This window comes from Eleutherodactylus coqui, chromosome 2 (assembly GCF_035609145.1).
Source record: "Eleutherodactylus coqui strain aEleCoq1 chromosome 2, aEleCoq1.hap1, whole genome shotgun sequence".
NCBI lineage: Eukaryota > Metazoa > Chordata > Amphibia > Anura > Eleutherodactylidae > Eleutherodactylus > Eleutherodactylus coqui.
Window position 1 is genome coordinate 289,381,511 of NC_089838.1, and position 60,508 is coordinate 289,442,018.

The following is a 60,508-nucleotide window of genomic DNA, read 5'->3' on the forward strand; positions in this document are numbered from 1 at the left end:
CAACGAACTAATAGATGGGTGTCTAATAATGCGGCCAGTGTACTTTGGTGCAACACACTCCAATCAGGGCTCCCCCTTGTGGTCCAAGCATGAAATGCAATGTTGCTGTGAAACGTGATTTTCCTTTGACCTGCACCACCGTATGTGTGCAAGAGAATTTCAGGACCGAAGACCTGTAACCATTTTCTTCTACTGCACTCACCCAATAACTTTATGCATTCCTCAATATTTCTTGTGTAAAGACAACTTTCTATCCCTGGATAAAATACAGAAAAATAAGATAATATTTCATTAGTTTAAATAGAAGGAAAAACAACCGTGGGACTTTTGAAATCCCTATCATCTACAATAAAAATAAAAAAAAGTCTTTTTTTTTTAAACAAAACTTTATTGGTAATTTTGTCTCAAATGTTTACAGTATAACACATGTAAGAAGTGAATGTGTGTGTATATATATATATATATTTATATATATATAGAATTTATTTAAGTGAAAACGCAATAGAAATTCACAGATCTGCCCCCAAATTATCCCACTTCCCTCACCATCAATATCAACGTCTGCTCAAAAGCCAAACCCCCATTCATGTGCCATAATGTAACAGGTTGAAAAAGGAGCGGCCTATCATTCAGGTCTCAACCACCTTCATGCTGGATAATAAAAAGAAACTGAAAAAAAAGTTGTACCTCCAACTTGGGTGCCAACTAACCATGTACGGCCCCAGAACCCTAGTCTACTGGCCACGTGGAAAGCCAGAGGCGATTCGTGGAACTCGTCGAGATTTGGCATTCACCATGGAATACTCAAAAGTAGACACAAGAGTCTTTAAGTTTTCAACCAAGTAGGTTTCTAGTTCGAGGGTCCCCGAATCCAAATCTGAACCCTTTCTTAAGTCTCTTAGCCTATTTAAAGGGAACCTGTAAGCACCTCTGATGTTAAATCAACTGCATCAGATTACTGGGGTAGAGCTGGCTCCCAATCTCGTCCGGTTAGTTCGTATGGACATCAGAACACGAGAAATGGTCTTTTAAGAGAGATTCTGAGCCCTATAAGCTTAGCTTATAGGGCTCAAAGCAGTTGACAAATTCCCTTTAAAATTTCCAGCGCTCATGCAAATCTTGGCCGACTGGCCCAGTAGGCAGGCTGGACCGTCCCTGCTGCCTGGAGTTCCTTCCATAACCCCTTCTTTCACTAACTGTTTGATGTAGATGAAGACTCCAACATCATCCACAGGGTGATCAAAATCTCACGCAGGCGCCAGACCATCACGAACTGCACATGTGCAGATCAGTATTCCCTTTGGGTGGCAGATTCAACTCTTCATCTGCACCAGCAAAGACCCCATTTCCGGGAAGATGCATCTCCAATCAGCTGCGCCGGTGACATAGGAGAGGTCATGCACGTTGAACACTCAGGGAGAGAAGGGGTTAGGGTAGGATCTTCAGGCAGCACAGATGGTCCAGGCCGCCAAAATTTGCATGCGGTGTAGGGAATTTTAAAAGGCAATGCCTTAAGGCATGATGCCCATAAGAACTGTAACCGAATGAGATCTGGAACCAGATCTACCTCCGTAATCTGTAGGCTGCTCGACATGCTCGGACATTCTGGCAGGTTCCCTTTAAGTGGGTTGTATGGGAATAGAAAGACGTGGCTGGTTTCTTCCAGAAACAGCTCCACTCTTGCCTATACTGTGCCCGATACTGCAGGTCTGTTTCAGACAAGTGATTGCAATAGCAAATCAACCCTTGGACAAGGACGATGCCGTTTTTTGAAGAAAGCAACCATGACTTTTTTTTTTTTTTTTTTAAACTTCATGCAACCCCTCCCAAAATCTATTTGGAAGAAGAGGGCTGAGGAACGATCCTTCATTTCCATGATTTATATAGCGTCCTGGACAAACTCTCCATGCCAAAAAGTCCAGAGACAGACAAGATATAAAATAAATACATATACTGTGATCTTCTCACTAAAAGGTGACCTACACATGGCAAACATGTAACTACGTCCACTACGTTATTGTGGAGAACATCTAAGACTGTACCGCTACTGTGTGATTGGCTGAAGGGACCTTCACCAAGGTGACTCCTTAATCACAAATGCAAGAGCCTATGTAAGGTACGGGACAGGACGGAGGCCACTCAGACACAGTCCACCTAGTCCTTGGCCTAACACTCCTAGCAAAGAGTAACTGGCAATCATGCTTAGACCTGGAGTACATTTGAAGATTCCCTCGTATCTTTGTCTTAACTTAATTCACCAAGTCCATGGACTAAACGAGCCGGACGAAAGCCGATGGCAGGTGAAATTCAATGAGTAATAACCTGAAATCTCTCAACGCCTGCGTAAAGTAAGTCACCAAGACAGATGACCACCAGGCGGCTCATTCCAACAAAACCAATAGTGCCCTATTGTTTTCAGTCCAGTGCCATGGCAAGTAGGAAGCAAGTTCTCCCCTCCAATGCAGATTGCTCAAGACATCGGCAGTATTACTGACTCCAAGGCCTTCTTGTCAACCGAAGCCCCAAAAACACACTAACGACCAGCTTCATTAAAAAAAAAAAAATTATATATTAATAAATAAATTCATTCTGACCAGCGAAGCACATAAGTTCCTCTCCAATAACCACCTCCTTGCGCACCAGGTAAGAGTAGTCAGTAGGCAGCCAATAAAGATATGATTGGACCTACCACAAAGAAGGTTATGGCTTCAATGATGGGAGAAGGGGGTTAACCCAGAGGCAAAAACGTGGGTACGTGAACTAAACAGTAGTGTGAGGTGGGAGGGATTGGGGTGTTGGGGGGGAAGGGGGTAAAAACTGGCACTTCAGTTTAAAAGTCATTCTAGGACAAGGAAAGCTGGGCAACAGGACAGTGATTGGCAGGGAAGAGAATTCAGATTAAAACAGTTCAATATTTATAAACTATGTAAACTAAAGGATTAAAAACCAGTAGCCAAGCTCTTCGGATGAAAATTGTTAAAAAAAGAAAAAAAACAAAAACAAAAACAAAAAATTAAACATAGGCCACATCCTGAAGGATACAGGCCCTGCCCCTAAGGTTCTGACTCCACCCTAGAGAAACCAGTCACATTTAAATAACTTTCTTGGCCCCTCTGATCTGTCAAGGAGAGAAGCAAAAAGTGTGAGGGAAGTGGGAGGATGACAGAGACTGGGGAAATCTCCAGGACCAATCGAAACCAGCACCACCAGATCCAGGATAAAATAAGATGGCCGCCAAGTCGATTCTGCACCACTAATAAAAGCTAGAGAGGTGGGAAGTGTGAAAGGGAAGGAGAAGTTTGTGTGCCGGTCAGCGGCGTTCTCTCCATCGGTCTCGCTTGATCTCAGGAGGTCTTGGGTAATTGTTCCTCCTCTCAACGCGCTCTTCAGAACTCGGAGAATTCTTTGGCGCACTTATCTGTAATGGAGACTCTGATTTCTTCTTCTTCGTAATCATCAAAATTACTGGTGTCACCCGGGCCCTTGCACTTCGGTATGAAGGGAGCCTCCACCTGAGACACACAGAAGAGTCAGATGGGTGAAAACTTAGAATTGGTATAGAATTATTCAGGCCATTAAAAAGGAGTTGTCCAGGAGTTTTGCCATTGATGATCTATCCCCAGTATTGGTCACCAATAGTTGATCGGCAGAGGTCCGCTGCTTAGGATCCCCGCTGATAAGTTGCCAGGGCAGACAGCACTGTCAACTTTGCAGTGGCCTGGATTGGTACTGCAGGCACAGCTCCCAATTAATTCAATGGGAGCTGTGTCTGCAGTCCCATTCTGGGCTGCTGCAATACAGACAGCACGCTGTCTACACTGACAGCGGACCCAATGAACAGCATATCGCTGCCAATCAACTATTGATTACCTATCCTGAGAATAGGTCATTAATAGAGATGAGCGAACGTACTCGGATAAGCACTACTCGTCCGAGTAATGTGCTTTATCCGAGTATCGCTGTACTCGTCTTGAAAGATTCGGGGAGTGCCGCTGCTGACAGGTGAGTTGCGGCGGGGAGCAGGGGAGAGCGGGCGGGAGAGAAGGAGAGAAAGATCTCCCCTCCGTTCCTCCCGGCTCTCCCCTGCAGCTCCCCGCTCCGCGGCGCTCCCCGAATCTTTCAAGACGAGTACAGCGATACTCGGATAAAGCACATTACTCGGACGAGTAGTGCCTATCCGAGTACGTTCGCTCATCTCTAGTCATTAATAGTAAAAGTCCCAGACAACTCCTTCAAAGGGGAAACCCATTACCTTCTTCCAGCACCAAAAACTAAGTTATGATGCTGTTAGGGCATGGATAGGTGTCCTTGGGATGTGTCCGCTATTGCACTTTAGCCCCATTTACCTAAATGAGATGCAATACCAGACACAGCTTATGGACAGACATGGCACTGTTTTTGGAAAAACAATAGATCCATTTTTCTAGTTTTAGACAAATTCATGTGACATCATCATGGCAGTGTGCAAATAGACATGCAGGAGATGACCAACATGGCGGAGAAAGGAGGATGAGATATCAAGTTTCTTCCTAGTAAAAACTAGCTTGAAGTGTAACTGTACTGTACAAAAAAACCCCCAAAAAAACCCCCAAAAAAACAACTTAACATGTATCCGAAAGTTTAAAGTGTAACTGCAAAAAACTTTTGTCACATCATAGAGACGTCAAAAGTTTTGATCAGAAGGGATCTAGGTGCCATTGCTAGAACAATGCACTCATCTGAGAGTTGTCTTTGCTCATCACCTCAAGGAAAGTCCAAGAGCCCATCTTCAGCTACTGTAGCAAGCAGAAGCAGCACTTGGACAAGCACTTCTGGTGCTTCCTTCTAGTAATTGGCAGGGTCACCAATGAAAACTTTTGACATGTCCCTATGAAGTGACAAAAGTCTTTGGAAAGTGCAGTTACACTTTAACCTTTCGGATACAAGCCTTGTAGTACATCTCCTGAGGGACTGTCTCCATCTTGTCTCTACGTTGTCCTTAACGAGGGGTTGTCTTAGTTAACGCTTATGATGAAACGGCTTGCCTTTGGCAGAAACATAAGAGCGAACAGATATTCACCTCTATCTCTGCTCTCACTTGTTCCCCACCAGCAGTTCCAGGACGACTCGTCACGCACCGATTACAAGCTGCAGTCTGTTGCATCCTGTAAGCCTGCTGCAGCCAATGACAGAGCGCACTGGCTGCAGCAGCCTGCTTACGAGACAGCCAAGACTGACCGCAGCCTGTAAATATTATGTCACCGAGGGAGAGGTATCACCTCTTAGGTCTGTCATGGGGAAAGATTGTTAACTTAGACAACTCCTTTAATTTCTCAGTGTTGAAATGTTTGACGTGATCAGATGCATCAACAGAAACGGCCATGGCGAACATCAGTACCTTCTTCTGATAGACTGCGATCCAATCTGTGGTGCTGAACCATTTATGACCCTTGATGTCTGTCACACCATTCTTTAGGTTCCCAAATCTCTTGGTAAGGTCGACCTGCAAGAGGTTTCTGAGAAGATCCTTCAAATCAGAACTGAAGTGTGAGGGGAAACGGACCTGTAAACGTGAGAATAGTAAATAGTGAAAAAGGTTTCCATAAGCCGCATATCTACAAAATTTGCAAATGGGATTTAAAAAAAAAAAAAAAAAAAAAATGTAGGCTATTTTGTTATCTCATGAATCACCATTTTTGAACCAGGTTTATTGTTCACACGGTGATATTAAGACACAGTCAAATCACATCCAGGACTATTGGCCAATCTATACTCTACCAATAGGGGGCACTTTATCAGAGAGTATTTCTTAGAACTAAGTGTCTAATGATATCTCATCTTAAGTCCTTTTACTCGGAATGACTGCCAGCTAAACGAATGCCTGAGCGGTGACGTCACTGCTAAGTTGTTAGTGCTTGCCTCCAGCAAGGGATTGCTCCGATTGGCTCAGCCAATCAGAGCCAGCGCTCGATGCACCAATCACAGCCCTTCGTTGAAGGGCTGTGATTGGTGCATCGACCACTGGCTTGGATTGGTTCATTGAGTGCTGGCTCAGTCAATCAGAGCAATCTCAAGCTGGAGACAGGGTCTTCAAACCCCATTACTATCAAGAGACGCTCTATCGGCGATGACAATTGCAGGAAAGCCTGCCTGGAGCTCTGGAGAGGAGCAGGAGGGACCCGAACGGCGCCTGCTAGGCGAGTATTGCTTTTTCTTTTTCATGTAGTGTAGCTTTCAGGGTAGGGCTTATATTTCAAGCCCCATCCTCTCACCACCTCCCATTCCCCCCCCCCCAATCCAAAAAAATAAGGGTAGTAACCTGCGTTTAATGCTGCCAAAAACACAGTACGCATTCATTTCTATGGGTGACGCAGGGCTGAAAATGGCCAAAAATATAACATACATCGCTTTCAAAGCGCAGAGTTGAAAACACTGCATTTTAATGCTTGTGTGAGCAGCCCCATTGAAACGTATGGGAGCCTTGTACAGCGGTTAGCGCAGCGCTGAAAACACAGCACTAAAAGCAGTATAAAAACGCCCCTGTGAGGGAGGCCTTAGCTGAGGCACCAATCAGCAGATGCATCATACACGGCCTAGACAAACACTAATCCGGTTCAGTCTAATAGGGAAGCCAAATCGCTGAATTTGGAAGCACTGCTCCTCGACCATCAAAGATAAAGTATGATGGAGGCCCGTGAGTTCGCATATACTAATATAGTAGTTTGCCACTTTACGGGGTACAACTGTGAATGTGACAAGCGGCTATAGAAGTCACAAGAAAACATGAGCTGAAACTGGACACTTACCTTCCCGGATACGATCTTTTCATAGATCTGAATGGGCTGGTCAGCAAAGAAAGGAGGGTAACCTGCAGCCATTTCATAAATCAGGACCCCAAGAGCCCACCAGTCAACGGCTTTATTATACCCCTAAAAACCATAAAAGACAGCAGTTATTGTATGGCAGGCTAGTGTAGTATTCAAATGTATTGGCCAAAGACCCACTGCAATGACCGCTAGAAACTGCACCCCAGGGCTTCTTCACATGACTGTATAGGCACAGCGCCGCGTATTTGTTCATGAAATAGGTAGATTTTCTCGTCTGCGCATATTATTGTATTTTGCGCATGCAGGACACACCCTTTCCATGGGATAAAAAGCTAATTGGCCTAATGAGGTGTTCTTTTCCCTGCATTTTGCTCAGGGTTTCACGCTTTCCCTTGCGTTTTTGCGCACGTCCCAGAGACTTCTATGGGACTTTTGTGGCACATAACGCAGGGAAATAGAGCAGGTCCTACTGTTCTACATGCGCGAAATGTGGCGCAAAACATGTTTATGACAACATACCCACTGAGATCAAAGGGTTCTAGTTTCTGTTTTATCGTGCGCAAACACGGTCATGCGAAGAAGTCCTTACAGGGGTCATCCTAGGATATTAAAGCGACAGTCCAGTTCTGTTTTAGCGCAGGAAGTCTATTGCCTGCAGTTCTTCTCCAAGGTTTGTAGTTGGTCAGGATCGGCCATTATGTGCATGGGGTCCGTCTTTCTATATTTACACTACAAACATGAGTTGTGTAACGGGACTTACTGGCCGAGTTTGTGGTTTCTTTTTTTAGATTTGTATAAAATCACATTACGCAACTTAAGTTACACATTTATCCTGTGAGACAGGTGTACTTTCTCTCATCAGGTGACTGAGGTTACCACCGTGCGCCCACAGTTAAGATGGACACGAGCGAGTCCGGCAGCTTATTTAGCATTCTGCTTTTAACATTTCCACGTGGTTTTAATCACTTTTTCGATTAGTGGTTACAAATGTTTGAGAGGCCGTTTGATGATGGGTACGACTAAGGGCATCATCTGAAACGCATCAGCGGCCATCAAAACGGGAATCATTTTTGCTCTGGCTTTAATAGGTGGAAATAAAAGTATTTAAAATTTCATCTACTGACCTCACTCTGGACACCGGTTATTGTTTATTCTCCTCAGCGGCTCCTCTAATCTGCTAGTTTCAAGCCCAGTTTTGAGCATCCAAGATGGTTGCAGCAATTTTCTAACTAACCGTCGCACACTGCACACTACTCCGATTGGCCAATGCTGATCACGTGAGCGGCTCTGGCCAACAGCGAAAGGTACAGTGCCCTGGTAGTCTGACACTATCAATACACGGAGGGCATTAGATAGTAGGAATATTGAGTTGGCTAAAAATGGGACCTGGAACCGGCGAGACACAAACAGAGCAAAGAAGAAGAACAACTGCAGGTAATCCCCCACATGGCTCCATTTATAGAGAAAGATAAAGCAGACCCCTTTTTATTCCTAGACCTCATATAACTCCTCAAAAGGAAGAAAAAATAAATAACAATAACCCTGATGGGCAAAACTTCAGGATTTAAAAGGACTGTGCCAAGCACTAAAGTTCTCCCCTATCCACAGGAGAGTAGATAACTTTATGATTGGTGGAGGTCTAACCACTGGGACCTCTACTGATCTCGAATGAGGGTCCCTGCATGAATGAAGCAGCGGTCTCACATGTGCGTCGTGGCTCCATTCATTTCAATTACAGTGCCGGAGATTGGCGAGTGCTTGTATTGGGCAATGTTTGGTGCTCCTATTGAAATGAATGGAGCTGCAGCGTAATTGCACGACCTCAGCGCCCAGTGGTTGGACCTCCACCAATCATAAAGCTATACCCTATGCAGAGCGTAGAGGATAACTTTAGAACTTCTATTACCCTCTTTAAAGGGAACTCCTAATGTTCAAAATGCAGTCCAATCTCTGGGTAGCCTTGTATAGAGCAGATTAATATATAGTTTTGTGGGAAAGAGATTCAGTATACGGCTCCTTTAATATGACATTTCTCATCCAGCGCCGATTCCCTCCTAGCTATCCGCCTTCTATACAGAAAACTGCATAGGAACAGAAAGCAGAATGGAACAACGGGGGAAGAATATGTGAGACGAACCCCTCTTTGGTCTCAGCTCACAAAGTTTCTGTCCCTATCAGTCTTAGGCCGCCTGCAGACGAGCAGGTCGGATCCGGCGGAGAGAATTCTCGCCGCGGGACCCGACCCGAGAGCCTGCAGGGACAAGCGCGTACTCACCCGCGCCCGGTGGCCCCGGCTCTTTCATGTGCCGGCTGCCGGCGCATGCGCAGACCGGAGCCGGCGGCCGGGTGACGTTTCTGTGCGAGGCTCTGCGAGCCCCGCACAGAAATAGGACATGCCGCGGTTTGTTTGCCTCGCGAGATTTCGCGCGACCAAACCGCGGCCGTCTGCATAGGAGTGCGTATTGTAATGCACTCCTACGCAGGCTTTTAGTGGCGGAAATCCCGCGGGAAAATACCGCCGCGGGATTTCCGCCCGTGTGCAGGCGGCCTTAGGCAGTCTTCATACATAGAGTGAATGCTGTGTAATTTTACATGGCTGAACTTGCTATGGATATTCTGTTGCATTTACAGGACATATGGAGATTTCTAAAATACCCTTCAGATGGTGCAGAAAACTTCTGCAACGAATCCGCTGCAATTTTTTTTTTTAAAAAACACACTGTGGATTTGATGCGTATGTACTGCAGGAATTCCCCTGCGGAAAGCGTGCAGCGAATTTGTGATGTATAAACTTAATCGCCTGCTCATTCAGAGTTTAGAAGTCCAGTGGGCGGTCCCATCAGTGATTGACAGCCTTCATTGTAGACCGATAGCTGTCAGTGATAAGACTGCCTACAGGACCTCTAAGCTCAGAAGGAGCAGAGATTAAGATCGATAAGTGACCAGTTAGACTGAATCTCCTCTCACAGAGCTGCATATCAATCTGCTCACTTATTTGGCTTGAACATGCCTCCTGTAGACTGGATGGCATATTGAACTTGACAAATGTCATGTTCGCAGCATTACATCATCAAGAGCGCATAGACTCCAGGGCTGCGCATGCAATAAAACGTGTGTCTACTCCTCACCTTGCTAAGGATGATTTCAGGGGCCAGGTACTCTGGGGTCCCACACAGAGTCCAAGTCCTTCCCTTTACTCTCTTGGCAAAGCCAAAATCTGTCACCTGTGTGAAGAGGTCAGAATACAGTTGAAACATAAAATCTTAACTTGTAGTTCCCAACAATGCCTACAGATGGTGCTGTGCATATTTGTATGCTGGTGAGGTACCGTATGTTTCTGGAAATACAGGGTGTTTCAAGCGCAAACCAGTCATTTTGTAGCATTCGTGCTTGGAACAATGAGTGAATACCGACGCCAAGCTTGGTTCTCTTACAGTTCAAAGTCTCTACAAAAAAATGTTGAAATTGGCCACCAGGAACTTCCAAGAACTTCTGAACCTGGAGCTTCAATTTTGTCAAAAGTGCACTGCAGCATGCTGCTAATCATCCAGCTGGATCATGGATTCTGAGAATACCGCCAAGTAATGTCATTGAAGAAGATAGGGTGGATGATGCGGTGGGGCGAAATGTGCACATAAAACTGACTTTTAGGCAACAGTGATTTTAGGTGGATTTCATGCGGTTTAGTTGTGGCCCAAATCAGTGTGTTTTGGCTCCACAGATGGACATCATGTGGATGGAGCATGGTTCCAACAGTTCCTAATATTGGCCTAAACTTCTCCAGAACCGCTCCCCGCACTCCACAAACCATATTAGGCGGTAGTTATTTCAGCTACCATTGCTTAGCTGCTCTCTGACAGGTTGCCAAAGACTTGTGATAAACTACAAAGACTTTTGGAGACAATGAAGCAAACCTTCGCATCCTGGACTTTGGCTGCTGACCTCTTCAGCTGCCCTCCCTGATGTGCAGCCAACAAAAGTTAGGCAGTAAATGAGCCCCACCTTCTCCAGAAATGCAAACCGCATGCCAGGAGGTGCTGCCCATTGATGAACAATACAACCGTGGCGGGCAACCGGATCGGTCTCTTAATACACACTATCCTTACAATACATTTTTTTTTCTTTAAGAGAACTCGCCAAATGTTTGCAGGATGAATGGAGGGAAATACCAGCTGAAGTGTATCAGATATTAGTAGAAAGTATGCCACGGAGAGTATCTGATGTCATTAGGGCCAAAGGAGCCCCACTAAGTATCATATGGAAATAAGTACTTTGAATTTTTGCTCAGGCGTCCAATTACTTTTGGTAGGATAGTGTACACTAGAGTCCCGAAAAGGAGTACAATTCTACCCAAATTATGAGCTGAATAAGGGTTGTGCTTTCAGTGAAACAGGCTGTATAATCAGAGAACAGATATTATAAGGAGAACCGATCTATAGCAAGAGTAACACTAAGACAGAATACAGTCCGAGGCCTCATGTCTACGGGCATAATTGAATTGCGGAATCCACGTGGGTCTCCCGCACAGATGATCCGCACTTCAAAATGCCCGTAGACTATCATTGGGTATCCGCAGGTATTTTTAAAAAAAACACAAAAACACAGCTTGCTCTATTTTTCTGCGGATCCTGTAGGAATGGCTTCCACTGAAGTCAATGGAATCAGTCTGGTCCACGGCACGCCCACAGCTGAGACTGGACATGCCACAGGACAACAGGAGGTTTAACAGAAGAAAAAAGGCATGGCGCATCCGCTGTGCAGGAGAAAACAGATCCTGCTGCAACAGAGGAGCCTCGAGCCGCGCCCGGGCAGTTGAGTAAAATGTATTTTTTGCCTCATGTCTGCAGGCACCCGCTGCGGGATTCAGCACTCCAAATCTATGTGTGCCCGTGGACATGAGGCTTAAGCTGTATTTACATGGCCAAGAAAGTTGTGCCTGAAAAAGAAAAGCGCTCATGTCAATTAACCCATTGAAAACCCCTTATTTTCAATGGGTTCTTTCAAGAAGTGAGTTTGCAATCACACAGGACTCGCACGTTACTTTCGCCTCTGTACATACTGCCTAAGGCTGCCTGTCTACGGCCATTGCGGTATCCTGCAGCGGATCTCTGACGCCTGGGAGAAGGAGCCAACAGACGGATCTCCGCCGATCAGCCTCTATCTGAGAGATAGGCTGACCATGGAGGACCACGGAGAATCGCGGCAAATCGAGGACCAGATTATCGCCACGGGGAACGCAATGCAAATTTGCCCGTGGACAGGCAGCCTAAGAGAGAACTTGGCTATTTTCAGTTGAGGAATTCCAAAAACCATCTTGCCCTGCATGTTACACAAACAGTTTGTCTACTAATACAAGGTATATAAAGCGGAATCGGTACCTGTATGTAACCTTGCTGGTCTATAAGCAGATTCTCTGGTTTCAGGTCTCTGTATATAAGATCCAGGGAGTGCAGGTATTCAAAGGTTAATACAATCTGGGATGCGTAGAAACGGGCGTGAGGTTCACTGTATGAGAAATAAGAGTTACATTCAGTCCTTGGACGCAATCAACAAGTCAAATTCTTACCAGAGGGAAGAAGAAAAAAAAAAAAAAGTCATCAAGCTACTCTCCACCAAAGGTAAGAAAAATAAGTGCCCCCATGCACAGACTGCCCACAGTACCTGAAGCGTCCGATCCTACGCAGGTGAGAGAACATCTCGCCCCCCGCTACATACTCCATCACCATGTACAGATTAGTGTTGTCCTGAGAAGAAAAGAGCAAGATGTTAGAGGGCACCAAACTATACTGCGGTCATAAGATGGCATTAAACAGAAGTAGGGGAGAGCAGGGTAGACAAGGGATGGCAGGGGGGAAACAGCGCAGATGCCGGATGAGGCCGAGGGGGCAGGAAGAGTTGCACAGTAGGGTTGCAGGACAGAGAAATAAAAAGGGGTAAAATTATATGAAAAGGACTACAGAAAAAGGTCCCTACAATCACCTTAAATGAATACTCCAAGCGCACGAGGAAAGGGAAGTTAACAGCCTGCAGGATGCGCTTCTCATTCAGCGTGTGCTCAATCTGCTTCAACTTTACCACCTGGAAGAGAAGAGGCAGAACGTTATCTGTCAGCCGTGGCCAACACAGCTAGAACCCCAGCGTACCACCAACAGGTCTGAAGAGCGCTGTAGCTATAGAGGTCGCAGCGGTCACATTTGCGACCGGGCCCCTAAGCTAGGAAGGCTCCCCTTGCCACAATGTAATATCTGTGGTTGCAGCCCCCCGATGATGCTGGGCTGTCACATCGCCCGGTAGCATCAAAGCCCGACTTTTCCCATTTCTGCAGCGCGCAGAACATGCTGTACGGACGGAGCGCAAGTAGTAGAGGTCCGATGCTGCCAGGTTAGGTTGCTGAGCAGGAAGTTTGCAAAGGCGCTCTATTACTATAAGGGGCCGCATATTGGACTTTAGATATAAAGTCCATGTCGGTCCCAATATCTTACACAGAGCCTTCACAACCCAAACTCTACTCCACAAGGATCTGACAAGACTACAGAAGCCCCCTCGCCTCTGCCGACATGTCCGTTCTAATATATCCACTCCTCGATTGTAACTCCTCTTTTCTTATAGCCTTGCCTCGTGCCGTTCCTCTGTTACTTGTCCCAAAATATATGAACAGGTTGACAACTAGGTGTCACCATTTCTTTTCTCAAAGGAGGCGTGTCCCTACCCAGTCTGATAGCCAATCAGAGTGGATAGTATCCAACAATGTACAGACACGCCCACAACTGGCACCACAACTGGGACCAGACTGTTTTGTACCTAAAAGGACCAGACACTTTAGCAATTTTAGCCATGTGGTGGTTTTACTGCCTTACTTTTTTCCCTCCAGCTATCAAAATTATTTTTGCTTCATTTGTTTTCCCCGTGACATATAGGGCGATTTTTAAAAATTTTTTTTTAAATAATCTTTTTTTTACCACTAACTATTCCCTCCGTATTTTAGTATTATTAGGGGCAAAAAGTAAAAAAAACAAAAAAAAAAAACAAACCCCCCCCCCCCCCCCCTCTTCAAAAAAACATTTATAGTTTAAAAAAAAAAAAAATTGTAAAATCACGCTAAAATAAAGTATGGTAACGGTTCCTCATTTTGTTTTGATATATAATATGTCTAGTTTTGGATTGCAGGCTGCATACAATAATGGTTTGGGTTGGTGTTAGCTTTTGGTCTAATATATATATATATATATATATATATATATATATATATATATATATATATATATATATATATATATATATATATATATATATATATATATATATATATATATATATATATATATATATATATATATATATATATATATATATATATATTAATATTAAAATAAAGATTATAAACATCTATGTCCCCCATGTCACCATATAAGACCTCTGGGGGGTCATTCATATTGAACAAAAACCAAACACACTTTTTCCACTGTAGCTGGGGAATCAATAGAGGTCCCAATTACAGGGGAACACATCCCCCTGTAGTGACAGTAGTCACTGGCCGAGCTGATCAGGGACAGTTAGGACCCTCCAGTTCTGCTGTGACAGAGGCACCAGTGGTCACGTGACCACCGGATTGCATAGTGGAAGTTACACTACAGCTACTCTTTAGTACACAGCGCTCATTGACTATCTGCTGAGAACCAGACCCGATCCTGCTTGATTGCAGGAGCAGAGGCTTTAATCCCGCACCGTACTTCTGCCATCGGCCAGGATTAAAGCCCAGGACCAAGTGCTGTAAATTTACTGCACTTAGTCTTTAAGGGCTTTAGAGACAAACAGATTTTGGCCCTCCAATTCTTTAAAATTGACCCCTTTCACACTGCCCATACAGTAGGGGCCCAAGAGCATTGGCAGAGACAAGAAGGAGGCAACTACTATCAACGGATACAGCAGAACGTATAAGGTTGCCCAGAGTACCACTCTGCCTCCAGCGGCTTGTATTCTTCCTATAGTGCATGGTGTTGCATCTCTTCCCCAGGTAAGCGACACATACATAGCCGGCCGGCCACATGGCATAGAAGAAAACGCAATTCATCTGACCAGGCCACCCGCTGCCATCGCTCAATGGTCCAGTTCTGATACTTCCGTGCCTACTGCTGGCTCTTTAAAACAGGCGTCAGCATGGGCATTCTGACTGGTCCGTGCCTACTGCGAGCGGCCATACTAACTGGTATATGTATACAAATTACAAGGGCGGGTACAGATGGACAAATTACTATAAGGAGGAGCGCTGCTCAGATGCAAAATACTGATGAGCAACCACTCACATACCTACCATATATTAGGGGAGCTGCTTAGTATTCTACCTGCACATAGATAAGGCATACAAAGGGTGCCAGTCCCACCGATAGGTGTAGTCTTACAGCCCATTAATGACTCCTCCATCTAGTGGTTAGTACTTGCCTGAAGTGATCGAACTTCCACAAGACCTGCCTTCCAGAGATACTTTTGACCCGGTCATCACTATTTGGCCCTTGTCAGTCACTCAGATCCTTTCAGCACATCAACTTCAAGAAGCAACTGCTCACTTGTAGTTTGATATATCGACCCCTGACGGGTGCCATTGTCCTAAGACAACGCATGTTATTCACGTGACGGCTGATTGGAGTCTATCGTACAATTATTTGGTCCCATTATGCCAACCATCGAAGGGCTTCCATATACATTGGCCTGCTTCTGTTTGGCATCTCCAATCCCAGCATGCCCTGGCAGGGTGGCACTTGTTACAGCAGTAATCTTGGCTCACCTTGTCTGCACAGCAGTGCCCATAGCTGTATTAAATGAATGAAGAATCCCGCCAACAACCTAATCAAGCGTGTTGGAGAATAAACATCCCTGATCCTAAAGAGACAGGTATACCAATACGCCATGTATCCCGACACAGCCTCAATGATATCTGCCTTGGCAAGATGTAGCCTTGTACCATATAGACTTATGGGAGCGCGTGTGTACAGTCAGATTTTCAGGTTGCTGGTGAAGTTCGTGCAGGAATGGGAAAGCAGGCAAGCATTAAAAAAAACATATTTCCTGACTCGCCGTCACCTCCCGAAACAGCACCATAACTTAGCTTGTAGTGCTGCTTCGAGGGGACAGGTTCCCTTTAAGAGGTTCTAATACAAGGTTGCACCATTTTCATTAAAGAGTACCCGCACTTTCACTTCGTCCGCAGTTTTTGGCTCCAACCGGACACTGAAGACCGCCCAATGTAGTGTGGCAGCTGGCGAAAGGAGTCGAAAAAGGCCGATCGAGCAGGAGCGCTTCTCCAAAGGGAAAGTGCAGGTACTCATTAAGGGTGGCGAACAGAAGTACTACAGAGTCCCCAATAGCCTCCATAAACCCGTTGCAGGGGTCTGACATGGGCTCCAAGTGCCTGTCCTGATTGCATTACTATCAGTAATGAGAATTTCTTTCACAGAAAAATGGCGCCACCTACTGGACAGTTATATTCTGATCAATTCCGGAGCGGACAAACTCCCGTCAGCAGTTATGTAACATACTGGTTTAGTCCTGTTCTGCATGTGAAGAGGTTCTCTGCTCATAAACAACTGTTCTAGGAAAGGTGACAGGATAATGATGGCAGAGCAGTGCTATAGCCCATGGGGTAAAGACGTGGGGCATTCATGCCCATTTTCTATAATTTAGTGTCGATGACAACTACCATACATGCAAAAGACATCCCAACGTCCAGAAGGGACCCGCCGTGACAAGGACCACGAGAAAAGGAGATGGTGGTTGGCATGTGTAACCTCTGAGGCCAATCGCTGGTTGCAGCGGTCGCATGCACTATGCGCAAGCATCACAGCCCACGCCGGTGACACGACGGCTGCAGAACCAGCTGGGGATTTACCAAGTAACGGTCATTTCTATTTTATACCATTTTTTGCTTTTAGGGCTTGTTCACATCGGCATGGGAGGTTTAGAGCCCCCGCTGTTACAATGCAGTACTAAATAGAGCTACGGGCACATTACACAGCCAATAGGGATTTGAGCCCTAGCCAGTCTTGTAAAATGCCGGCTTGAAAGTGAACAAACCCCCCATTATGTTCAAAGGGGTCTGTTCAGTTCCGTCGCAGCACCAGGGGATTCCATTCTCCTACCCCCATTACCGAGCAGGAAAAGGATCCACAGTGCAGATGTGAACAAAGCCTTGGGCCAGCTGCATACAAACAGATTTTTGCTGCGGAATCCACGGTCGGCGTCCGCACTGAGGATCTGCAGCAAATACCGTTCCAAGCATGCTATGTAAACTTGCTTTTTCCTTCACAGTTGTGGAAACAAATTGCAATTTCCTTGAGTGGAGGAAAAAATAAAAATAAATAAAAAAAAAAAATTAAAAGTCGCAGTTATTTCTATTTTCGAGCGCACTCCTTGTGGACGGTTTCCATTAAAAGTCAAGGGAAGCAGTCTGACCCACAGCCCATGCCCAATTGACACTCCAGACTGACCTGGTTACTGCAAGCCTTTGCCTAGCGACAACGTGGAAAAACATTAAAAAAAAAAAAATTTAAAAAAAATCTGTAATGCGAATGACTGATGGCGAGTGTCCGCAATCATCTACAGTACAGAAGAAACAGGTACGTGGGGTCGCCAGCTGGGGTCAGAATGCGGAATCTGGCTCTGCCGTGTGCAGCATTCATAAGATCCACGACAGCCCCTTTAAGTCCGGTAGAGCTCAAATTAGATATTTCATGTGCAGAGAGAAAAGTCTATCTGACAACCCAATCCTCCCCGGAGAAAGGAGCCGGCGTCATCAAGTTCTCTCTCTGTACAGCCAAAATCTGAAAATGGCTAAAAGGCCACAAAGTGGCAATTCCATCTAACCTGCAGGATCGTCGGCCTATACGGAGGTGGGAGCAGAGCCATCATGCCCGTTACAGCACGATACAGAGACATGCACTAACCTTCTGCTTATCCAGGATCTTCATGGCATAGTGATGGCCGTTCTCCTTATGTCTGACGAGCATCACACGGCCAAACGAGCCGGTGCCCAGAGTCTTTATGCGCTCAAACTGGTCCAGGTGAGCAGTGTTCTGTGGAGCAAGCGAGCAGAGGTGAGGACGCTGCAGGACAGAGCTCTACTACACCAACCTCACGAGCGGAAGCAGATTTCAATAGCAACCACATGCTACAGTCATGCTGTATGGTATGTACTACACTCATCAACGCTGTACCCATGAACATTTATGGCCCATCACCAGTAATCGACACCACGTTTCAACCGGTTCAATGCCGCCACATTATCCGTCCCGCTTCCTGGCAATACCAGGTTACCAGTTCTGTTCCAGGCCAACGCCACTTTATCCACACGGCATCCTACCTGCTTTAGGTTACCCATAATATACCCTGCCAACTCCACCTCATTACCCATTTTGCACTTCGCAAGCACCACTATGCTACCCACATTGTGCCCAGCGTAAGCCACTATGTTAAGCACCCCAAACCCTACCTGTACCACCCCATTACCCATCCCATTCGCTGCACCACCCCATTCCTCCTCCCATTCCCAGCCAGCACCACTCGATCCACACTGTACCCTGGCTGCGCTAAGTGATCTACATTGCACCCTGCCAGTGCTACCAAGCTATCCATGCTAAAGTCAGCGTCACTAAATCATCCCATGCCTACCCTGCAAGGGCTATTACATGCCCACACTGTATTCTTCAAGCATTGCCAAACTATCCTTGCATAGAGTGCCAAGTAGGCATGAGGGACTTATATGCCATGCAATGCTGTGGCATGCAAATAGTACTCTGTGGCACAACATATTGAAAACTACCTTCCAATAAGGTGGCATCCCTGAGGCATTGTATAATTTCCAATACGATCCTGCCAAGTCCCCTAATGTTACCCACACTGCCCCTGACCCGCTGTAGGTTACCTAGCCTGCCAGTAGCAAGATACTCATGCTGTACCGAGTTGCCAGCTGTCCCACACCACACTATAAGGTGCCAGTAGAACCAGGTTCTCTGTGCTTGCAGTGCCAACGGCTGCCCGTACCTGAGCTGGGTTTTCCCATTTCTTCAGGAAGTCTTCTTTCGCTTTGGCCAGGAATTCTTTCACTGTAGAAAGACGAGAGATTTAGAAGAAGAAAAAAAAGTCCGGGCATGGAGGGCACAATCACACACACAGGGCACCCGACACTCACAGGGTTAACGTCCTACCTGTCAGACACATTATCTGCCGATGTTTAACCCTACAGGTGACGAATGCCTGCCGTATACCCCAAGTACTACTAGTCCTACAGTCTCCTGGCTGCACAGTCGCAGGCGGTATAACTCGTAGAATGACCCGGTAGACCCGCTCTGTGCGCCCGCTCCTCTGCCAGCAGTTTTCCTGGACTACTCTGTTTACTCTCAGAGGCTGGACAGTGTTATAGGAACTTTGGCCCCAGCGAAGAAAAATATCAACCCATCCGAGCCCACTCACTTCTATTCCTGAAAGCTAAAACTGTAAGGCCGGTTTCACATCTGCGCAAGCAGCGCCTTTTCTTCCGTCCAAAAGCCAGGCAGCTGGACAGACAGCGGACGGACCCCATTATAGTCAATGGGGTCGGTCTGGTCCCTGAACGGAGCAGGAAAGTGGAACCCCTGGCAGATGTGAAACCCCCTTAACTGTCATTTCTTTTTAACGTATAGAATAAGCAATTGTAACCATTTTTGCAGTATGTTAAGTTAAATTAGACTATTAGCTATGCGGCTAGGAGAAGTTGTTGCTTGTAAAATCAGAGGAGCTGCAGCAGCTGTGCCAGCACGGTTCTCTCTATAGCAGGCACAGCTCTTCTGCATAACACTCTAATAAGAAAGGTTTTAGATTTTATGAAGTTCTAACCCCACTTTGGCCTCCCGTACTCAGTTTCCCTGTGCTGGTGTTATTCTTCGGGTCTTGGTGCCTGTGGCCCCGACGCTGCAAAGGTAAGGCTGTTCTGTGTTGCAGACGGCTTCTCCCCTTCACAGCGCCCGCTGGTCCCGATGTGCTGTCTGTGTCTCCGTGCATCGGGTTTACAGTAGGTCATCACCTGATGCACTGACACACAGTCAGTGCCGCAGGTTCGTCGGGGGGGCGAGTGCTGTGAAGGGGAGAAGCAGTCTGCAACACAGAACAGCCTTTCCTTCACAGCGCCGAGACCAGAGGAATAACACCTGCACTGGGAGACGGAGTTGTGGGGCACAGGGGGATAAAGTAAGGTTAAAAATGAATAAAACAAACAACAGTTACAGGTAACAGTGCAGGCACAGCTGCAGCGCCCTCGCCTGCTATACTGATTTCCCTAGCAACCTCCTCACCTAGCTGCATAGCAGAGGGAGGTTTTGAAGGTAAAACTGTACTGAATAGGATAATAAAACATGTATTGCAAAAATGCTAAGAATAATCTATTCTGCAAGTTAAAAAAAATAAAATTTAATGACCGATACATTTTAAAGTGAATGATAAATATAAAATAACCGTTAACAGTCATACTTAAAGGGGTCGTACAGAACTTTTACTATCGATAGCCTATCCTCAGGAAAGGTCATCAATAGTTGATCAGTGGGGTCCGCTGCTTGGGATCCCTGTCAGTCAGCTGATCGCCAGGCCCGCAGTCAGTGGGAGCCGTGCCTACAGTACCGAGCCGCTGCAACGTTGACAGTGGGTCCAGCGATTAACCCCTTATTGACCTATCCTGACGATCTGTTATAAAGAGCAAAGTCCTGGACAACTCCTTTAAAGTTAATTAGGGTAAAACTCCTGTAGAAGAAGAAAAAAAAAAAAAGGGGGCAGTGTGACGTCACAGGTTTGACCACAAATATAAAACCACATGGCTTACGGACTGACAGAAATTGCAAGCCTGGCGGCCCAAATCCGTCCCGCCCCTGTTAACAAATAAGGGTCACATCATAGAGGATAGTGTAAGTTAAGCCAGAATCCCACAAGCGTATTTCTGCTCGCAATACGGAGAGAATACAACCCATTGATTTTAATGCGTCCGTTCACATGCACATATTTTGCGTGTGCGATGCGGTCACACAAAAATAAAAATACGTGGCATGCTCGAACACATTGAACTCATTAAACTACATTGGTCATGTCAATGGATGAGAGCAGCAGCGCATGTTCTGTACGCCAAATGCGCATGATTTGCACGTGGAAAGCGTCCAGCAAAGAACGCATTTGCGCGTGCAAATATGCAACGCCCATTCAGCAAGAGCGCAGAGCGTATGTGCGTGTAGATACACATACGCTCGTGTGAATCCAGCCTCACTCCATGTATATGAAGCCATTAGCTCAGTAGGTCTGGCTGGTTTCTGATGAGTGCACTGGAAATACGGATCTGTATTATGGTTGTGGTACGGGTGATAATCTTATGTCAGCAGTGGTTGATCTGTATTTGCATGTTCTACTAGGCAAATACTGATCCATATTTGCCCAAGTGAAAAAAAAACCCACTATAGAGTCAAAAACAGAAAAAAAAAATAAAAATTTTATATATAGAATATATTTAAAAAAAACCAACCAAAAAAAAAACAGCTGTGCAAAATACGGCGCTGCGGGTATACAGATCTACATTAGTTCCATATTACAGTTCGCAAAACAAGGGCCATATATGGAGCTAAAATACGCTCATCAGAAAGTGGCCATATGGCGGTTTTCATTCCAAAGCGAACACAGCATTGAATGAAGATGGGACCCCCACCAATCACAGAGGGACATCATACCCTAGCTATACAAGATGGAGTGTGAAAGGAGTCTCAGCGGTACTCACATTGGCAGGGTTACATTCATGATGTGTTGGGAGGATACCTGATGGCACTTGGTGCCTCAGCCACCATCGTGAGCCACAACCACCACCCCCTATACGGCACGGTATATGCTCTACTCGGCATGTAACAGCCATCCGCTTCTCTATTCTGTGCCGTAAAAAAAATAGGAAGAAAATCGCTACCCCTGACAAATACCCAGATGGCACTGGGACGCTGGCCTCCTCTAGGGATCCCTTTACTATATGTGGTGGCAGCTTTCCTGGTGAATACGGTAATAATACACTGCAGTATGTGAATAGCCCCTAACAACGTACCATTGCACAGAGCGATCATTGCCTGATTTATTGCCGACGATGGTCGTCCTGTGTACACGCGGCACCGGGCGACAAAACAGAGTCACACGGAGTCCCTTGGTTTTTAGTAGAACTACAAATCAAGCGACAGTCGGCTGTGTATAATGAATAATGTCGGCTGTGTAAACAGGCAGTTGTTAATCCATGAATGACTGGCCATTTACTGTGAATGGAAGCGTTTGACACGGCGAGGCCTACGGTTCTGCCTCAATGCAGTTTTTGGCATATCCAAAACAATGAGACAGAAATGGGGGATGTGGCGTAAATCACTATGTGAGAAGAGCCCAAGCCTTCTGCACTGACACCTACAGTCCGCAGTCAGTACTGCAGGGTTTTATCCTGAACCTGTAGGATTTCTCATGCCATCTCCTGATGCGACTTGCTGCCCACGGGTTTGGAGTAGGTCAGCATGGCGGTGGAGATCCACCCTATGGCCACTTTATACCACTACATGTCACTGTAATGGTCACCCAGACAAAGGTCAGCTGGCAACACCTGCACAACCCACCATGGGAGGGCTGGAAGCCAAGGTGGCCACAGCCTGACCAGAGATGCACCAGAACGTCAAAGCAGCAGCAAACGACACGACTTACGTTCTACCTGCAAGGAGGCGCTGAATAAATTGCTGAAATTAAAAAAAATAAATTAAAAAAACATTTTTTCGAAATGGGACTACCCATCACGAGTATTGTCCAAATCTCCCTGTGATATCCCCGATGCAATCAACATTACCCCTATAGTATGTGTACATAGAGCCCGATGGTGGCGCTTCAGACTGGAGCGTTCATCAATATTTCCAAAATCCCCATTAGGCCTCATGATCTCGGTGCCTTATCCAGACGCCCAATAGATAAAAGGGTCTTCCCACCTTGGCCACGCATGTAAAACAAACGTAGGTACCACCGCTGGGACCCTTATGGAGAATGGTCCCCTATAATATGGATACTTCCTGTACAGACTTCAAGAATGGGAAGAGAAGCTGACATGTACTTCATAATGAAGCAGTGCCCACCACAACCTTACCCCAGTGGTCCGTCACTTACAGGCCAATGTGAAGTCGTTTCCGAGTATACATTTAAGCTACAGTGCCCAGGGGAGATATAGATCTACCTTATTCATGAGGCACAGACATACACACACCCCCCCCCCCACACCGACCATAGTTGACACTTTCTCGTTATCCATCACCAAGCACTAACATGGCAGTGGATGGGGATAGGCTTGCATCTTAAAGTTTGGCACATCTTACCCTAGCACACTGTTTGTCTTAAGAAATCTCCCCCCAGTGTGTATGGGCCAGAGACAGAAAAAAACTGGCTGAGGAAGACCCCAATCAGGGGCTGTAACATGTAGCTGTATTTTAAATAGTCTTTCATAGTAGAATCCATCTTGGACCGTACTGCCCGTCCTGTGCCCGGCGCTGATGTGTTTGCTGGGTCTAGTCATCTCTCCCAACAGTCCAACCAGAGAAAAACCCACGGAAAGGCCATCCACCCTGTTACCAGTAAAGGCGCGCCAGCCCCAAAGGCTCCTGTTTGCCCCCACAAGACCAGCACTGCTCTAGGATAGATTGCCACGGGCTCTTCCACACGGCTGTATTGAGTATATGGGTCCCCGAATATGCAGAGCATCCATGGACCAAAATACTGAACGGGGGCAAAGTGAGCCAAGATATCTTCTGGCCGCCCGCCTCCCCTCACTGATGAACGACTGCCTGTTCATGCTGGCCGATCAGCAGATTTTTACGCTTGCACAAAATGAACAGTGAATGATATAATGAATGAATTATCTAACGTTTAATTGTCGGCCGCGTTTACACTAAGCAATCATTCCATTTCTCATGAGCCAACGATTACCTGAACGCACTGGCGAAACTATAGGGGATGCAGTTGCACCCGGGCCCAGGAGCCTTAGGGGGCCCATAAGGCCTCCCCCCTCCATATAGGGATCCCAGTACTATGAATAAACCATTATAGTTGGGGGCCCTGTTACAGGTTTTGCATTGGGGCCCAGGAGCTTCAAGTTATGCCTTGCATTAAGAGGTTAAGAGAAGTTGGGGGGCCCCAGGATAAACTTTAGCACCCGGGCCCATGAGCCTTTAGTTACGCCCCTGCCTGAACGATAACGGATCTATGTAGAAGGACCCTTATCGGGCACTTACCACTATGCACTTTGGAATACTACACTGGTCTTTGCATCCTCCCTTCTTTCCCTGCATCCTCAGTGGTTTCCCTCAGCCAGTAATAGGTTTGTGTAATGGCATAACCAGTAAACTGATCTGTTTTGATCTATTAAAAGGCGCTTTATCTACCAAGACATTGATGTCCCATCCTCAGGCTAGGTCAGCAATACCAAACCAGTGAGGGTCTATCAATCAACTGATTAAAAGAGACCACAGCGCCGTACATTGCATAGTGGCTGTGCCTGATATTGCAGCTCCGTCCCATTCAATTGAATGGGACAGAGCCGCTCATAGGCCGTGTGACTGATGAACGTTGACGTCACATGCTTGAGAGGCACTCAGATTCTTCAATTAGCTGATCGGTGGAAGTCCTAAGCAGCGGCCTCCACCAATCTGATATTGATGAGCTATCCTGAGAACATATCATCAATATCTTAGTCTTAAGGGTCTTTGACGGCTGTGTATTTCAAACATAGACCCCTCCCAAACGAAAGCTCATTGGTTGCAGAGTTGAAGGCCAGACCAGCGAATGTATCCTCGAAGACCAAAGCCAGGAAGAGACTGTAGTAACAATTGAAGAGCAGCAGGGACGGTCCCATCGAGGACCACTCATACATTTATATATCGTTTTTGGGAACCAAAGAGCATTAAGTGGGAGGGTAAAGTGTTCAAAATAAAAAGGTGGAGACGCACGCTGAAGGAGCGCACACCTCCCTGCAGAGTTCTTGGCTGGTCATTGAAACACAATGACTAATCATCCGGTGTGTAAGCAGGTAATCAAGCGACTATTTTTAGGTGAGCTGAATTAAAACGAGTAGAGACTAGTGAACAAACGCTCCATCATCACCCAGTTGGTGACCGTGTTTACACGGCTCAAATGTGGCTTACAAGTCGCTCTATGGAGGGATTATTCAGAGGATAGTTGCCCCTTGTAAAGCCACCTTTAGTGGTCCTCCAACCCGGCTAATAGTCCGTTATCCACTTGCTCTAATGGTTGTCCTGGTCAGACATGGCCGACGCCAATTCCTGCACACTGTTCTGTAGTAATTCCCACAAGTTTATGACAAGTAAAAGGTAAAAAGTTGAAAAAGCCTGAAGTCCCACAGGACCGCGGCATCACAAGCCTAAGAGCCTTCTTCATAGAAAACTAGGTGAAAACTTTTCGAATTGTTTATGGAAGTTCTGTCAATCAACCAATTGAGGGAAAAAAAAAATCTGATGGGGTCCTGAAAGGGTCTAATTGGCATCAGGAACAAGTCCGCTCCTGGCATATGCAAGAAAAAAAAAATGACCGAACCAGCTCCCTGTACCTGGAGATAAGAACCTTCCATAAATTCCTTCCACAAGGTCCTACAAGGTGACAGCGGGCAGTGCGGCCGCTTAACCCCTGCAATGATCCAGCGTGTGCCACAGGGCACACAGCTCCGACAACCCAGCCCCCCCCTGTCCACGCCAGCAGATGAGCTGGGAGCAGCGAGATGGCAGTGCAGTATTAAGTATTACATAACCCCAGAACCACCCTGCGCAGGCTATAGCCACACCTGGTGGCGGCACAGCAAACCGGTTAAGGCAGATGTGTCCATCCAGGTTAAGGAGGGGGGGTTTGAAGCGGTAGATCCGACGTGTAGCTCTCGGTCCTCGCGGTGCAGGGTGACATTGTTACACGGGACACACACACACATACACACACACACACACACACACACACAAGTGGAGCAATACAGGAAGCTGCAATGAGAGATTAGGCTGCAGAGCGTTGCAGAGCGGCGTGTGACAACAGATTGCAGAGCATTGCACAAGCGGAAAGTTATTTTAACCAAACATTAAGAGGGCGAGATAAGAGCGGCATGCAGAGCATTGCGTGCTGTAGCTGCAGGCATACTAGGACAATATAGGGCTGCTGTACAAAAAAAGTAAGGCAGAGCATTGCATGAGTCAAGCGTACACCGAGCACTCCGCAGACTTGTCGCAAGTGATTAAAACAATGTCATACTGCTAACATGGACACGAGCGGAACATTATAACCTTTCACAAAGCGCACAGCACTCCAGGCAGAGCATTGCACAATATCAACGATTTTCTCTTGCAGAACATTATGCCTTTGCCTTCTGGCATTTATGCAAAATAACCATTCAGAAGGATAAAAGAAAAAGGAGAAAAAAAAAAAGCTCTAAAAAGCTCCAAAAATCAAAAAGCAGCGCACTGCGCGGTCAATCGTAGCTCCCTACCCCGCAGAGCATCGCGCACACTCACTCTCCCGATCCCAGCTCAGTACGTTGCTAGGCAGGCTGGGCGGCGGAGGACTGCTGGGGGCCACCGGTTCCCTCCCAGGAGCTGGACTGCGCGGTCCACGGCTGAAGACCCGCGAGGCAAAACTCTCCAACTTCTGCAAAGCCGACATCCTGGGGCCACAACTCAAGTGAGGACTAGTACAGATGGCCTGACATTCAGACGAGAGGGAAGGAAAGGGAGACTGAAGGAAGAGACACCTTCTCGGGAGAAGAGTTAGTGGTAGAGCAAGAAGACTTGGAAAGAAGTAGGGCGAAGGGTGGTGGACGGTAAGATGGGTCTACAGAGGGGGATGTGGTGGGTAGACATGGTAGGAAGAGTTTAGGGAGAGAAGAAGAGGACCAAGCTGAGGAGGACAGCAAGTAACACACAGCAAGGGGAGGAAGATCATGTCAAGAATTAGGGAGAGGGAGGGAGGGAGGGAAGGAGGGCACTTCAATGGAGACGCTGCAGGGCAAAGTGAGTGATATAGGAGCAAATACACCAAGCATGTGAAAGACAGGAGGAGACAAGACAGAACACGGAGAGACAAAGGCACCGCCGCTCAGAAAGTGTGCTACAAGAGTGCCAGGCAAAGAGAACCCAGAGAGTGCTTGCCCTCTTATCAGCTGGCTGCAGGGCTCTCTTGTTGACAGGGGGTGGAGGGGCAGTCTTGATAAAAACACAAAGGGGAGGAGTGCAGGAAGAGGAGACGACCTGGAATAGAGAGAGGAGGGAAAGACAACGGGAAGAAGAAACCTGCTGAATGAAGACAAAGAGAAGGTGAGAGGTCAGGGTCTGCGCAGAGAGATGGAGGCGGAGGGGGGTTATGGAGACTTTGGTATGAAACAGGAAGCAAGGAAATGGGCATGAAGGCATGGTCCATGAGTGAAGAGAAGCTGGCCACTGAGGCGGCATGGACCATGAGTGAGGAGAAGCTGGCCACTGAGGCGGCATGGACCATGAGTGAGGAGAAGCTGGCCACTGAGGCGGCATGGACCATGAGTGAGGAGAAGCTGGCCATTGAGGCGGCATGGACCATGAGTGAGGAGAAGCTGGCCATTGAGGCGGCATGGACCATGAGTGAGGAGAAGCTGGCCATTGAGGCGGCATGGACCATGAGTGAGGAGAAGCTGGCCATTGAGGCGGCATGGACCATGAGTGAGGAGAAGCTGGCCATTGAGGCGGCATGGACCATGAGTGAGGAGAAGCTGGCCATTGAGGCGGCATGGACCATGAGTGAGGAGAAGCTGGCCATTGAGGCGGCATGGACCATGAGTGAGGAGAAGCTGGCCATTGAGGCGGGATGGACCATGAGTGAGGAGAAGCTGGCCATTGAGGCGGGATGGACCATGAGTGAGGAGAAGCTGGCCATTGAGGCGGGATGGACCATGAGTGAGGAGAAGCTGGTCATTGAGGCGGGATGGACCATGAGTGAGGAGAAGCTGGTCATGGAGGCAGGATGGACCATGAGTGAGGAGAAGCTGGTCATATTGGTGGAATGGACAGCGAGTGAGGAGAAGCTAATCATGCAGGTGGGATGGACCATGAATGAGGACAAGCTGATCATGGAGGTGGGATGGAACACAAGTAAAAGGACAAGCTGGTCATAAAAGGTAGGTTGGACGGTAACGGAGGAAAAGCTGGTCATGAAGGTGGGATGGACCGTGACTGACAAAAAGCTGGTCATGAAGAGTGAATAGTATCTAGTCATAAAGGCGGGAATAACCATCAATAAAGAAAAGCTGTTCATGAAGGCAGGATGGATCGCAAGTAGGCCAAGGCTGGTCATGAAGTTGGCATGGATTGCAAGTGAGAAGAAACCAGTTGTAAAAGGGGGCTGAAGCACAAGTGAGGAGATGCTAGTTCTGAAGGTGGGATGGACAATGAGTGAGCAGAAGCTAATCCTGAAGGTGGAATAGACAATTCTTGGAGAAACATGAGAACTTTCCTAGTATTCAACTTTCCTAGAAAGAGGGTGTACTATACACCATCAGAAGACTGTGCAACCAACCACAAAACTACAATGAGACCCCCCAATCCTCACTAGACACAGTAGGATGTAAATAACAGCAGTCAATTGAGCATTTAAAATTAGTCAAAAAGAGAGGAACTAGCAGGGGACCAACGTGGCTCAGTTAGGTGGGCTGTAATGGAGCCAGATGCAAGCTATTACAGCAAAAGACTGATGTATGTCCGCAAGAGCAGAATAGGAACAGTAGACCGCCGGCACACGAAGATGGCGGGGATGGAGAGAAGAAACAAAAGAGCTAAGAAACCAATCTCCAACTTCTGCAGAACTACAACATCCAGAAACTGCCGACAACCTGTGCGGATCCATAAGCTTGGAGCTGTAGTTCTGCAAAACCTGGAGAATCACAAGCGAGAGATGGCTGCCATGGGGCCAACGAGACCGGCGCACAAATCAGTGACTAAGGGTGCATTGACACGGGCGAGTAGAATATTGGTCCAAGAAATGCGGACCAACATCGTACTGTCAGGCCTGTGTCACACAAACGGATATACGCAGAGTACTGCATGAAATACGAAGTGAACAGAACCCATTGATTGCAGCGAGTTGGTTCACATAAGTATATTTTACGCGCACATTTAGTTCGCGCCAAAATAATTGTGGTATGCTCCAAGTTCCTGAGCATTTGTGCATGATAATAGCACATACTGAGCTAATTAGCTTCACTGCTCATGTCAGTGAATGGAAACATGGTTGTGTTTTTTTTTTTTGCACCCGCAAATGTGCAAAATGTGCGCGCGCAGAAAAATATAGTAAAGCGCACACGCATCGTAACAGCCATTGTGCAAGCATGCAAAGCAAACGCGCTTACGCCCGTGTGACCCCGGCCTTAACATTGCAATTCTGGATGAGAGCATGATGCATATACAGACGGCCGCGATTTGGCCGCAGAAATGTCACTCACCCGCCGCTGGCTCCAGACTGCGCATGCACCGGCTGCCCGGCAAGCCGGCACATCAAACAGCTGGAGCTGGCGGGCGCAGGTGAGTACGTGCTGGTCCCTGCAGGTGCTCGGGTCGGGTCCTGCGGCAAGAATTCTGGCTGCCGGATCTGACCCGCTCGTCTGCAGGCGGCCTAAGGTGGTGGAAATCCGCAGGGGCCTACAATTGTTTCAACGGCATGCGAGTGCAATTAATTTTTTTTTTTAAAGATCCCATAGGAAATAACGGCCGATTCTTTGCAAGGAATCGCCCCAAATATTAGGAAATGCAGCGATTTTTCAATCAATGTGTTATTTTCACACACAAGTTCCGTCAATATTGCAAATTGGTCAAAGCCTGCGGGTGTGAATACACCCCGAGGGTAACGTCAGTAGAGGAGAGTGAACTTGAGTCGGGTCCGCCAGCTGTCTCCCTGCCAGGTGTCTGCCCTTATCTCCACGCACCGCCTGGTACTATATACACAGACATGCATGTCGATGTGACCACACAACACCTACGAGGACGGGCAGAGGAACAACATGGGGTTATAGAGCTTTGTTCTACAGCATCTTAGTGGTCAGTCTTAGAACCTGAGCTTGTGCCGCAAGTGATGCCATCATGCAAGAAGCGTGTAGACCCTGGCACTGCCCACATGGGTGGAGTACTTGTTCCTTGCTGTAAGGTATATAGGAGAGACTCCGCACCCCTCGTACAGTATATAGAACTTGTGTAGAGCGGTGCATCTTCTCCAGGGCATCCAAAACATGGTGCCTAGTCTCCCGCTGGGGTGACCCGAGGTGACCCAGGCCACCAAATCAAGATCCTTGTGAACACCTTCGTCTTTACACATGTGAGCAAGTAGGACTTCAGCTACAGCGATACAAGCCACACAACCATTGCCATTTATCATGAAGGCCATATGGGATGTATGCGGCATACGTACAGAGCATGCACACTTGTAGGGCCACGAAAATGCAGTACAAACAGTCAAAGCTCCCCCGCCATTAACAGGTGCCCCTCTCATCAATAGCATCGAACAGCAACAGGAACTGTTGCCAACTCGGCTCAGAGGACTTAATCAGCCACAGAAGGGGTTGAGGAGAACAGTGGGAGGACGAGTCTCCGCATGTAGAGCCCCTCTCTCTACGTCCTTCGCGGTAGGCAGTGATCAGGGGGCATGTCTAGCAGAAATGCCCAGTGTATAGCATGCTAGGAATCTCTGCTAGATGAAGAGGCAGTGCTGGTTGCAAATGGCGACAAGCCTTAAACTCCTGTCGGCATTTCCAAAAACTTGGATGAAATCTAGAGCCCTGCACTCGATTGTCCCCATCAGGCACACAGCAGCCAATTTTATAACACATTAATTAGCAGTGTTTCTGGGTTGTAGAAGGAAAGCGCAGTCCCCAAGGATAAAGTACTAACTACACTGCAAATGTTGTCCTTGGTCAGCACCCAGGACCGTGGCGTTCCGAGGACAGAGCGCGCCATTTATCATTTGAAGAATTCTATGTTAAGAACTTTCAGATGGCAAACCAAAAAAAAGGTAGCAGATTGCAGGCACATGTAGGAGAGGTCAGGAGCCGGTGTGGGGAGCGGCGCGAGATACACTAAAGCAGATTACTGCGCAAAATGTTCTAAAAAGGTACGTTTACACGGGCTGATAATTGGGCTCCAATGATCCAACAACACTTGTTCGCCTGACAAGTTGGGACGTGAAAAAAAAAAAAAAAGAACAATCAGACGTTCGTTTATAGAAAAAGACACTGAAATGGAAGCGGTGGATGTACAGAGCGAGAGCAGAAATACTTCTCTCCTGAGGTCACCTATAGCCAGGGGTATATGGATACCACAACTAGGGTTGTGGGACATTAAATCACGTACAGGTCGCAGGAGCAAGGGGGGGGGGGGGGGGGGGGGGGGGGGGGAGTCTGATTTGCTGGAGGTTTGCCGATGCATTGACGTTGCACAACTATTTTCGGGTCCAATCTGTTTAGGCGTTGCATCTGCTCCACCCGTTACAGACGCATCCAAAGTGCAGCATGATTTGCGATCCTAAACTCTGGTTTGGATGTTTTATGAAGCCTGCGGTCGCTCTACTACACGTGATATGACACAATGTCACTGTTGGCAGAATTGTGGAACACATTAAGGCTCAATGTCCACGGGCGGATTTGACTTGCGGTACCCACACGAGAGATCCGTGAATCAAGCGGCACATAGGGATGCCTTAGCGTCCTCAGGACAGTAAAAAGCATGCAGATCGCACGCGCGGGAAGAGATCACAACATGCTCCAGTTTCCTGCAGATCCCACGCGGACGGCTTCCATTGAAGTCGATGGAAGCAGTCCGATGCATGGCACACCCCCTGCTGTCACTGTGGAAGTGCCGTGGGAGAGCAGGAGATTTAACCCAATTTTTGGATTCCAGGTTTCCTAGGGGGCTTTCATTTTCTGCCATTATACAATGGTGCCATCTGCTGGCTAGAGCCAGTACTGCAGTATGTGACATGCCGGAGAGGCCCCCAACAACAGAGCAGTCAGTAATATACTGTAAGAATACCCTGCCGGACGTCTTCCAACATCGGAGCTGTACAGCCTTCAATCAGAATGTCTTCAGACGTCAGACAGTGGATTGGAAAGGGTTTAAGACAAAAAGGAAGGCGCTACGCATCCGCTGTGCGGAAGAAAGAAGATTCGGCTGGCACGGATGAGATCCGTGCTGGGTCCAGAGAGGTAAGAAACTGTCTTTTCCTCTCCATGTCCGTGGGAGAGGAACCCGATCGTTCTAGTGTATAGAACCAAAGCTTGCACCAATTCTTTCACATAAGGGAATCATATGCACAGCAATTCCTCAAAAAGTACTGATTATCAGAGTTGATAAAGGGGCTGTCCAGTCGTAAACTACCGATAACCTATCCTTCGGATAGGCCATAAATAGTAGATCGGCAAAGGTCTGCACTCAGGACCACCCTCAGCTATAAGATGGGCCTCTTTATTCATGTACTGAGCTGCTTTCTGCAGGAAGCAGATAGCTCCGCTCACACTGCAGTGGCCAGGCTCTGTATTACAGGAATTGAATAAATGTGAACTTGACCTGCAATTCCAAGTCTGCCCACTGCAGGGGGAATGGAGCAGCATGCTTCCTGCAGAAATCAGCTCAGTGCACTAACACAAAGGCCCAACTTACAGCTGATCCCAGGCGGAAGACTCTCACCGATCTACTATTGCTGGCCATCAATATAGTTTACAACTGGACAACCCCTTAAAGGAATTACTGTTTATGCGATTCTCTTCTGTAAAAGAAAATATTAATATTTAGTAATCATTTTTAGCGTGTTTAGAAAAAATGTACAAGAAAAAAAAACTGAGATGTTACTTTTAGGCCAGATCACCCAGCCCTACTAATTTCGTGACAAGATCCCTTAAAGGAAATCTATCATGTTATTTTTGTATATATATATATATAGCCCTCACTGACTCACTCACTGAGTGACTCGCCAAAAGTTTTCCAACTTCCTGATGTCGTAGAAACATGAAATTTGGCGCAAGCATAGATTATCTCCAAAATAGGAAAAGAAATTGGGTCCCAACTCGATTATTCAATTCTAGTGCAAAAGAATTGGCGTTGAAATTTAACGTGCATAATCTAAATCTGTCACTTCCCAATGTCATAGAAACGGGAAATTTGGCACGAGCATTGAATATGTCATAAGTAGGAAAAGCTAATGGGTCCCAACTCGATCATTCAATTCTATGCGCAAAAGACAGCGTCAAAATTTTACGTGCGGAATGTAATTTCTTCACTTTCTGGTGTCATAGAAACATGAAATTTGGCACGAGCATTGATTATGTCATAAATAGGAAAAGCTAATGGGTCCCAACTCCATTATTCAATTCTATGCGCAAAAGAATTAGCGTCCAAATTTTACGTACATAATCCAAATCTCTCACTTCCCAATGTCATAGAAACATGAAATTTGGCACAAGCATTGATTATGTCATAAATATGAAAAGCTAATGGGTCCCAACTCGATTATTCAATTCTAAGCGCAAAAGAATTAGTGTCCAAATTTTATGCACGTAATCTAATTCTCTCACTTCCTGATGTCATTTTATATGAAGGAAACGTCGCATGGTTACCTCCTCATGGTGTTTCCTGGGTAACGCAGAGAACTATGCAAAATGGTGAACATATGTTTTTCCTCAGTATCTCTAAAGTAACCACGACTTCATAAGATTTTCCGTGTGAACACCAGATAAACACCAGTGCCAAATTACTCGGGCGAAGCCGGGTATATCAGCTAGTGCAATATATGAGGGTCATGCGAAAAATATTGGCAACACCCCGCTACACTTGCAGTATGACAGTCAGAGCAAAATGTGGTATAGAATACAAAAACAGAGGTCATACCTCTTCCGCCAACTGAAAGGGGTCAGCGCCCGTCAAATGATGCCATCTCACCAAATACCGCCCTATAACAATGTCCTCTCAACGCGAGCAGAGGTCTTGTGAAAATGCAGGTTGCTCTTGGTAGGAAGACATGAAAGTGTCACCAAGGCCTTCAAGAAGGGTGGGGTATACAGGCGCTGCCATACCAGAGGGTGGCAAGACGGGTAGCAGCGTTTAAGGAAGGAGGTTCGAGTGTCAAAAGAGGGACGGCCACGGACAAATCCCACACTGCTCAAATCCACCTGCTTCTGCAAGAAGACTGACATGTGAAGATTTAGCTTCGGAGGTAAACATTTCATCCAAATCTGTGCATACGATCCCGACGGTACACCTGAAAATGCGAAAAGTCGCTAGCAGATGGCTTCCACACAACCTTCACGCTTGGCACCGAATGGAAGGGTCTGCGTGGCATCTGGCTCGAAATGAAAGAGGAGAATCTTTTCTGAGATGCATTACCACAACTTACAAGACACGGAGCCACGAGACAGAGTTGAAAGGGCAGCCTGCTGAGTGGAGGCAGCAACCTCCCTCCCAGCCCAAGAAATTCAAGCAAGCACCGAGCAACGTTGGGGTTATGCTTATTAGTACAAGGGTGTGATACGGTCACACTCCATTCCCCTTCATGTTACTGTGAACGCCCAGTCTGTTTTCGTCCGGCGTTCCAAGAGAGCAGCTCTCTTGCAGAAATCGACGATCATCCTGAACGACACCGCTCACCGTCATGTGGCCGCAGCTGTGACCCAACTATTTAAAAGGTGGGGCTGAAAGGTGCTGGGGCTTCCCCCTTACTATGCAGACATGAGTGCCCCATATTGGCCAATCATTTTTGCCTGATCCTCGTCTCTATGCATGCGTGTCTAAACGAGGAATCCAGCAGTTCCTTTAGGTTTTTCAATTAAGGTTCCGATCTTGGGATATCGCCACCGCCGATCTTCCTAAGCTGGACCACCTCTTCAACACAAACATCCCCCTTCTTCACTCAAGGACGTCCCCAGCTCTACCTGCCGGAGACCTCATATATTCTAGCACCAGCACTGAGGGATCGGGTGCATGCATGTGAGGTCATTCCTGCCCGATAGGGAGTTGCGGCTCTTGCACCTGATCCCTCAGTGCTGCGCAGGCGCATTTGAAGGAACACAGGGTCTCCAGTGAGCGGAGCTGGAGACGTCATTCTGCAAAGGGGGCATGCTTGGGTTGAAGAGGCAGGGAGAGCGTCCGGACTGATTGCAGGAGGTGGACAGCTCACTGGACGCTCCACTGCTAATTTGCATAGATAAATTGCATTAAAATCAGACAAAAAGAAGTTGATGGATTTCCTTTAAAATCTGAAGAGCATAAGATGCGCAGGACTTCTTTCCTTTCTCACGCGCTCCTGTGTTCTCCTGCGTGGTATAGGAGGCATCTCTTTTTGCCGTATTCCCTATCTAAATCATGAATGTAATATGGCAGTGCTGCTTGGGAACAAGAGCGGAAGGTAATATTTGGTGCAATGTATCAGTGATAAGACAGACTGTAGAACATCATCCCATTCATCCTGTAAATCAATCAAGCAGCTCTCCACTGCCACCTATGGGCCACTCCCCTGTAATACTACAACCTCTACCAAACACCGCTGCAGATCCCAGCTGCCAGGACTCCTGCAAATGTGAAATGGAGAACATTAGGCTTAACAAGGCCATCTGGTTACAGGAGCGCGGAGTGGGCCGTTCATCCAACAATAGTTTTATTGGGTCAAAAGTACGCAGATTCTGCCAAATTTCTCATTTTCTCCCCTTTTAAGAGGAGCAGAGTTCTCACTTATACCATAGCGCCACCTAGTGGAACTCTTACTATGGAAATTTCCAAGCCTACCAGTTAGTAGCAGAGGAGGGGGGTTGATTTATAGCCATAGTTAACTGTAATCAACCCCGCCCAGGAGCGCCGAGGTCAGGCAATGTCTACACACAAACAAGGACTAACCTGCCGCCATGGCAGCCCTTTATGTCACTCCTAGTCTCATCCAGATTACAACATGCCCGCCTGCCACCCTCGCCCAGGATCATGACACTGCGTGCCCTTTTCACCTGTCCTATATATATATATATATATATATATATATATATATATATATATATATATATATATATATATATATATATATATATATATATATATATACATATATATATATATATACATATATACACACATACACACAGCGCTGCGGCATAGGTTGGTGCCATACAGGCTCTTCTGCTTAATATCCCCTTATGGTCCTCGTACACGGGCCGGTTATCAGGACCCCCGAACACTCATTTGGCCTTCATTGGTCCTTTTACACAGCCTGATTGATCAGCTGACGAATGAGCATCCCAAGAAGGGGTCTGGTTGGAACGGGGCAGCGCAGGCGATGGGGGTCCAACCGCTTAGACTAGACCTGCTCTGGCGTGCTCATTGAGATGAACGGAGCGGTAGTGCACCTGCTTGACCAGTTTCATTCCCTTGGAGACCAACCGGATTCCCATTTTTTGGATTGCTGGTTGTCCCAGCTTTGGACTCCCACTGATCATGTCACCCATCCACTGGGTAGGTGAAAACTGATAGAAGACCCAATACCCAAAATCGTCTATTGGAGTCAGAAGTAGCAGCTTGAGCCTCTGCAGAGCCAAGAGACCGATTTCAGTCCAAGTCCATCCATTATACTTTACCCTGCAGCGCTGCTCACACTTATAGGTTTGTATAAACACAAGTTCTCCAGAAGGTCTGTGCATACAGCCCCAACAGTACAGCGAGAAGACCTTCATCATATACTAAAAGTAACTAAACCAGGAGTAACAAAGGGAAAAACACAAACTGTCACTTGCAGTCATGTCCTCCCCCCCTTTACAGAGGATGTCACTTTCTTTTTTGTTTTCACTGTCTCTTGGCAACACATGTAAGAATGACCGCACACATGCATGTGACATCCAAGTTTTCAGCGTCTCCCTTTAAGCTCCCGCAGACCTTCATGGGACACTGCAGGGTTGTTTTTTTTTGGGGGGGGGGGGGGGGGGGGGGGGGGGGGGGGGTTTGTTAGGTTTTTTTCTGTTTTTCTTTTTTTGTGCCAACCAAACAAAAAAAACCAAAAAAAACACATGCACCTCTGAGCACACCAATTCACTTTAATGGGTCCGTGCGCGGTCCATATCCAGTCAGTTAAAGACACGGACCGCACCCGGACACACAATATGTGAATCAGTCCTTACACTTTCCATTAAACAACCACTCTGCAGCATGGCTTCCTAGAAACATGTTTGTGCCGCCCCTATGTTATTCCGCCTACAAATATGTTGGGGGCTCCAGTTGTTGGGGACACAACCCTGCACAGTCCTATCGATGCTGACAATCCGATTGTAGTGACACACCATTCCCCATGTCAAAGGGGCAACAACTAGCTGTCTATTTATATATTTCCAGGAGGAACAACAGAGGGACAGCAAATGAAGAGTTCTACTAAAACAGACAAGATGTGATGAGAAGTCTTGATCTGTGGGACACTTTCATTAAAGGGGTATTCTGGGACTTTTGTTGGATAGTTCATTGGCAGGGGTCTGCTGCCCAGGACCCCAATGATCAGCTGATTTTGGGCCAGCTATCAGTGCAGCAGGCCGGACGTTGCCATAGGTGGTCAGGACTGGAAGTGTAATTGATTTCAATGTGAGTGATACTGTCCATTACACTTCCGATCCGGGACACCTATTACAGTGTCTGTCCTGACTGCATCGACAACGGGTCAAAGAATCAGCTGATCCGTGTGGCACCCCCCCGCTGAACAACTACTGATGACCTATCTGAGGATAGGTAGTCGATAGTACATGTCTGGAATACCTCTTTAAACGCAAATACCCTATAAGAGAATGAGTAGGTAGGTAGGTTCTGCAGTGCCCGCTGCCCCTCAGTTGGGGCACTTCTGTAGAAGTGCTTGGCGCGGCCGCTGCTCCAGTGTTCCGGGGATTGTTGGGAAGTTTACATTACTGGGAAAATCCTTGACATTCTGCAGAGTCACAGGAAACCTCCCCATCACCCACCGACGGGGCCGCCTTAACCGCTTCACCCCCAGCACCAATGGCACCGGCATTCACTTGTTTTAACTTTTAGATGTGAAGGCGGGTGGGGTGGAAATCAGACAGAGCCATTCCATAATGCATGGCACTGTGCCCGGTATGGGCTGCAGGGACAGCGCTGCTCACCAAGCTGATCTTAGGGATCCCGGATGATGTACCTCCACGACCAACTATAGAGGACCTAGTCTGAAGATAGCATTAATGTAAATCGCAGATAACCACTTTAAATGGGGGGAAAAAAAAAAACTGTCACCTATGAATAAGATAGGCGATAAAAGTCTGATCGGTGGGGTCTGATCCTGAGAATGGGGTACCTGTGCCCCCCCCCCCGCCTGTCCACCCCACAGTGTGCAGTAGGCTGGTATGGATCTGTGGTCCCGTGTGCAGCTGAGCATGCACTGCCAGTGCGCCATTCAATCGGCCATCACTGTGGGTGGGAGGAGCGAGGGATATGGGACCCCTTTCTCAGGATCAGTGGGGGTCTCTGCAGTGACACCCTCACTGATCAGACGATTATAACCTATCCTAGAGAAAGGGTAGTAGAATGGACCTTTTTCTTAACATTGTGCTTTATGGGGGAAAAAACAGAAAAAAAGGTATTTTGTTCGTATGCATTTAACGGGTCCATTTAATACAATTGCGCATGTGCAAATTGAAAATAGAGCCGCATTTATAACGCCCCCCTGCACCCCCCCCCCCCCCCCCCAAAAAAAAACACTTTAAAAACTAATCAAAAAAAGCACATGCTGACTAATGGGAAACTGAATCCGTTGTTCGACTGATCGGTTAAACATCAATTTGTGGCCCGTTTTTAAGCGGATGCGTTAACGGATGAAGGAACGCGGATGTCACACCAGGTAAAGATGCACTTTTAAAACAGACACAAACGTATGGAAGCGTTCGCCTCTATGCGTAACATGTACATTAAAATAAACGCGCGGGTTCACTTAAGACCGCACGCATTTATCCGTTTATCGTACATACACTGCGGACGGCGAATCGACGCGCTGACATCTCCGGACGCCGTCTCTCAGGTGTAACAGTAGTCAGGAAGCACGGGGGCAGCAACTGGGATGGCAAAATGATCTTCCTTCCCCACCAGGAAGGCACGCTACACGTGCCAACTCCTAGGATTCCAGCGTCAGCGGGGGCATCCATTAGAGGTCCATCTGCAGCGTCCATTAGTGGGCATTGCCTTGGAGTTTGGGTGGGGGGCTGCGAAGGGAAGTCTGCCAGCTGCTCTCTGCCACCCACCACTTCCAACTATCAGATGAAGTGAGCAGGTAGGTGGCATGGTGTGAAGAAGATAATCCCTGGTATTAGGATAGCTGCACAGCCGAAAAACAAATCCAGTGAGTAGGCGGAAGCGGGCGACCCCGAATGCTGCACATAGCACCCATGAGCTCCACAGCACACATGTATGGTACAGCTATGGGCGCAGCCCATCTCATACCCAGACATTGCCCAGTCCCTGCCCTCTCTGCAAGAAAGGCTGCCCTCTTATAAAGATCACCCTGAAATAAGCCACAAATTTCACCGGCGGACCACAAAAAGAAAAAAAAAAAATCATCAGACATCTTGGCCGACAATTCCAGCCTGTCTATGGCCAGTCACACATCACAGCGCCGGAAGAGCTCAGGTATAGAAGCCCTACAAAGCTCGGAAGAGCGGGCCAGTAATAGACCCCCACCAGATATTAGGGAGAAACTAGAGAGGTGTCAAAAGTTTGGATTGCTAGGGTCCGGCTGCTGAGACCCCCACCAGCTGAAGATGGGCCCATAGACTTTGTATTAAGGGACTGCGCTTGGATGAGTGCTTTAGCTGTTTTGTTCTTTTAGTCAGTGGGGGTCTCAGCAGCCGGACCCTCAGTGATCAAAATGTAACATGAACCTATGACAAGTCAAAAAAGTTTGTAGAAAGTGCAGCTACACTTTAAGGGTTCGTTCACATTGGCCTCAGTGTATGGACACAGGGTTGTCCTCCTCCAGGCAAGAATCGGGGTAAGCGGTACGTTCTCACGAGGAGGATCCACGCCGGATTTCAGCGGCAGCTACGTTATTGTGTGGCAGTGGGTAAGCGCACCAATTTAGCCCTTTGGTAAATTTACCTGCAGATTTCCCGACATGGAATTTGTGGCAAAAAGTGGCCTTTTCTGTACGTTGCTTTGAAATCCGCGCCATATAGACTACGGAGCAGATTCCCAATAAAAGTAGTGAGGTGCGGATTTCACATGGATTCCTGCCAACATTTCCACCCTGTGGACATACCCCGGGGTTTGATGACCCTGGACCATAGTGGGGGCTTTCATACAGGGTGGAGTTATTGTATCCCTGAACCTGCAGCTTATTCCTCACCAAAACCCGTAAGTCCTGATGCAGAATTACAGGTGGATTGAAGCCATTTCAATTCTGCATCAAAATCCAGAGGTAGACCTGCGGAATTATTTTGGGTCTCTGCTAGCAGCCAAATCTGCCCCTCTCACCCCTCAAATGTGAATGACGCAGTAGGGGTCATCCGCGTAGCACTGCCATGTCCAGTGCGTGCGCCGCAAGTTCGTCGAATGCACAGTTGAGCAAAAGGGGCAGTTTTCTCTGAGCATGTGCCAGCTGACGACCACAGGGCACTCGTGCAAGACCTGGCAGTGCCACATGGATGATGCCAACTATGTCCCCAAATCGGAGACAGCAAGAGGGGCTGGCATGGGGACCAACAAGCTGCTAGCAGAGATAGTCCAGCATGCCGACTGGACCGCTCTGCGTCATAAACATATGGCGACCGGAGAACTTTGAACTCCAATTACTGAGGCATGCTTGTAGAATCAGTCCAAGAAAACATCCGCTTGTGGATGAACGGGGGCTGGAAATGCAAATCCGCAGCAGAAGTCCCAGGCAAGCTGACCCCACCGACCCCACATCGATGCATTACAGTAAACAGGGCTATAGTATAGGGACACGCAATGCACTTTTTTTTTTTTCCCCACTGAAGTAAACTGGGGAATTCAGGTGCTTTTTTTTTTCTGTACACGCACACCAATGCCGCATGCGAACTAATCGAAAATTCCAACATGGGACTAAAGTCATCCAGTAAAGTCTATTGGGAGAGTAGAAATAATTGCACACAAACGCATTAAAAATGGCACCCCCCTTGAAAAGGCAACAATCGCACATTTCATTTAGGGGAAAAAAATTGGGCCTCTTTCAGAATTTTTTGCATGCGAGAAAAAATAAATAAATTTCCACAAACGACACAGATCACAAGTGTAAAGAAAAAGAAAAAAGTAATAATTGGACACACGCAAATCATACAGATGTCACACGGACACACACATTAAAACTGGTCCATTTAGGGGAATTTGGGTGAATATGGATACCCGCAGCAGACACCAGCTATATGAGGATTGACGGACTACAGTACAAGAACTACAGTAAGACTACAAACGAAGGGTTGGGTAGACGTGGCACATAAAAGAGGTAATGCGCAGCAATTTGGGCACACAGGGCATCACCCTCCCAACAAGAGGAGTGGAAGACCTGGCCCGCACTCCCAGATACACGATATAAAAGACCACCTTCCAACCCGGAGAGTAAAACACCCCTAATAAACAAGACCACCCTGAAGTTTGAGACCAGCAACTAAAGCACTTCATGCCGGAGATATGAGGGGCACACACCAGCCCATGGGGGGCACACACCAGCCCATGGGGGGCACACACCAGCCCATGGGGGGCACACACCAGCCCATGAAGGGGGATTGCAATCCCAAGCTTGTAGATCTGAGACCAGGCTTCCTGAAGACTAGTATGTGCCCGATGTATGGATCATAATAATCCCGGCGCGCCCGCACGGATGTAAGCTGATTATTGTGAATGGGATCCCATAGTAACCAGTCCTATACATAAAACCCGTCAAGGAGCCCCGTACCGTAGCGATCCAACCCCTCTCGGTCCAGAGCAGGGGTCGAAGAGCTGAGCTGAGATGTAGCCAGTTTCCAGCGCCGAAAGATGCCCGCGGTGGAGGAGAGCATCGGCTACGGAGACGGAGCATTCGCTGTCAGTGGGTGCGATGCTCTGCAGACAGGAGGTGGGAGGAAGAAGAGGAGAGGGGGGGCAGGAAGAGACGCAACAGCCAACGTCTGACCCCGTTACGAGGGGACGGGCTAGCTATTTATAACTGCTAAAGGGGATTAACCCGGGATAAAAGCTCATTACAAGTGACCTGCAGCGTGGTGCTATTAACCCATTATTTGCACAGGACTTGCCCAGTTTTGTCCTATCGTCTGGTATAGGTCCTAAACTTCCCCGGTGTTGCCCTTTTAACCGATTATATTCCCTAAAAACCTCGTCTGCCGTTCTCATGACGTTGCAATGACTTTCCAGACTTGACATACAATGACGCAGAGAAGGACGGCATTAAATCCCGGCTCGTGAGAAGCGAGTCAGATCAGCGTCACCACCAATCCGCAGCCACGTAGGTAATGTACCCAGTGCCCAGGGGGTGCCACCTAACTCCACATTGTGATATCCACTAGTTCCAGCTACAAGCCTGGAGCTCCAACACCACCATCCGGTCTATGATTATTGGGGTTGTCCTGGCCACAAGGTAACGGGGAGGCAGAAGCAGAGATGCAATGGTCTGCGGTGTGACTAAATGAATGGACCAAAAAAAAAAAGACCTTGCTGCAATGAGCAACCAATCAGAGTTAGGCTCCGGAAAATTGCAAGCTGCTCTCTGATTGGCTGCTACAGACAACATGGTCAGATACTGCGGCGCATCATGTAGCCGAGACCAGGAATTTCCACAATAAAAATGTGTCCATGGATCCAAGTCAGAACTGAAGGAAAAAAAAACTAAAAACCAATGGTCTGGAAATTCAGTAATCCGGCGCCTGCATACAGCAGACAGGCCAGATTAGAGTTAATGTTATGGGATGCAAGAATGAAGTATGGGCACATATATACAGAGAAAACCTCCAGATCTTCAGCAGAATCATTACGGTAATCAATATGGTGCCGGTTCATCACATGTAGTAGTAAAGCAGTTCAGGGGGGCTCGGGATCAGGAAATGAGTCACTTACCTATCAATTCCGAACCCAGTGAGCACCATGTTACCCATAGAGAGGTCACATGACTGCAACGCCCCTAGCTGTGCACGTACCGACTGGCTAATGTGAACCTACGGGGTATTTGGAGGGACTCTCTGATTTGCCAAGCAACTTGTTTTAGGAAAAGGGGCAATTTTAGCAAAAACAGAGAAGTGGGGAGGGGGGGGGGGGGTACAGCGACACCTCTATGGGCAAATTTATTGCTCGCTCCGCCGCCATTCTGCTCCTTTGCCTTTTGGCTAGCGTGATCACGCGTTAGAGGGCACATGAACGCCGGTCTCAGACGCTGTGGCAATCAAGCGCGGTTTAGTAAGTGATCACTGAAGAGAGGAAGGAGCAGAGCGGCGGCAGAGCGAGAAAGTCGAATATCTTGTCTTTTTAGATTTTATAGCATAAAACAGGGTGTTACTACTGACCGCGGAAAAAAAAGGGGGCATCGCTGCCGAATGCGGTTTCCTAATGCAGGTTGCAAAATGAAAGCAGTCATCCGATTGGCTGCCATGTGCAACCCATTCGCTTTAGGCTGCATTCACCTATGTGACGTCACGTGGATTTCCACTAAGTGATGTCCCAGCCTTCTGTTCAGTGCAGGATATAAAATGGGTTTAGAATTAAAAAAGGGGTGATCCCAAAATCTAAGGTTATCTGCTATACACAGGATACGGAATAATGTTATGATCCAAGGGGGTCTCACCCAACCTATCCTGCATCCCCCTCTTCTCATTAACGCGGGGTGCCTTCACCTAACCGGCCTGCACATCAGACCAAAAGGAACCCTGGCCGAGCATTCACAGCTGCCGCGCCATTTATTTCAGTGGGGTGACAAAAAAAGTCGTCACGTGTTTGTACTCCGTCCCACTGAAAGTTAACGGAGGCGCATGGCACATATGCAGCCAGCGCACCATTCAGTCTCTTGGAGGAGGGGATAACTAGATTTTGAGATAACCCCTTTACCTAACTTCTCCATTTATGAAGGAAGCGTTGTCAGATATTATAGCAGGGCTTCCCAGCAGAATTAGCAACCTGTGTTGTTAATATGAATTATTGCAAGTTGCATCCTCTTCTCAAAAATGTTTGGAAGAAGGATTATTCTGGAAAATGTTGTGTGACCGCTGAAGAGCGAATGTATTGTCTCAATATGGTAGAAACATTTGGCGGCTATAAAAAGGTAGTCGGTACGTTCAAGCCGAAAGCCGACCAGCAGTTTATGGGTTACACCAAGGAACGTCTGGAGGCCAAGAGGCTCAAAGCTTACATACGTCCTGTGTGTGCGCTGGTAGTCTATGGATCAACACGATGGTGCCACTTAAAGAGGTATTCCTCAGGATAGCTCATCAATAGTTGATCAGCTGATCCTCACCGATCAGCTGATCCTCACCGATCAGCTGATCCTCACCGATCAGCTGATCCTCACCGATCAGCTGATCCTCACCGATCAGCTGATCCTCACCGATCAGCTGATCCTCACCGATCAGCTGATCCTCACCGATCAGCTGATCCTCACCGATCAGCTGATCCTCACCGATCAGCTGATCCTCACCGATCAGCTGATCCTCACCGATCAGCTGATCCTCACCGATCAGCTGATCCTCACCGATCAGCTGATCCTCACCGATCAGCTGATCCTCACCGATCAGCTGATCCTCACGTCCACTGGGTTGGACATGTAATAGAAGGCTTCACTCATTGACCACCGGTGCGGCTATCCAGCCCTGCTGCACTGACAGTGGGCCGATTGGTGAGGAACCAGAGCCGTGGACCCCCACCGATCAACTATTGATGAGCTATCCTGAAGAGGAGTCATTAGTAGTAAATTCCTGGAACAGGCCTTTAATGTGTAGGTCCATACTAACGATGAACTGAAATCTGTGCTACCGGGAGCGTGTCCAAGAAAAGATGCCACCAGAAGTGTATGCCAGCACTTGGTTTCTAACCTACTGGCCATGGATGGAGAGCTTCGTCTATTGCTGGGTGCTGAAGATAGGCATTTAGTATTCAAGATCGACCTTCCACCAACAACCCCACTAAAGACACCCAGAAGGTCCAAATGAGAACACCTTAAAGAGGTCAGCTCCATAAAAGTCATTACGACGGCTGACAAGGATGTACTCACCACTTTCAATCTCGCCACCTTTCTTGGCCGTAGCGGCGTTGCCCATGGTGGGGGGCGGGCAGGACCTCTAGGATCAGGACAGGCGCCCCCCACCTATAGTTGTAGGACCTAAAATGACAAAAGCACAACATCATCAGTATAGGAAACAAGTGTAAGCTGCTCTCATGCGAAATGTGGCCAAAGACGTGAGACATCTATCAGCCATCGGAAGGAAGCCAGTTCGGTCAATTAGCAAGAACATTCCCCAAAAACACCCCGGTAACATCTGATCGGTTATGCCATTAAAGGGGTTGTCTCACAACAGGCTTTACCGGGCATCCTGAAGTGTGGGGCAGCGGAGGCCATACATGGACTTCAAGGGGTCCGTCTGAGCTAGCCCAATGGCCGCAGATCGACGACAGGTATAGGAAAACTTCCACAAATGTTAATAAAATATAATAAGGAGGTACATTCTCCTTCCGGACACTCTCATAAGTGCGTCACCTGCTCAAGCGGAGTGGAGGCCATCTTGCTTCTTCTGGGCCAAAAGGGCTGGTAACGTTTGAGTACCTGCCACCAAAAACGCAGGTGACATACACACCTTAAGGCCCCGCTCACACAGCGCACTTTGCCACAGAGCGTGCGCCAATTCCCCTTCAGGTTCACAGCGAATCAGCGTCAAACAAGCGTCCTACCGACACGACTAGGAAACAACTAAGGGCCTAGGGCAAATCGTGAGCAGTTCACAGCAGTAAGCCATACTAGAGATGAGCGAGCATCCAAATGCTCGGGTCCGCGTTATTCGAGTCGAGCTTTTTATAAAATTCGAGTAACGAACCCCAATGGAGACTCGAGCATTTTTTGTATGTGGGACGCCGGGTGCCGAGCTTTTTTTCCCCCCTAGCTCTCTCTCGATGCTCGTTCGAGTAACGAGCACCATCGAGTACGCTAATACTCGAACGAGCATCAAGCTCACCAGAGTATGTTCACTCAACTCTAAGGCCTCATGTCCACGGGGAAAATCAGGCCCGCTCCGGATTCTCCATGGAGAATCCGGAGCGGGTCCCTCCTGCCCTGCGGACATGAGGGCTGAAAATAACAATAAATCAGAATAAACTTACCTCCCGCATGCTCCGGATCCTTCCTTCGCTGTGGCGTCATCTTCTCTGCGTCGCGGCCGGATCTTCTTTCTTCGGCCCGGCGGATGCGCAGGATGACATCGGTGACGTGCCCCGCGCATGCGCCGGCCCGAAGCAAAATGATCCGGCCGCGACTGAGAGAAGATGGCGCCGCGGCGAACAGAAGAACCGGAGCGGGTGAGTAAAATCTGATTTTTGTCTCCCGCGGATCCGGACGGCTTCCATAGGCTTCAATAGAAGCCCGCGGGAGCCGTCCCCACGGGAGACCCGCACGAAAATGGAGCATGGTCCAGATTTTTTCATGCTCCATTTTTTTTAAAATCACTTTTATTGACCATCCGCGGGTATTTATCTACCCCGCAGGTGGTCAATGCATCCCTATGGGGTGCGGATCCGCGTGCAGGAGAAGAGTTAGAATCCGCTGCGGATTTTAATTCTTCTTTTGCCCGTGGACATGAGGCCTAAGTCATACCTAAAACAAAACAAAAAAAAACAAAGATCTCTTTTGGACTTTCTGCAATTGTAGGGTCACAATAAGGGCTCAGGTCCACGGGCGTATGCGTAAAACACTGCGTATCAAAGCATCTTGCCCTGCTTCTGGGTGCGCATGCGTTTTTGTTTTGTGTGGGTATGACTACGTCTGTAACCACGTTCCCATACATGCGCGAAAAAAAAAAAAACAAAAACAAAAAAAACACATGCTGCGAAATGAGCATAGACAGGGATTAATTAACATTCTGCTGGGCAACAAGCGTTTCACACGCCAGGCCTATGCAATGGGTCGCACACACATCCATAGAGTTCAATGGGCGCTATACGCACGTATTACCGGGTAAAAATAGAGCATTCTGCAATGTTTTTCTATCTGGATTCCTTGCGGACGCCTTCCATTGAAGTCAATGGAAGCCATCCGCCCTGCGGACCATCCGCAATCGACATTCTGGATAGGTGAACGAGCCATCGATGTACCTGCTGTGTAAACAGGCTGCCTGCGCCGACATCGCTCCCTCGTTCAAATGAGAAATCATTTGGTGTAAACGGGCCTTACAGGGACAGCATCAGATATTTGGCGCAGGTCTAGTCCCAGTGATCCGCTGGTACTGCTAGAAGTAGTGGCCGGTGTCCTCACACCCCTCCTACGGCGGAGCAGCTGCGGTATTACATTGCCCGTTGGCTGGACTGGTGCAACCAAGTAACACAAGCCTTAGGGTACATTTATACGGGTGGGCGAGATATCAAGCTGAGACACTCGGCCCAATATTGCGCTTGCCAACGTGCGTTTTTCCCACATTCCGCTCCCACGGCATTTTCTTCCGTTATTTTGTGCCGGATCCCAATGGAACCTCTGATGGGACGTTGGAGCGTAGATGTGAACCCGGCCTACACCCACCATCTGGAATGCAACAGGCACCCACAACATACATGTCGCACGGCAGCCTATACACATACCGCACACCATTTTTCTGAATGGTCCAGCAAAAACCACCCAAAAAAAAAGGTTAAGAAGCCAGCAAGCAGATGACTAGCCGCAGTGGCTACCAGGCTCTTAGCATAACTCCAGCGTTGCCCAAGATATTACCGAACCCCGAGACTTTCAGGTCTGTTGAGCCCCTCTAGGCGCCAGTTTGAGATTTCTAGCTGGCAAGCAGTAGGGGCTTCTATAGATGCCAAGATAAAAGTTAAGAATAAAGTAAGCGGAGACCGCCAACTTTCTGTGGAGGTGTCTGAATAGCTTCAGCGGCTTCTTCTGGCCTCGCTGACCCATGAAGACAGCGGTGGTTTGTCCTCCCCTTTCCTCTATATGGCTGATGCTCCTCTCCCAGTACAAGAGGTTGTTGGCACGTTGTGGTAGGAGGCCGGGCATAGTCACATCTCTTATCACTTCCCCCCAGAACGGAGGCGTCATATCAGGAACGGCCATGCGTACACGCCAAAGCCATAATCCAGCCTCACAGTATACTAGTAAATAGGCATGTCTAGTACATGTACTGTCAGCACCTGAGGGCCCCTGGGGGCCTCAAGGTACCTTTACACGGGGACACTATCGCTTGAAATGGCAATTTTCCCCGATAGTCAGCCAGAGAAATGGCTCAGTCGTCGCTGGTCACTCCTGAAACCAGGCAGCTAGCGAGCGACTTCTTGCTCAGCGTAAACAGGAGTCGCTCAGTCTTTCAACGACTGCCTGTTCAATGTAAATGGAGGTGGATGACCGGAAGAGATCTCCAGCACGCTCCGCCTCCATTCGCTGAACGACTGTGAGGTACTCCTGTGCCCGACAGCTGCCCCATATAACAGGGTACTATTAGGCGGTACATGAAAAGAAAGTCTATGGCGATCAGTGGCTCTGACTCCAGAAGCACTCTGATATCAGCTGCCCTCAGCGGTAGGCACTCTCGGCCGGGCATTTTTCCCTGCAGCAGTCGTATTATTACATATCTAATACATGCTGAACATTGGTGAAATTAGTGGCGGCCCTGGGATGGCAGAATCCGCCACAGATCCTCCGGCTATTAGGCTCTATTCACACAGGCGGTGTTGTCGTTTGATTCCGTAATGGACCAAACTCATGGGAAAAGAACCCGTTCGTTGGGATGGGTTTACTCACATGTGCGATTTTTTACTCAGACCAATAGTCCGAGTCTTAAGAAATCATTACATAGCCCATTCTTTTCAAAAATTGATTATTTTTTTCGATGGGGATGTTTAAAAAACACAACACACAGAAAACACAACACATCGCACTCGGATGTCATGTAATTTACATGGAACTACATGCTAGTTCTTTACCCACACATGTGAAAAAACTACGTAAATCTGGGGCAAATGTGAGTTTTTACATGAAAAAAAATTAAAAAAATCGTGTTTACACAGCTGAGACAAAGGAGAAGGGGGGGAGGGGCTCCGCTAACCTCCGCTGCAGTCAGCCACACTACTTCCCTGAAAGGATGTGGGGCGTTTTTTGAGATAAATACGCCTCGCACCCGTTGGCGAGTAATATCAGCCCGTTAATCACAGCCCAATATCATACTCACCCGTGTGAGGTTAGTCCACGATGGCGGGAAAAACTGACCTACATCGCACTCGCCCGTGTGAATAGCGCCCTTTTACACAGGAACGATCTCCGCTCGGTGAATGGAGACGGAGCGGCCCGGAATCGTTTCTGCCCAACCGCCGTCCATCCACAATAAACAGGCAGTTTACGTAAGACTGCCTGTTCACACGGGCCGGTTGGCGGTCGGGTTTTATGGCTGCAGAGACTGAACGATAAGAGAAAGAATTCTCGTTCGCGGGGCGGTTACACCGAGCGACAATCGTTCACATGCTTGCCGGATGCGGGAATCTGAAGGATTTATCAGCCGTGTAAAAGGGCCCAGAATCCCCGGTCACATCTAGCGGTGGTCCTAATGGCAGCGACGCTGTACAAGCCGCCGGCCCGTTGTGCTGATGTAACACTCAGGTCACAGTCTATGGGGTGCAGCACTCCGCTGCCCGTGTCAGCCCCCTAGAGGTGAATGAAGGGCTAGTCACATGTCGCATGCGGCCACCTTCCTGCAAACCTCCTGCTCTACTAACAGCGGCCAGGTCACATGACGCGTTACGCTGCCCGAGAGAAGGAATCGCATCCAGCCCCTCGATTACACAAGATGCATCAAACTTCCTTCACGCGCAGCAACGTTTCGCAGGATCCTTCTTCAGGCTTGTAGCGCTCCCCCTACTGGTGCGCTGGAGGTCCCACGGCTTCCTCTTCACCAGGAGTGACCACCCAACACCGCACCAACCTGACGAAGAACCCCGTCCGAAACGTTGCTACATGTGAGGGAAGCTCGACGAAGCAAACGCAATCTTCACGAAATTCTTGCATCCTGTTACCGATGTGGATTTCAATTAACTTTATTTATACCACAAATGTAACAACACAACCTATAAGGAACAGCGTATTAAGTTGTCACATCAATACAGCCGCTTGCATGATCCGGAATGTTCCCTAAACCCGTCTACGGGAAGGTCTGTATACAAAACAGCGCAATAACAACTAATGAAGTAAACTCCTCTAAGAGAGGTTCCCTGCCGCCGGGTGCCACGCCTGCCCGTCTTATCCTGGCATGTGACAGCGGTGAACAAGAACAAGTCGCTGTCACTATATATATATATGCGCCAATAGCGGTCGTCTCAATATAACGTAACGCGGCTGTAACGCTGCATTAAGGCCGGATTCACGTGGATGTATTTGTGCGCACAATACGCCGAAAAGATAACCCCTCGATTTAAATGGCTTCGTTACCGTATCTAGCGTGCGCAAGTTGGTCGCGCAGAAGAATACGCAGCTTGCACAATTGCGCAGGGAAATAACCCATTTGGTCATTTCAATGGCGCGCGGTTTGTACGGGGGGGGGGGGGGGGGGGGCGCAAAAAGGATTGCTAGAAAGCGGATCCCGGCTCGGGGGATTCTGTCACCTACCTTTAGTCTGGGGAGGTAAGTGTTCTACTTACCTCCTCCGTCAGCTGCAGAATGACACCGGGGGAATGACAGAAGTGGTAAGTAGAACACTTACCTCCCCAGACTCAGCAGGTTACTTACCTCCGGCCCGTAAGACTAAGGTAGGTGACTGTCTCTTTAATTGATGAAATAGCAGCAAAAACAGAAATAAAGCCGACGTACGACTCGTTACATTTCCGTTCGCCATCAGAGCGCGGTCGCGTCAGCGTCTACACGCACCAGTTCATCTGCGGTCGTCTACGGCGCAAGGATGGTTTTCGGGGTTTGATGCGCCCGCTTACGGCATAATGCACAGTCTCCGCTCATAGCCGCCATATCCTCGCCCTCGTAAACAATGGCGGCAGTCGCCTCGGTAATAAGGCCGTAAGAATGGCGCACGCTGGGTTAATTGAAGATGCAGGAAAAAAAAAAAATTTAAAAAGGGGGGGGTGGGGGTTTAAAACGCGGCGGTTAGATTTACGGACACGATTATTGCGCGGTCACGATTCTATACGCTGTCCGGCTCATCCGCGGCATTTTTCACCACGTAGGGCGTACAGACGGTCTCACGGACAGGGATGGGGCGCGAACGCTTGCGGTGTCACGTAGGGCGAGCGCGGTTATGGTGGGCGACACCGTACGCTGCTGATCAGGGGGGGTCACACATCGTCACCTGGGGGTCTGTGGTAGTCGGGGGGTCGGATGGAGGACAGATCCCCGCTACAGCAGGCCGGAGCATCCCGCCATCCCCGTCAGCCTAGGCCTCTCCCTGCTGTCACTCCGCGCTCACACAGGCCGCGCTCCCCCTTGTGTAATGACAGCCGCCCGGAGCTCACAGCCCCCTCCCGCCGCCGGGAGGTTCCACCCAGGCCTGCCCTCCCCCACCGTTACCGTCCGCACCTCGGGGTCTCCTCCTCGGGCGCTGACACGTCCGGAGCCCACCAGCAGACAGCCCGTCACCTCTAGGACCCGCAGGCCGCGGAGCCTCTTTTCCTCCTCCTCCTATGCGATACCTCTAAGACCCGCTCACCTGCTGGCCACGCCTCCACTTGGCGTCATTCAACCTACGTCAGCCAATAGCCGCGGGAGTCCCGCCCAGGTGTCGGTGGAAGTAACCAATCAGCGAAGGTTTCTTTCCCTCCACTGTTGACACCTCTTTCCGGCCAAATGTCCCGCCTCCTCCTCCCTTGTCACCCGGGAGACGGCCAACGTGACGTCACGCCGCGTAGAAACCAATGAGAGGGCGTGGGAATCCTAAAGCTCCGCCTCCGTTCCGTCGTATTTGGCTGAGACTGAAGATTGAGTGACAGGAAAGAGGCGGGGCGTCAGCGTGTGTCATTGATTGGGCTTAGCGGAGCCTGACGTCACGGGCTATTTATAGCCACAGTTACTCCCCGCCTTTTAAAGGGGAGGTTGTGTTTAACCCTATGGGTTAGCTGTGCGCTCTGGAATGGAAGGAGTTAAAAGGACATTCGATTGAGGATTCCAATAGGAATGAGTTTGCATTTTAACTCTTACGTTTCCATTGCATATCACCTACAAAGCTGGGATAGAATCACTGAAGTTATGTCTGTAAAATCCACCCAGGACTTATTATTTTAGGCCAGCATGTTAATACTGTTGTGCGCCGGATTGCACCGCCATATTGTGCGCAATGTTAGCCTATGAAAATGCATAACATTGCGTCGATTGCGCAGTCACGAAAAAACAAACCACCTTTCATTTTTATGTGCATCGCAGATATTACATAGCAGTCCCTCCCCCACTGCCGGAATATAGCTCTGTGATCTCACGGACTGTACACCATGGTGGGACTCTGACCTTAAAGGGGTTGTCCAACATAATTTTTTTTTTTAACCATTGGCCCCCCCAACGCAAAGGATATTTAATAAATGTACTCATCATGGCGCTAGAGGCCAATTTTTGTATTCGCTCCATGACATCCCGTAATGTAAAAGCTCCAACAGGCTTATTGGATGATGTCACATTGCAGGGCTCCTATTGGCTGCTGCGGTCACATGGTTAAACAACCATGTGATCGCTACAGGCAACAGAAACAAAGTCAGGAGAGGGCCAGTGCAGCGGTGGCAGGGAGAGGCGAGTATATATGTTTTCTTTTTAAATACACACTACGACCCCCCCCCCCCCCCCCCCACACACACACACACACACTGTCATTAATATTTTTAATATTGGAGGACCCCTTTAAAATGGCCTATTCATCCTTGCACTCCGCACACGCTGAACACACGACAACCATGCTCTGCCCATTCGCGCTGCATCACACCTCCCTGGAGCGCATGCCAGCACATTCATCGTTACTGGGTCACACACGCCCGAGGGGAGTGTTTGCCGCGCTCCAGGAATTTGCAGGGTCGAAGGAAGATAACAGATATGACGGCGCCCTGAAATGGATCCAGAGACCGCGCTCAAGGCGTTTGTCATCCCTCTGCAATACTCACAGAGTAACCTGGGAGTGCAGTGATGAATATGCTTAAGGTTACCCTTAGGTTTCAGGACAAGAAAGGGAGGGGATATATTACCTGCAGTTTTTCTCCTTGGCTCCTCTCATCCACCCCTTTGTTGCCCTGTTTTTACCCATTCAAGATGGCTGCAGAAATTTTGTAATTACCTAAGGCGCTGCATTCTGATTGGCCAGTAATGATCACATGAGCAGCGCTAACCAATCAGAGAGCAGATACAGCGTATTGGTAGTCTATCATGACCAATGCACTGGGGGATTAGATAGTCTGAATATTGTGTTGGCCATTTTGGATGCCCAAAAACAGGACTCAGCAGACCGGAGTGATGGTGGAGAAGAACAACGACAGGTAATATACCCCCACCGAATTATGTCCCCAAACCGGAGGGCCGCTATAACATAAAGTGTGGCTGTGGTGGTCACTTTGGCTGCAGTGCTGGGACTTGACACCAGCTCTGAAACGCGTCACTAAAACTGATCGATAAAGAATGGTGGTTTTATTACATCTTCAGTGCCGACATCCTCTGGACTACAACACCAGGCTAGTAATAAGCTACCGGTAAAATGGTGGACAACCCGACAGACACCGTAAGTCAAGAGGGTCTGTCAAGCATAGTTGGGGTACGTCGTGTCATGGATGAGCGCTGCTAGCATTTTTGGTTTTCTGTTTCTATGTTGGTACAGAAGATTGTTCACATCTGTATGTACATTTCCGGAGGCCACGGCGAGAGAGGGGGCCCCAGCTCTGATTAGACCAACTCCCATTCTGCTGGGTAGCACTAACACATGCAGGACCTTTGGAGGTGGAGATTTGACCCCGGGTCATTCTAAAGGGCACGGAACAGGAAGCACACACCGGCCCTACTGTCCTGGATGGCTAAACCAGACGCCATAATGGGGGCCCACTTAAATGTTTCCTATGGGCCCCATTCATTCTTTGTTCGCCACTAAACAGAGTTAGAAAACATCTGCTGGATGACAAAGCTTTCACTGAAAACCATCCGGTAGCACTAGGGGTACGGAACGCACCGTGGAAGCTTTAGTGTTAATTCCGCCACTAAAAATTATGTCAAAATCTGCGGTTTTTCGCCGCAGTTTTCAGTGTAGACCCACACACTGAATTTGCACCATCAATTGGCAAAATCCACTTGCAGAATTCCGACATGGAAAATCATGTTTCTACGTCGCAGTTCCGCATACGGATTTTGCCCATTAACAGGGCAAAATCTGTGTGCAGATCCATGCCAAAAACCGCCGCAGAAAGATTCGGATTTTGACACGGTTTTTGAGGCGGAATATTTTGCAGTAATTACCCCTAAGGCCACTTCAGGCGGGCGTGTGTGATTGCGCACACCTTAGCACAACTTTTTTGCACTATGAACACGGCTTTTTTGTGCGCACATTGTTGTATGTTTCTGTGCTTTTTCTGCCCGCAGAGCATGTTTTTTTACGCGGGACGCAAACACACTGATTGAAATCGCAGAAAGATAGGACCTCCCCCGATTCTATATCCCCTCAACATCGCATCAGTGAAAACATCGCAGATGGGAAGGAAACCATTGTGAATCATTGGTTTGATATTCTGCTTTTTTACTATCGCGGCAGGTGAAAATCGCACGATTTTCACGCCCGTGTGGAGCCAGTCTAAGGGGATTTGAACTTTTTGATCATTTGATCGCTTATACCATATACTGCACTACTTCAGTATTTGGTTATATTGTATCTAGATAGGCATTCTATTAAACCGTGTTACAGGCACGGCTTAATAGCAAGCATTCATGGTAGCCGTGGGGGCCTTTACAGGCCCCTAAGCTGTCATGGCACTCAAATGGCCACCCAGAATCTCATTGCATGCAAGCCCTTCAGGTCATTTAAATGCCACTATCAGAATTGACAGCGGCATTTAAATGGTTTACAGCCGTGATCAGAGTTATCTCTAATCACAAGTGCTGTGGCCGGGTGTCAACTATCAAAGACAGCTGATACCTGCTATGTATGTATCGGGATTGGTTCCAGAGCCCGCTCCATACAACGACTCCCAATGTGCGCCATACTTGCACAGTGCACATCAGGAAGGGGTTAAATACACGTCAGAAAGATCCAGTGTGCAGTTGCAAAGAATTGTGTAGCAAGAATTCTAGGGGTAACTAAGGCTGGGTTCACACGGGCGGAACTTCTGTGCGGAAAGTCCGGACGGCAATTCTGCCCGCGGCTCCTAATCCCAGGATTAGGCAGCAAAGTAGACGAGATTTTGCAAAAATTGGAGAGAGAAAGCCGCAGCCGAATGCCGACAGCGACTCTGCTCCAAATCCCGCGGGTTTTGAAGCTGCACTTTTCCCGTGGAAATCTTGCGTTTTTTCGGTGCGGCCATTCCACGAGAATTCTGCAGCATTTCCGCCCCGTGTGACCCCAGCCTAACATTCCTGCTTCGGGTTTGCAGTTCACATAAGATTTGGCTTACCTGCGTGTGACTATCCAGCGCAATTTCAGTGTGGTTCCTATACAGAAACCGTGCCAAGAGCTGATATGCGGCTTCATTTTCAGTCAGCATGCAGAAAAATGCAGATTCCGTTGCGCACAATGCAGGGCAGAATACATGCAGAGTAAAGATGAGCGAGCGTACTCGGATAAGCACTACTCGCTCGAGTAATTGGCTTTATCCGAGTATCGCTGTGCTCGGGTCTGAAGATTCGGGTGCCGCTGCGGCTGACAGGTGAGTCGCAGCGGGGAGCAGGGGAGAGCGGGCGGGAGAGAGGGAGAGAAAGATCTCCCCTCCGTTCCTCCCCGCTCTCCCCTGCAGCTCCCCGCTCCGTGCCAGCACCCGAATCTTCAGGGACGAGCACAGCGATACTCGGATAAAGCAAATTACTCGAGCGAGTAGTGCTTTTCCGAGTACGCTCGCTCATCTCTATTTGTATTCCAAAACCTGCAGGCATCAAGAGATAACAAGTGCAAATGACGGGAAAGAAATCATGGATCCAAAATCAACATCTAGCACCAACGCTCATGGTCAAGCTCAGCAACCTTGAGCCCCCCCCCCCCCCCCCCCCGAGGAGATAAGACTGAGAAACCACCATACCATATGATACAGAATAAGTGCATGTCCCCTTTAATTGAATTGTAAACTCTCTGGAACCTAATGGGCACTGATGTGGTGGGAGCCTATTATCATGCCATGACCTAACCCCACTAGAGGATCTTCTGTTTCCCTGGTGGGCCCGTCCAACCCGGCCTGTTCCTAGGGAATGAGTGACCCCAATGGTCTCAACAGAAACATGGAGATCTAATGTACTCACCCACTAGCTGCTCTACTGTGTCATCTGCAAGGAAATGAACCAAAAGTATCATCATGCTGCCAAGCAAAACAGGTATTTGGCAAAAAAAAATTAAGGGCTTGTTCACGTCTGTTCCGTTTGGAGCCTACATTGTAGGTTTTCATTAAAGGGGTTCTCCCAATGCCAGCTATTTTCAGACAGCTCTGTTTATTGCACGGTGGCTCAGGCTGGTACTACAGGTTGAGTCCTATTCACTTCAATAGGATTCAGCCTGCAGTACCAACCCAGGCCACTGTGCAATGTATGGAGCTGTCTAAAACCAGCTAGAAGTGGGACAACCCCATTAAAATCCAGGATGAAACAGCATAGCATAATGCGCTATTTCGTCCTGGTAAATGCCAGAGAGCTTAATCAAAGCCAGACAGCCCCCATTATAGGAATGTTTATAAACTTTTCATGTATATTGTTTTATTAGTATTAGAATGGATAGAAATGGACATACAAAATAATTAAGAATTTATATTCAGAACAATGCCACCTTCTTTAAAGGGACATTGTCATCACTGGTGATAGACTATGTTATGATGCTCAAAGGTGAGGGAACCGGAGCTGTTTCATACTCACAGGGCGACCCATTCTAGCGCTATGTCCCTGTAAAGTTGGCGTCTGCCAGCAGTTTGACTCTTTCTGCCCTCCTATTCATCTCTGCATTAGGTGCGCATGCAGAAAGAGCCAAGCTGCTGGCATACGCCAACTTCGCAGGGGCACAGCACTGGCACGGGGCACCCGGTATGAAACAGCTCCCTAGACTCCGCGTTCCCTCACCTTTGAGCCCCACAATGTAGCCTATGGGGCTCAATGGGGATGACAATGTCCCTTTAACTGGCATGGCATTCAAGTTCATCTCTACAAGCTCTTATTGGCAGCACACTTCTATGCGCCCAGATTTTTTAGACTATTGTCAGCACCCAAAGAGGGCATGAATTGGTAGTCTGGAGGACCATAGCAGCGCCTAGTATGTCCTTATGCTTAGTAATGTGAAAATGTATCTTTTTTTACCTCATTTTAGTGGTCATAGGCCAATATAACCATCAACAAGACCAACTCCTCCACCATCACCCTAGTGCCACCAAGTGTGATTGATGATTGAAGTGAGAAGGAGCGGACCGGGATCGTTTCAGGCCATCAGCTTCCGTTTACATTAAACAGGAGTCGCTCAAACATTGAGCAGCTCCTGTATATATGGGCTGGTAGCCACTTAGCTTTTAGTTTTGCCAAAAACCAAGCGACTCCAGCAATTGAGCAATTTCTCACTTAGGGGCCAAGTGTTCATGGGACGATCAGCGCTCCAATTCGCTGTTTCCAGCAAGAATTTTGGTGACAATCGGCACGTGTAAAGATTCCTTTATCCTCCTCTCCCCCGTGAGACCGCATGCACGCTCACCTGAGCCGAGTGTGCAATCACATGGGAGGTCAGGAGGAAACATACTGGCTGATTGAGTGTTCAGCTGAGAGCTATTGAAGGTGTAATGCCGGTTTCACTTCTGTGTTGGGACCTCCGGCGAAGGTTTAATTGCAGAAACGGCTGAAAATACTGGAAAGCGGGCGGACCCCATTATAGTCAATGGGTTCCGTCCAGGGACGGAGTCATTCGACTGCGGGGATTTCCCTTTCTTGCTCCCCAAACGGAGCAGAAAAGCGGAACTACCCTAAGCCCACCTTTACTCTTGGATAAGAATGGATCTCTCCTTGGTGTTCCCTCATTGTCCTATAGATGCCATTGGTTTTACCAGCTCCCAACTAGTGACGAGTGCCCTTTAAAGCTTCATACCCTGTCCGTCATGGCTCTGACAGCAGGCGCCTGTGGTTCCGAGTGGTGGACCGCAGCCGATCAATACCGGTAGTATTTGGCCAGGAAACTAATTTAAGCTGTGAGCTCTTTGAGGGGTTACACAATGCATACCTACGGGCCCCTGCTATATGAACATTAGACCTGGGGCCCGATGTGCGATAGGGACGTTTAGGGATGCACAGTAGATCAATCCTGGAGCTTTGCATATGGATTACAAGGAAAATGGATTTGTATCTGGCATTCCTCTGGAACAGAATGCTCATTAACTGGCCCATCAAGTCCACCGTAATGATTTTGCCTTGGGGATATAGTTTTAGTGTTCCTCAACTCTAAGTCAGACATCTAAAAATTTTCCAGTGCAACATTATAATATGAAATTGTCACTTTTTGACCCCAATAACGGTCTATAAGTCTGGAATGTTCAAGTCATTATTGTCGCACATCATCTTGAAATTTGCACTTGTTCCAGAAAGAAGTGACCATTCTGCATGATATCATCTTCTTGGCGGGTCTTAAAGGGAACCCTGCATCTGATTATTTCAAAAAAAGTGTTATGGCGCCACCCCAGGGCCAACAAAGGAATAGTAGCAATAATTTACATAATAGGGATAGAGTATCTACAATCTATCTATTAGGACATACCAGCTCAGTTCTCAGCTCAGTTCTCCGGAATTATTGATGATGAATAGAGATGAGCGAACGTGTTCTTCCGAGCTTGATATTCGTGCGAATATTAGGGTGTTCGGGATGTTCGTTATTCGTAACGAACACCATGCGGTGTTCGGGTTACTTTCACTTCCTTCCCTGAGACGTTAGCGCGCTTTTTTTGGCCAATTGAAAGACAGGGAAGGCATTACAACTTCCCCCTGTGACGTTCAAGCCCTATACCACCCCCCTGCTGTGAGTGGCTGGGAAGATCAGGTGTCACCCGAACATAAAAGTCGGCCCCTCCCGCGGTTCGGCTCAGATGCCCTGTGAGTTAGTGAGGGACAGTGCTGTTTGTACCGGAGCTGCTGTAGGGAAAGAATTGGTAGTTAGTGTAGGCTTCAAGACCCCCCAAAGGTCCTTATTAGGGCCACTGATAGCTGTGTGTTGGCTGCTGTTAGCAGTGGCAATTATTTTTTTTTCTCAAAATCGCCTCTGCAGAGCGTTGCACCTGGCATTAGGGACAGAAGTGCTGCATAGGCAGGGAGAGTGTTAGGAGTGAGTGTAGCCTTCAAGAACCTCAACGGTCCTTTCTAGGGCCATATTTAACCGTGTGCAGTACTGTGCTGGCTGCTGTTAGCTGTGCTGCATTTTTTTTTCTTTCTCAAAATCGCCTCTGCAGAGCATTCCACCCTCCATTGATACTGCAGGGAAAGAATTGTGTAGGCAGGGCCACAACACAGTTATTATTCATTGAATATACGCAGTGCTGCCTTTTGGTGGAAAAAAACTGAAAATAATTCTATTTGTCCTGCCTCTGTCCGTCCTAAGGGCGGTGGACACGTGTCGGCTGCGTGTGCAACGTTTAAAAATCAGACGCACCCAGCTACGTTTTACTCCTGGCTTCGCCATTTGCTTTCCTTAATTGTGAAAAAAAATACCTGCTCTGCCAGAGTTAATAACTCTGCTACCCTCACGTTCTGTGACACATTAGCAGGGACACAGCACAGTTATTAAACTTCTCATGTTCATTGAATATACGCAGTGCTGCCTTTTGGTGGAAAAAAACTGAAAATAATTCTATTTGTCCTGCCTCTGTCCGTCCTAAGGGCGGTGGACACGTGTCGGCTGCGTGTGCAACGTTTAAAAATCAGACGCACCCAGCTACGTTTTACTCCTGGCTTCGCCATTTGCTTTCCTTAATTGGGAAAAAAAATACCTGCTCTGCCAGAGTTAATAACTCTGCTACCCTCACGTTCTGTGACACATTAGCAGGGACACAGCACAGTTATTAAACTTCTCATGTTCATTGAATATACGCAGTGCTGCCTTTTGGTGGAAAAAAACTGAAAATAATTCTATTTGTCCTGCCTCTGTCCGTCCTAAGGGCGGTGGACACATGTCGGCTGCGTGTGCAACGTTTAAAAATCAGACGCACCCAGCTACGTTTTACTCCTGGCTTCGCCATTTGCTTTCCTTAATTGGGAAAAAAAATACCTGCTCTGCCAGAGTTAATAACTCTGCTACCCTCACGTTCTGTGACACATTAGCAGGGACACAGCACAGTTATTAAACTTAG

General features: G+C 47.9%; 1 protein-coding gene across 3 annotated transcripts; it reads right to left on the minus strand.

Moving 5' to 3' along the window:
* Positions 1 to 367: 367 nt before the first annotated feature.
* Positions 368 to 51,723, minus strand: LOC136612686 (cAMP-dependent protein kinase catalytic subunit alpha). Of its 3 annotated transcripts, none has more exons than XM_066593208.1 (11): positions 51,576 to 51,723; positions 45,081 to 45,188; positions 18,840 to 18,901; positions 17,744 to 17,872; positions 12,786 to 12,884; positions 12,468 to 12,550; positions 12,185 to 12,311; positions 9,935 to 10,030; positions 6,786 to 6,908; positions 5,378 to 5,542; positions 368 to 3,512 (listed from the first exon to the last, which is right to left on the minus strand). In XM_066593208.1, exons 2-11 carry the CDS (start codon positions 45,124 to 45,126, stop codon positions 3,387 to 3,389), a joined length of 1,056 nt encoding a protein of 351 aa, XP_066449305.1. In that variant the 5' UTR covers positions 45,127 to 45,188; positions 51,576 to 51,723; the 3' UTR covers positions 368 to 3,386. The 3 variants fall into 3 exon arrangements, with proteins under 3 accessions (XP_066449305.1, XP_066449306.1, XP_066449302.1); XM_066593209.1 differs by lacking the exon at positions 51,576 to 51,723 and adding an exon at positions 51,349 to 51,465; XM_066593205.1 differs by lacking the exons at positions 45,081 to 45,188; positions 51,576 to 51,723 and adding an exon at positions 26,369 to 26,973.
* Positions 51,724 to 60,508: the final 8,785 nt, after the last annotated feature.

What these genes read in the sequence shown, in the direction of transcription:
- LOC136612686 (XM_066593205.1), bottom strand. Translation starts at nt 26,516, where the DNA reads ATGTCGGCTTTGCAGAAGTTGGAGAGTTTTGCCTCGCGGGTCTTCAGC. An exon ending in AGATCCTGGATAAGCAGAAG is followed by an intron (nt 12,885 to 17,743) that starts GTTAGTGCATGT and finishes CTTCTCTTCCAG; the next exon opens with GTGGTAAAGTTGAAGCAGAT. An exon ending in CGTAGGATCGGACGCTTCAG is followed by an intron (nt 12,312 to 12,467) that starts GTACTGTGGGCA and finishes TTTCTCATACAG; the next exon opens with TGAACCTCACGCCCGTTTCT.